Source organism: Oncorhynchus mykiss, chromosome 30, assembly GCF_013265735.2.
Source record: "Oncorhynchus mykiss isolate Arlee chromosome 30, USDA_OmykA_1.1, whole genome shotgun sequence".
Taxonomy (NCBI): domain Eukaryota; kingdom Metazoa; phylum Chordata; class Actinopteri; order Salmoniformes; family Salmonidae; genus Oncorhynchus; species Oncorhynchus mykiss.
The window spans coordinates 36,435,740-36,500,322 of record NC_050570.1 but is presented as its reverse complement, the minus strand read 5'-3'; the positions used below and the strand labels follow the sequence as shown (position 1 = coordinate 36,500,322).

Genomic DNA, 64,583 nt, shown 5'->3' with positions numbered 1-64,583 from the left:
CTCTCATAGATTGCTTGTATAATAGCCTATACAGTCAACTCAAGATATGTTCTGTTCTTTTGAAATAGCCCACATATTCCATATCATGATGAGGCTAAAGGAAACGACGTAGGCCAAATGGATTTGGTGATGTTGTCCTATATTAAATGTACTTATTAGACTGTTAAAATGTAGGGGAAAAGGCAGACGTTGTATATACTGTAAACATTGGATTTCTCTGGTCTGAATTGCATAATCATTTTTGTTTTCAGATGTTTTCCGTTGGTAGACCTACTCATGTGTCTCTCCTCACTTTGAAATCCTGCTCACCAATGTCAAATCAAACTGTATTTGCCACATGCAAATAAAGTGCAGACTTTACTGTGAAATGTTTACTTACAAGCCCTTAACCAACAGTGCAGTTCAAGAAGAAGAAAATATTTACCAGGTAGACTAAAATAAAAAGTAACACAATAACATTAACAAGGCTATATACAGGGGGCACTGGTACTTAGTCAGTGTGCAGGGGTACAGGCTAGTTGAGATCATCTGTACATGTAGGTGGGGCTGAAGTGACTATGCCTTAGTCACTTAACAAACAAACATTGAGTAGCAGCAGCGTACAAGAGGGGGGGTCAATGTAAATTGTAGGATGCCAATTTTTATGAATTGTTCAGCAGCTTGGGGGTAGAAGGAGCCTTTTGATCCTAGACTTGACGCTCTGGTACCGCTTGCCGTGTGGTAGCAGAGAAAACCGTCTTGGGTGACAGGAGTCACTGACAATTTTATGGGCTTTCCTCTGACACCTCCTATTATATAGAACCTGGAATGCAGGAAGCTTGGCCCCAGTGATGTACTGGGCCATTCACACTACCCTCTAGTGCCTTGCGGTCAGATGCCGAGCAGTTGCCATACCAGGTGGTGATGCAACAGGTCTGGATGCTCTCGATGGTGCAGCTGTAGAACCTTTTGAGGATCTGGGGACCCATGCCAAATCTTTTCAGTCTTCTGAGGGGGAAAAGGTTTGGTCGTGCCCTCTTCATGACGGTCTTGGTATGTTTTGACCATGATAGTTTCTTGGTGATGTGGACACCAAGGAACATGAAAATCTCGACCTGCTCCACTACATCCCCGTCAATGTTAATGGGGGGCCTGTTCGGCCCTCCTTTTCCTATAGTCCATGATCAGCTCCTTTGCCTTGTTCACATTGAGGGAGAGGTTGTTGTCCTGGCACCACCCTGCCAGTTATCTGACCTCCTACCTACATCCCGTCTCATCGTTGTCGGTGATCAGGCCTATCACTGTTGTGTCGTCAGCAAACTTATTGATGGTGTTGGAGTCATGTTTGGCCACACAGTCGTGGGTGAACAGGGAATACAGGAGGGGACTAAGTACACACCCTTGAGGGGCCCCAGTGTTAAGGATCAATGTGGCAGATGTGTGGTTGCCTACTCTTACCACCTGGGGGCGGCCCGCCAGGATCCAGTTGCAGAGGGAGGTGTTTAGTCCCAGAGTCCTTAGCTTAGTGATGAGCTTCGTGGGCACTATGGTGTTGAACGCTGAGCTGTAGTCAATGAACAGCATTCTCACATAGGTGTTCCTTTTGTTCATACCAAAGCTGATAATTGTGACTTGATTGAATTTGAATTATTTGAATAATAATAATGATGATGATGATGATGATGGTGAGCCCTAAACCCTTTAATCATAGGCTATTGTTTATTTTTGTCTCTAAAGTCACATTGTTTTCGTTGCTTTAATCATGTGACAAATAGTCTGTTTTAACTGAAACGTCGAAATATCGGCCATTTATAGGATATTTTATTTTCCACATAAAATGCTTATTTTCATAACTGATCAAAATTCGGTATGCTATAGCCTACAGATAATTTTCTGCAATATGTACAAATACATTTTAGGCCATATAACGAACAGCTATGCATGATTTAATGAAAAGCAGCAAACAGACACAACATTGTTTCACATTATTTAATAAAAGACTCATTAACAGAAACAGGCCATGTGATATATACAGTGCCTTGCGAAAGTATTCGGCTCCCTTGAACTTTGCGACCTTTTGCCACATTTCAGGCTTCAAACATAAAGATATAAAACTGTATTTTTTTGTGAAGAATCAACAACAATTGGGACAAAATCATGAAGTGGAAAGACATTTATTGGATATTTCAAACTTTAACAAATCAAAAACTGAAAAATTGGGCGCGCAAAATTATTCAGCCCCTTTACTTTCAGTGCAGCAAACTCTCTCCAGAAGTTCAGTGAGGATCTCTGAATGATCCAATGTTGACCTAAATGACTAATGATGATAAATACAATCCACCTGTGTGTAATCAAGTCTCCGTATAAATGCACCTGCACTGTGATAGTCTCAGAGGTCCGTTAAAAGCGCAGAGAGCATCATGAAGAACAAGGAACACACCAGGCAGGTCCGAGATACTGTTGTGAAGAAGTTTAAAGCCGGATTTGGATACAAAAAGATTTCCCAAGCTTTAAACATCCCAAGGAGCACTGTGCAAGCGATAATATTGAAATGGAAGGAGTATCAGACCACTGCAAATCTACCAAGACCTGGCCGTCCCTCTAAACTTTCAGCTCATACAAGGAGAAGACTGATCAGAGATGCAGCCAAGAGGCCCATGATCACTCTGGATGAACTGCAGAGATCTACAGCTGAGGTGGGAGACTCTGTCCATAGGACAACAATCAGTCGTATATTGCACAAATCTGGCCTTTATGGAAGAGTGGCAAGAAGAAAGCCATTTCTTAAAGATATCCATAAAAAGTGTTGTTTAAAGTTTGCCACAAGCCACCTGGGAGACACACCAAACATGGGGAAGAAGGTGAAACCAAAATTGAACTTTTTGGCAACAATGCAAGACGTTATGTTTGGCGTGAAAGCAACACAGCTGAACACACCATGCCCACTGTCAAACATGGTGGTGGCAGCATCATGGTTTGGGCCTGCTTTTCTTCAGCAGGGACAGGGAAGATGGTTAAAATTGATGGGAAGATGGATGGAGCCAAATACAGGACCATTCTGGAAGAGAACCTGATGGAGTCTGCAAAAGACCTGAGACTGGGATGGAGATTTGTCTTCCAACAAGACAATGATCCAAAACATAAAGCAAAATCTACAATGGAATGGTTCAAAAATAAACATATCCAGGTGTTAGAATGGCCAAGTCAAAGTCCAGACCTGAATCAAATCGAGAATCTGTGGAAAGAACTGAAAACTGCTGTTCAAATGCTCTCCATCCAACCTCACTGAGCTCGAGCTGTTTTGCAAGGAGGAATGGGAAAAAAATTCAGTCTCTTGATGTGCAAAACTGATAGAGACATACCCCAAGCGACTTACAGCTGTAATCGCAGCAAAAGGTGGCGCTACAAAGTATTAACTTAAGGGGGCTGAATAATTTTGCACGCCCAATTTTTCAGTTTTTGATTTGTTAAAGTTTGAAATATCCAATAAATGTCGTTCCACTTCATGATTGTGTCCCACTTGTTGTTGATTCTTCACAAAAAAATACAGTTTTATATTTTTATGTTTGAAGCCTGAAATGTTGCAAAAGGTCGCAAAGTTCAAGGGGGCCGAATACTTTCGCAAGGCACTGTAGCTGTCTTCACAGTTTCCCGTCAAATAGGCTTACAAGGGAACTCTGTATCTCTACGAAGTTGATTGCGTGAGGGGGTCTGTGCTCATCAAAAAGACATGTAAGCTCAAACTGTGTGGGAGTGTGTGGACACCAAGGAACTTGAAGCTCTCGACCTGCTCCACTACAGGCCCATCAAGGTGGATTGGGGCGTGCTTGCCCCTCCGTATCCTGTAGTCCATGATCAGGTCCTTTGTTTTGCTAAAGTTGAGATCAACTTTAGCAAGGGTCCTGATCTTGGTGATGAGCTTGGAGGGGATCATGGTGTTGAATGCTACACTGTAGTCAATGAGCAGTATCTTTCCATAGTTATTCCTTTTGTCCATGTGGGTGAGGGCAGTGTGGAATGCAATAGAGATTGCTTCATCTCTGGATCTGTTGGGGCGGTATTCAAATTGGAGTGGGTCCAGGGTGTCTGGAATGATGGTGTTGATGTGAGGCCTGACCAGCCTTTCAAAGAATTTAATGGCTATAGATGTGAGTGCTATGGGACGATAGTCATTTAAGCAGGTTACCTTGGCGTTCTTGGGCATGGGGACTATGGTGGTCTGCTTGAAGCAAGTTTGTATTACAGATCGGGTCAGGGATAGGTTGAAAATGTCAGTGAAGACACTTGCCAACTGGTCAACTCATGCTCTGAGTACGCGTCCTGGTATTCCGTCTGGCCCTGCGGCCCTGCGAATGTTAACCTGTTTAAAGTTCTTACTCACATCGGCTACAGAGAGCGAGATCACACAGCTGGTGCTCTCATGAATGATTCAGTGTTGCTTGCTTAGATGGCATTTAGCTCCTCTGGTAGGTTTGCATCGCTGGGCAGCTCACGGCTGGGATTCCCTTTGTAATCCGTGATAGCTTGTAAATCTTGCCACATCTGTCAAGCATCAGAGCCAGCGTAGTAGGATTCGATATTCGTCCTGTATTTAGACTTTGCCTGTTTGATGGCTTGTCAGAGGTCTTTGAGTTTTTTTTATAAGCGTCCAGATTAGTGTATGCGCTCCTTGAAAGCGGCAGCCTTTACCTCAGTTTGGATGGTGCCTGTAATCCATGGCTTCTGGTTGGGGTATGTATTTACGGTCACTGTGGGGACGATGTCATCAATGCACTTATGAATAAAACCAGTGACTGATGTGTTAAACTCCTCAATGTTATCAGATGAATCCGAGAACATATTCCAGTCTGTGCTAGCGAAACAGTCATGTACCTTAGCATCTGCTTCATCGGACCACTTCCATAATGAGTGTGTCACTAGTACTTCCTGTTTTAGTTTTTGCTTGTAAGCAGAAAGCAGGAGGATAGAGTTATCGTGTGATTTTCCAAAGGTAGGGCGAGGTAGGGCCTTGTACAGTATGTATCTTTGTGTGTGAAGTAAAGGCGATCTATGAGTTTTTCACCTCTAGTTGCAAAGGTGGCATGCTGGTAAAAAAATGAGTTTTTTTTCTCCTGCATTAAATTTCCCTGCATTAAAATCACCGGCCACGAGAAACGCCACCTCTGGATGTGCATTTTATTGTTTGCTTATGGCAGTATACAACTCGTTGAGTGCGGTCTTAGTGCCAGCATTGGTCTGTTGTGGTAAATGGACAGCTACGAATAATGTAGATGAAAACTCTCTTGGTAAATAGTATGGTCTGCAGCTTATCATGAGGTATTCTAACTCAAGTGAGCAAAAACTTGAGACATCCTTAACATTAGAGATTGCGCACCAGTTGTTGTTAACAAAGAGACACAAACCTCAGGTAACTTCACTGTTAAAAATGTCCTATAATTTTATGGTACACTACCAGCTACTGGTTGCCGTGAAAATATGATAAATATACAATCAATTTCTGTGTTTTTTTTCTGCTAAATTAAGGTGTTTTTGCTGAATGCTAATTCATTGGGATTTGAACTCAAAACCTGTTGGTTATTAACTACTTGAATTTCCTGCTGTGCCAACAGGTCAGTGAGAATCCAATATAAAAATAATATTCAAATACTATTTGAAGAGGTAGTGTTTCAGATGTTTTCGAAAGATGGAACGGGACTCTGCTGTCCTAGCTTCAGGAGGAAGCTGCTAATCTTGCTGCTCCATAGGCATGTACCATGGTCTTGTAGTGGATTCAGTGGATTGTGCGGAGGAGCAAGGTGACATTAGAGACCTTGGGAAGCTTGAGCCCCAGGAGGACGACAGCATACTGGATAAATTGCAGGGGTTTTATGGCACAAGCGAGGAGCCTAGTCTGCAGCAAGTTGCAGTAGTCCAGACGAGAGGACAAGTGCCTGGATTAGGACCTGCGCCACTCGTCAGTGAACTTCAGGTCGGAAGGTCGAAGCTCTAGAAAGATGCCCGACATGGAATTCTGAGTTGGATGACTGATTAAAACGGATTTTTCCCAGTCGGAGCTCGTTTTCCCCCTAAATTCCCAGTTGTCTTGAACGTACTGACATCAGAAGTTCTGAGATCCCAGTTGTTTTGAACGCAGGATTATTTTGAAGAAGACAGGTGACAGGCGTTAAACCAGTATTTTAAGTTATATTTTCTACAGTTTGGACTCACCTTGCTGTGCTCACTTGAACAGGAAGGTGGCACGACGGTCCTCCGTGGGCCAATTTTGTCATCAAGTCTGGCATTCTCTGTGCTTTCAAGACGACTGGGAACTCGTAAAAAAAACGAGGTTGAATCATGAGGACGTCATTAATCTTCAGGTCATACTGTAGCTCTAGAAAGAGGCCCGAGTTCCTGACTTCGGAGAATTCGGAGTTGGATGACCGTTCAAAACGTATTTCCCAGTTGGAGCTAGTTTTTTTCCAGAATTCCCAGTTGTCTTGAACTTACTGAAGTCAGGTTTTCAGCCGTTCCGAGTTAAGAGTTGTTTTGAGTGTGGCACAATGCATGCTTCATTGACATCATGGCCATTGTTTAATGTTTATCATTTTAAACTTGGAAAAGAGACACTTAATCCCAGATTTGGGACCACACAGCCACTCCACTGAATAGCAGGCTAGTGATTGCTTTACAATGCTTGCAGTTAGCTACTGCCAATGATTGTTTCCAAACCACTCATTGTTGAATTTGCGAATTCCAACTTGTTGTGTAATGTTTATGTCCAATGAGCACCGATACATTTGGTCCATAATTTCTCTTCATATGACATGGATTAAAAAGGATTTGCCAGTAGATTGTCGACTTGAGTCATGATGATGACTGCTTGCTAAGATTTTGAAAGTATGATGTTGACATGATCCGTCCAATCAAAGCTACAGTAGATATAATGTGATTTGACATTTTATCTGTGGCCAATGACCTCGAGCCTTCTTGGATGGGCACTTCTAATTTAACTCCATGACAGCACCCAAGGGGCTTGAATTTTCAAAGTCTACCGTTAGACTTGACAGTGACTACTCTCCCCATGATTGACAGAACACTGAGCTAATCATGGCGCAACTGCAGCTTTATTAACTCAACGATTATTATAGCATTTTTTTTTACATTGTTTGCAAACTCATATGTGACATGTATTAATGCCAAAATAACATGCAAAACTGTTTTAGTTTGTTTAGTTTTTTTTTTAGCAAAGAAAGTGGGGCTCAATACAGGTGGGGCTCTGCCCTGAATGATGGTTCGCCACTGATCGTAATAATGTAGCTAACCAGATAGTATAACAGGCAAAAATGCTAACAATTCTTTGTGGCTATCTGGCTAGCTAACAGTAGTAGCTAGCCAGTTAGCTCTATTTACTTACTATGGGATTGCGACCTACGCACACTACAGTGGGTATAGTAGGCAGGTAACCATGTCAAAATGAACACAGCATGCATTTATTAACATATCAAGATACAATACTGTAGTCAGGCAATACATGAGACGTGAATAGTGTAAGACACAGAATTAATCTACTATTGCAGTATCTTGTAAATGTCATACTCGTTTGAACCAGACAGCATCAGATAGATGGCCTACACGTAGAGAGATAGAGGGGTGCTGTTTTGCGAGCTCGGATGCTTTCTCCTTCTGAGATACATTCAGCCTCTTGCGAATTGAAGGACAATTCTGCAACACATTTTTAAGGGAAGCCTGGCTTCCTTTGACATCCATGAATACATGCCACTGCTTTCACTGCTGCAGTGTTTACGTGTCTTGTTGTGATGTACATATTTAAGAGGTGTTGTATAATATTATTGCATTATTGACTTTAAGTCGCATGAAATGTTTAGGACATAAATGTTTGTGCTTTCTTACCAATTTATGGCCACTCTCTCACCTTAGATGAACATGCCAGTGGAAGTTGGTAAGACAGCACAAACAGATCTGGCACAAGGCTAGCCCTCTATTCCTCATCCCAAAGAAACAGCATCTCACCAGAAACATTCAGAAATATTATACAATTTAAACTCCTAAATAACAAAAAAGCTGTTTACACAGGAGCTCAAGTTCAAATGATAAATCCATTGATCCTTTCAAGAGGTAACAATTTCTCAGTCAATCAGATCAGTTCTATTTTCTTGTCACATTTTACAGTACCAATACTTCTGACTTTGTTCTTGTTCAGAAAATGTACACTACATGACCAAAAGTATGTGGACACCTGCTCGTCAAACATCTCATTCCAAAATCAGGGGCATTAATATGAAGCTGGTCCCCCTTTTGCTGCTATAACAGCCTCCACTCTTCTGGGAACGTTTTCCACTAGATGTTGAAACATTGCTACAGGGACATTCAGCCACAAGAGCATTAGTGAGGTTTGGCACTGATGTTGGGCCATTAAGCCTGGTTCCAATTCATTCCAAAGGTGTTCAATGGGGTTGAGGTCAGGGCTCTGTACAGGCCAGTCAAGTTTTTCCAAACCATTTCTGTATGGACCTTGCTTTGTGCACAGGGGCATTGTTATGCTGAAACAGGAAAGGGCCTTCCCCAAACTGTTGCCACAATGTTGGAAGCACATACTTGTCTAGAATTTGTTGTATGCTGTAGAGTTAAGGGGCTTAGCCATCAAACTTTACAGTTGGCACTATGCATTCGGGCAGGACACGTTCTCCTGGCATCCCAGATTTGTCCTTTGGACTGCCAGATGGTGAAGTGTGATTCATCACTCCAGATAATGCGTTTCCACTGCTCCAGAGTCTAATGGAGGTGAGCTTTACACCATTCCAGCCAACGCTTGGCATTGCGCTTGGCGATCTTAGGCTTGTTTGCGGCTACTCAGCCATGAACCCTTTTCATGAATTTCCCGACAAACAGTTGTTGTGCTGATGTTACTTCCAGAGGTAGTTTGGAACTCGGTAGTGAGTGTTGCAACCGAGGATAGACGATTTTCACGCATTATGTTTCAGCACTCACCGGTCCCGTTCTGTGATCTTGTGTGGCCTACCACTTCGCAGCTGAGCCGTTGTTGCTTCTAGTCAGTTCCACTTCACAATAACAGCTCTTACAGTTGACCGGGGCAGCTCTAGCAGGGCAGAAATTTGACGAATTGACTTGTTGGAAAGGTGGCATCCTATGACGGTGCCATGTTGAAAGTCACTGAGCTCTTCAGTAAGGCCATTCTACTGCTAATGTGTGTTTATGGAGATTCCATGGCTGTGTGATCAATTGTATTCACCTGTCAGCTAAGGGTGTGGCTGAAATAGCCGAAAACATTAATTTGAAGGGGTGTCCACATACTTTTGTATATATAATTTCTTACATTGACAAAAATAAAATATGACTCTCCAGTGCTCCCTTGTGGAGAAATGCAATTATTGACAGCAAGAAATAAACAGACACGTTAATCCAAAGAACTGCACATTTTCCCAACTACACGATACAAATTTCTGAAAACATACGCATACTGTACAGTTTTAACGTATAGTCAAATAAATATGTTAATACAATAACCATTCTCTAAAATGTAATGATAGCACACAAAGTATGTAACACATCTTCTTTGCAATTATTGAAATATAAAATGTATATATTTCTATTTCAAGTATGTCATATTTGATTTGATTAACCTACTCATTTAATTATATTATAAACCTATTACCTACAGTACAGTTACATATATGATACAAAAATATTTGATTGATCACAATGAAATCATTAAGATGCGTTGTCTAGGTATATACAGCGCCATGAAAAAGTATTTGCCCCATATTTGTGATCCTGAATCAGAACTTCAACCAAACCTAATATTAGATAAAGGGAACCTGAGTGAACAATAACACGACAATGACATATTTACTTCATAAACAAAGTTATGCAACACTCGAAGTAATTGTGAAAAATTAATTGCCCCCTTACACTCAATAGCTGTTTGCGTCACCTTATCTGCACTTCCTGTAGTTGTTGATCAGTCTCTCAAGTTGCTGTGGAGGAATTTTGGCCCACTGTTCCATGCAGAACTGCTGTAACTCACCGACATTTGTGAGTTTTCAAGCATGAACTGCTCGTTTCAAGTCCTGCCACAACATCTCAATTGGGATTAGGTCTGGATTTTGACTAGGCCATTCCAAAACTTTAAATGTGTTGCTTTTTAGGCATTTTCATGTTGACTCTGTATAGGAGTTGCAGCGATGAGACAAGACTGTAACTACCAATTGGATACCACAAAAAAGGGGTAAAACTTTTAAAAAATGATAATAACAAGTATACCATTTTTTAAAACTCAGGTTACCATTTTTTAAAACTCAGGTTCCCTTTATTTAATATTTGTTTTTGGTTGAAGATCTGATAACATTCAGTATTAAAAAAAATCAAACATTTAGAAAGGGGGCAAATACTTTTTCATGGCACTGTATTGTATAGATTGCTCAAATATGATATTTTATATAAATAAGTTGAAATTGGTATTTATAAAATCTGGTTCCGTATCTCTAAATAAATGCAATGTAATCCAAGAAAACAGGAGTGCACCGTTTCAAAAACACAACCCATACTAGACTATATCATTCATTCATTCATGGCGATTTACACATCTATTGTTAATCACAAAAAACAAGAGGGTCTAAATAAATAATTGTACAGTGTAGTGCTCCAGATGTGCTACTGCACTGTGCAACATGTTGCAATGCAATCCATAAGGTTGAAGTGGCAGTGGTGTAATGTACTTAAGTAAATATACTTGAAAGTACTACTTAAGTAGTTTTTTGGGGGCATCTGTACTTTACTGTACCATTTATATTTTTCACATCTTTTACTTTTACTTCACTGCATTCCTACAGAAAATGATGTACTTTTTACTCCATGCATTTTCCCTTACTCGTTAAATTTTTTTTATGCTTTGCAGGACAGGAAAATGGTCTAATTCACACACGTATCAAGAGAACATCCCTGGTCATCCCTACTGCCTCTGATCTGGCAGACTCACTAAACACATGCTTCGTTTGTAAATGATGTCTGAGTGTTGGAGCATGCCCCTGACTATCAGTATATAATTTTTTTTTTAAATGATGCTGTCTTGTTTGCTTTACATAAGGAATTTGAAATAATTTATACTTTTACTTTTGATACTTAAGTATATTTTAGCAATTACATTTACTTTTGATACTTAAGTATATTTAAAACCAAATACTTTTAGACTTTTACTCAAGTATTATTTTACTGGGTGACTTTCAAATTTACTTTAGTAGTTTTCCATTAAGGTATCGTTTACTTTTACTCAAGTATGAAAATTGGGTACTTTTTCCACCACTGATAAGTGGTTGTTCTTCTCTGTACACTTCAGGTTGATGAGGGGAGAGAGGTCAGTTTAACATGGACGATATAGGGAATAATTTTCCATTTCAGATGCAGGCACTGTTTGATTTCTTACTACTCTGGATTCAAGCCCATGTCTGGCAGAAATACCAGCAAACAACCCAAACACAGCACAGTTCGAAATGCCCTGACACACAAGGCTGTGTATATCATTGTACTATGAAATATACTGTATATTGTAGATACTATAAGGGTTGCTTCAGTTGGGAATCTGGTCAAACTGTGGCAATTGTGATATAGGGACTCAAGGATTTTCCTGTAGAGTTCTTTGTCAGTCTATGGAACCCCCCAGCCAAGCCAATCAGTCAACACAACAGATACCACAATCTATAGAACAACATTCAAAGAGAGACCTCTCTAGAGACAGTTCTATCTGATATTTGGCGATTGCAGGACAAGGAGAAGGAAAGGAGAGACCATTTAATTTTTGTTCACTCAGACAGTGTGAGTGTGTTAGTGCAGGTGGAATCAGAGTTGTGTGTTAGGGTGTGTGTGTCGTCACAGATTGAGACAGAGCTGTTTGTGGGTGTGTGTGTGTCGGTGTGTGTGAGTGTGTATGTGTCACTGATGCAGGGCAGTTCCTTGGGGGAGGACTTCTCCAGCACAGAGATCTGTGTGACGGTGGAGCTCTCTGTGAATAGGGTGCGTCTTCTCCTACTGTAGCTCATATAGCCCTGGGTCTGCCACTTCCACAGACGCTTCTTCAGCTCCGCCTGCACCTAGACACACACACACACACACACACACACACACACACACACACACACACACACACAGTCAGAGAGAGTGATATAGTAGTTGGGGGGAGAGAGAATTGATGGGGGGAGAGAGAGCGAGAGAGAAACTCTCATTTAAAATCACATTGAGAGGTCTGTACATGGCGTACAGTACTTAAGATAATCTGGACATTAGAGACTTGAGAAAGCAGTCTATAAGAATTTTGGATTTTCATCCTCGTCTCCGCAGTAAGAACACTAAGTGTTATTCAATCAAAGTTCTAATTCTGTCATTCTAATTATGTTGGTAACCCCCCTGCTTACTTCTCCATTCAGGAAACAGTAGAGCAGAGCCACAACAAAGCCCTAAGAAGAAGGAATAGAAAGTGAGTTGTACTGTACATCAGGCCATTTTGACTAGCTACGTTATTACAAGATCATATACAGTTGAAGTCGGAAGTTTACATACACCTTAGCCAAATACATTTAAACTCAGTTTTTGACAATTCCTGACATTTAATCCAAGTAAAAAATCCCTGGTTTAGGTCGGTTAGGATCACCACTTTATTTTAAGAATGTGAAATGTCAGAATAATAGTAGAGAGACTGATTTATTTAAACGTTTAATTCTTTCATCACATTCCCAGTGGGTCAGAAGTTTACATACACACAATTAGTATTTGAGTAGCATTGACTTTCAATTGTTTAACTTGGGTCAAACGTTTCAGGTAGCCTTCCACAAGCTTCCCACAATAAGTTGGGTGAATTTCGGCCCATTCCTCCTGACAGAGCTGGTGTAACTAAGTCAAGTTTGTAGGCCTCCTTGCTCGCACACGCTTTTTCAGTTCTGCCCAATAATGTTCTATAGGATTGAGGTCAGGGCTTTGTGATGGCCACTCCAATACCTGGACTTTGTTGTCCTTAAGCCATTTTGCCACAAGTTTGGAAGTATGCTTGGGGTCATTGTCCATTTCGAAGACCAATTTGCGACCAGGCTTTAACTTCCTGATGTTTTGAGATGTTGCTTCAATCCATATTTTGTGAAGTGCACCAGGCCCTCCTGCAGCAAAGCACCCCCACAACATGATGCAGCCACCCCCGTGTTTCACGGTTGGGATGATGTTCTTCGGCTTGCAAGCCTCCCCTTTGTTCCTCCAAACATAATGATGGTCATTATGGCCAAACAGTTATATTTTTGTTTCATCAGACCAGAGGACATTTCTCCAAAAAGTATGATATTTGTCCCCATGTGCCGTTGCAAACCGTAGTCTGGCTTTTTTTATGGTGGTTTTGGAGCAGTGGCTTCTTCCTTGCTGAGCGGCCTTTCAGGTTATGTCGATAAAAGACTTGTTTTACTGTGGATATTGATACCTTTGTACCTGTTTCCTCCAGTATCTTCACAAGGTCCTTTGCTGTTCTGGGATTGATTTGCACTTTTTGCACCAAAGTACATTCATTTCTAGGAGACAGAACACGTCTCCTTCCTGAGCGGTATGACGGCTGCATAGCCCCATGGCCCCATGGTGTTTATACTTGCGTACTATTGTTTGTACAGATGAACGTGATACCGTCGGGCATTTGGAAATTGCTCCCATTGATGAAAAACGAGCTTTAATGACTCCAACCTAAGTTTATGTAAACTTCCGACTTCAACTGTATTACGTCAAAACACACTTATTCAGACAGCGTCATCCCCAACACACGTTGCACGTCACATTCTGTACGTTGCATAAACACACACACACACACGTGAGCAGGCACGCGATACGGGCACTCACGCACACACACATCTACCTGGAAGGATCCCAGACCCAGCTCTATGAAGATGCGTGCCTCCTCTCCTGTGTTCTCTGGTAGGAAGGCAAACACCATGTAATGCATCCCAAACAGAGGGATCAGGAACAGGGTGGACTTAGCCAGCCTTCTGCGCACACACACACACACACACACACACACACACACACACACACACACAGCAATTAACACTCTAGGCCAATGCGTAGGCATTTGTTGAGGGAGCCATTACAACTGTTCTGGTCTGAGATGTACTCATCACGCAAGCGTGGTCACTGAACCATCATCGTTATGTGTGTGTGTGTGTGTGTGTGTGTGTGTGTGAGGAGGGGGGGGGGGGGACTCACATGAAGTGGCCTGTTTTGTGTCCCCTGACACCGGGAGATTTTAGCTTCTGGACCAGTATACGGATCACATTAATGAAGATGATGAAGTTGACCTTAAGCAGTGGAGAAAGTTAGGGCAGAATACTTTGCAACACAGGGTGGTTTAGGGTTGGAGTTGAGGCTAAGGCTAGGTTTATGGAGACCACGGTCAGGGTTAGATTTGAGGTTAGGGTTAGGTAAGGTTAGGTGAGTGTTAGGCTATTCACCAGCAGTGATGCAGTTATAGGCCCTTTGATAATCCACCAAATGAAGGCCACATCGGTGTCGTCCCAGCAACTACATTGGGACAGAACAAGATGATATCAGACAGTACCGTATTATAACCAATCTCCAATTGTATTACATTAGGATTCATGTATGAATTTATAGGCTACATGACCATATCAATTCAGAGTAAATTCAAAGCAAATGCTAGTTTCCATACTTACCCTCTGTTATCATAGAAGTTTCGTGTCAGAACCCACACCAACAATACTGTGGTTGGGAGACCTAACAGACACAGAGAATGGACAAACATCAGCAAGATGTTGTAACAAAGCCATGCCTCTTTGAGTTGTTGAGGAGAGAGGGAGAAGGGAAGAGAGAAAGAGAGAGAGTGAGTGTGAAAAGAGAGATAGGTGTGTGTGCGAAAGACAGAAAGAGGGAGAGAGAGAGAAAGAAAAAGAAAGAAAGAGGACAGATTGAGAAAGGTCACCTACCCCAGCCGATGAGTGTGTACCACCAGAAGTACTTATTGTGTGAGACAAAGGTGAGGGCAAGGAGGGTCTGGAGGTACATGCCCTCGACCAACAACCAGAAGTAGTTAGCCAGGATGCTGAACTGGAAGAACGCCACTGCTGATTTACACGCCGTCTGCAGGAGAACACAAGATACACACACGAAAAAAAAATGCTGTGTTTGGCTGACCCAATTGCTGGGTTACAGGCATTGGGTCACTTAGTTGTTGAATTATTTTCTTTAAAAAGGAAAATGTTGGGTTGTTGCTGATGGGATATTGAGATATGACCCAGTGAGTCAGATCAGAAGACTGGAGGTGTGGCTTAGTAGGGGCGTGGCTGCCACATAGTTATTTTTGGCCAGCCGTGAGAGTAAATGTCATTCCGGTTCATCTGTTCCGGTTCACTGACACTTGTAGTTTTAATGAGGCTTACACAAGTGTATGAGTTCTACAAAAACCCATGCATATCCCAATTTCGGGATAGTTACCACTTTGTTACAATATGTAAATAATAATGTTATTAACTTTATATTAGAATACGCAATGTGCAACAATATTCAAGGAAATGTTACATTTGCAAATTACCTGCACACTGCCACCTCCACCCCTCCCCTTCACCCTCGGGTTCCCCATCCACCATGCCAATGACTCCCTGAGACACAATCACACTTTCACACCTTTCTATAGTTGACTCTCTATTGCCTCGATCTCCTCTCTGTGCTGTGGATTTACTTTCTAAGTATAGAATTCCCCATCGCCTTGTCTGTACATACAGCCCTTTTCTCTCAACTGGACGACTTGCTCTGTTTAGAAGCATGTATCAGCATAAAATATACTGAGGAGAAAGTCTTGACTCGCTCTCTCACAGACTCGTTTCAATAACTTAAAATGTGTTCAAGTGAGATTGTGTTTACCATCTCACACTGTTCCCATACAACAAGATGAGTCATACACTCTGAAGGCAATGACATTCAATGGAGGAAAGTGCTAGGATGAAGACTTATAAAGTTTCAGGAACTTAGTATAGATCGATGGGATACTCTATGAACTTACGTGAAGTTAATGTAGATACGGTATAGAATATCTAAATACTGTATATGGTGGTGTAAGAGGTAGAAGTCACAGGGAGTTAGAGACAGTTTTGGGACATTAAATCCTGTGTAGTAAGTGTCCTTTGTTGATGACATCATGGCACTCACAGTGGACATGAAGCAGTGGTCGAAGTTCTCATCAGCAAAAAGAACCCCATCCTTGATGAAGACGGCACTGGCTCTCAGGATGAACGAGGAGAAGAGGTTGATGTGGATGTAGTTCCTGGTACAGTGGAACTTCCTGTACGGGTAAGTTAACTTCTTATTAAACTGACATCATTTCCTGTCAGGCGAATTTAGAGGGTCCATGTTTTCAAATGTATTCCCATACAATATATAATGTACCATTATAAACTATGATACCCATATGAATGCAGTCCATTCTTACAGTGTTATCTATTTATCATGTATCTGTGTATCTCTTAGGAACTAATATTGGACTGAGTATGTCCTAGTGTTACCTGAACACAGCGAATACAAAAATGGCTGATATGAGGGAGATGAGGGAGGTGGCGTATCCAGCAGTGTACACCTGACTGATGGTCAAAAAGTATGTTGTCTGGAAATCAACAGGAGAAAGGTCAAAAAGAAACATGAAGTACTGGTTTTAGTATTTGGGGGGAGGTTCATTTATTTGCACCAAATAAAACTAGTGAAAGACAACAGTACAGATAGAAAAATGGTGTGCAAGAGAAGTTGGAAACCAAAAAGGGATTACGGTGCATTTGGAAAGTATTCAGACCCCTTGACTTTATCCACATTTTGTTACGTTACAGCCTTATTCTAAAATGGATTAACTTCTTATGGGCAGGACGGTAGCGTCCCACCTGGCCAACATCCGGTGAAATTGCAGAGCGCGAAATTCAAACTACAGAATTATAAATATTTAACTTTCATAAAATCACAAGTGTAATACATCAAAATAAAGCTTAACTTCTTGTTAATCCAGCCGCTGTGTCAGAATTCAAAAAGGCTTTATGGCGAAAGCACACCCTGCGATTATCTGAGGACAGCGCCCCGCATACAAAAATCATGAAAAACATACTTCATCCAGGCAGGTGCGCCACAAATACTGCCCCCTACCCAAAAGAGGTTAAAAAAAGAAATTTCCTCATCAATCTATACACAATACGCCATAAGGACAAATAAAAAACAGGTTACGGAATATCATATTTACATAAGTATTCAGAATCTTAACTCAATACATTATTGAAGCACCTTTTGCAGCGATTACAGTCTTGAGTCTTCATGGGTATGACGCTACAAACTTGGCACATCTGTATTTGGGGAGTTTCTCCCATTCTTCTCTGCAGATCCTCTAAAGCTCTGTCAGGTTGGATGGGGAGCGTCGCTGCACAGCCATTTTCAGGTCTCTCCAGAGATGTTAAATCGGGTTCAAGTCCGGGCTCTGGCTGGGCCACTCAAGGACATTCAGAGACTTGTCTCAAAGCCTCTCCTGTGTTGTCTTGGCTGTATGGTTAGGGTCATTGTCCTGTTGGAAGGTGAACCTTCGCCCCAGTCTGACGTCCTGATCGCTCTGGAGCAGGTTTTCATCAAGTATCTCTCTGTAAATTGCTCCGTTCATCTTTCCCTCAATCCTGACTAGTCTCCTAGTCCATGCCGCTGAAAAACATCCCCACAGCATGATGCTTCCACCACCATGCTTCACCGTAGGGATGGTGCCAGGTTTCCTCCAGATGTGACACTTTGCATTCAGGCGAACATGGTTTCATCAGACCAGAGCATTTTTTTTTCATGGTCTGGGAGTCCTTTAGGTGCTTTTTGGCAAACTCCAAATGGGTCGTCATGTGCCTTTTACTGAGGAGTGGCTTCCGTCTGGCCACTTTACTATACAGGCCTGATTGGTAGAGTGCTGCAGAGAAGGTTGTCCTTCTGGAAGGTTCTCCCATCTCCACAGAGGAACTCTGGAGCTCTGTCAGAGTGACCATTGGGATCTTGGTCCCCTCCCTGACCAAGGCTCTTCTCCCCCAATTGCTCAGTTTGGCCGGGTGACCAGCTCTAGGAAGAGTCTTGGTTGTTCCAAGCTTCTTCCGTTTAAGAATCATGGCATCTACTGTGTTCTTGGGGACCTTCAAGCCTGCATAAATATTTTGGTACCCATCCCCAGATCTGTGCCTCAATACAATCCTGTCTCGAAGCTCTAGGACAATTTCTTCGACCTCATGGCTTGGTTTTTGCTCTAACATGCACTGTCAACTGTGGAACCTTATATAGACAGGTGTGTGCCTTTCCAAATCATGTCCAATCAATAGAATTTACCACAGGTGGACTCCAATCAAGTTGTATAAAGAGTTCAAGGATGATCAATGGAAACAGGATGCACCAGAGCTCCATTTTTGAGTCTCAGAGTAAAAGGTCTGAATACTTATGTATATAAGGTTTTTCTGTTTGAAGTTTTTTACATTTGCAAAAAATGTAAGAACTTCAAATACCATCAATACTTTGGCTGCATATACTCAATCATATATTTATATAATTATCATATACTGATGATTAGATAAAACAACGTAAGCTTAGCAAATTAACTTATCCAGACAGGAAGGTATTGTTGGGTTTCTGTCTGGGGAGTGAAACTTCTTAATTAGAGTTTTCACATGCATGGCACGATCACACACCTTTCTCATGGCCTTGGCAAGTGTGTGTGTGTGTGTGTGTGTGTGTGCCTTCTATTATGTAGGTGACAGAGGGTGTGTGGAGCAGTGGAGGCTCCTCAGAGGAGGAAGGGGAGGACCAACCTACTCAGTGAATTTCATAAAAGTTTAAATAGTGACACATTAAAAAAGTTCATCCTTTTTAGATAAAACAATACTAAATATATTCACGTCACGAAATAGCTGATTAAAACACCTTTTTGCAATGGTCTACAGTAGCCTCAGGAGCAAGAGAGAGAGAGAGCTAAGTTTATCCAACATATGATCTGCTGGTGTAACGGCTAAATAGCTTGCTGTACACTGTACTGTGTGGTTGTACGCTTGGATTGTGTGTTTACTAACACGTTAGTTCTAGTAGCTAGATCTGAGCTGTGTAGCGGTTAGCAGTTATGGTATGAAGGTTTGGCTTGGAGAGTTTTTTTGCCTGGTCACAGACAGCTGTTGTGTTGTGCACAGAAGTCCACAATCAAAAGGAAAACGTTCTAATTTTGTTGTGTTACAGCCTGAATTTAAAATGGATTAAAATTAGATTTTGTGTCACTGATTAACACACAATACCCCATAACGTCAAAGTGGAAATATGTTTTAGAAAACAGTACATTTTTTCAAATGAATAAAAAAATGAAAAGCCTAAATGTCTTGAGACAATACGTATTCAACTATTTTGTTATGGCAAGCCTAACCAAGTTCAGGAGTAAAAATGCCGTTAACAAGTCACATACAGTGCATTCGAAAAATATTCAGACCCCTTGAAATGCAAACATTTCTTAAAACCTGTTTTCACTTTGTCATTATGGGGTATTGTGTGTAGGTTGATAAGGGGAAAAAAACAAATTAATCTATTTTAAAATAAGGCAGTAACGTAACAAAATGTGGAAAAAGTAAAAGGGTCTGTATACTTTCCAAATGCACTGTAATAAGTTGCATGGACTCACTCTGAGTGCAATAATAGTGTTTAACATTTTAAATGACTACCCCATCTCTGTACTCCACACATACAACTATCTGTAAGGTCCCTGCGTCGAGCAGTGAATTTCAAGCAAAGATTCAACCACAAAGATGAGGGAACTTTCCTATGGATCGCAAAGAAGGGCACCTATTGGTAGATGGGTAAATAAAGCAGCCATTGTATATCCCTTTGAACATAATGCAGTTATTCATCTTACACTTTGGATGGTGTATTAATTCCACCAGTCACTACAAAGATAGAGGAGCCTTTCCTAAATAAGTTGCTGGAGAGGAAGGAAACCACTCAGCGATTTCACCGAGGCCAGTGGGGATTTTAAAACAGTTACACAGTTTAATGTTTGTGATAGGAGATGACTGAGGATGGATCAACAACATTGCAGTTACTCCACAATACTAACATTAATGAATGCTGCAAAGTAAACGTTTTGTCCTGAATACAAAGCGTTATGTTTGTACACAACATTGTTCCAACACAACATTTTCAAGAATGATGGTGGTTGCATCATATTATGGGTATGCTTGTCATTGGCAAGGGATTTTTTTTAGGATAAAAATAAAAGGAATAGAGCTAACCACAGGGAAAAACTGATTCAATCATATCAATATATATTTGTGTTTTATTTTCCATTAATTAAAACAATAAATATAATTGTTCCTCCATTTTTAAAATACAGAGTATTTTGTGTAGATAGATCATTGACAAAAATTGTATCAATTTTATCCCACTTTGTAACAACAACATGTGGAAAAAGTCAAGGGGTGTTAATACTTTCAGGTAGCTGTAGCTATACACTGATCTCTGGACCTCTGGACCTGGAAAAACTTTGCAGAGAATGAACGATGAACGAGGAAAACACACAATACTGTTTGCTATAGCTTGCTCAACATGTATATTATTCTTCTGGCTTTATCTAGAACTTTTTGTAATACTTTACCTTGCCTCACTGGCTTGTTAGCGTCCTAGGTGGGTTGTCCCACGAAAAGCCATCCGTTAAAGTTTTAAGTAGAACTTGTGCACCAATATTTAATTTAAAATCTTGTTATATTAAATTAATTGTGGTTTAATATAGACCACAGAGAATTCAATAACATTTTTTTTATCTGAATAAAGGATTGCTTAAAGTGCCAAAATTCATTATTTTGACATGTTCCTCAGTCATCCCTGTGTCACTTCGAGGAAGATTTTAACCCACTTAATCCCAACATTTATCCACGTTTCATGTATGTCTGTCCCTCATTTTAAGGTCAAGACTGTTACATGAACTGAACTCTTGTTACGGTGAAACAATTCCCCTTTTTCAAAGGAAAAGAAACATTGTACATCTAATAGTCAAATCATAGAGTAAAAGCAGGTGAGCTGGTTCTAACTTTTTTGGACACTTTCTGGTGTTTTGTGGTGGAAAACTGAGCAGGTCGAGCATAACACGTCAACCCTGTTACCCGTAGATAGACAAGCTAGAAATGTTTAGCATTCAGTTTCCACACCCTGTTGCACACAAGCTTTCATTCCCCTTGTCACAAGAGGATGTATGGCTCATTCATGAAGAAATCGTCAACCCTGGTATGGTCAACCCTGTTACTTCCTTTGGTCGTAATAGGCACTTACTAATAGTAATATTTTTTTTTCCCTCTTGAGATGTTTAAAAAAAATATATAATTATATTTCTCACTTCTTTTACACTTCTCTAAAGGCACCGAATCGGTGGAACGACCCAGGTAATCAATGACATCTGCAATTGTTGTTAGACGATATCCATTGGATTACGTGTTTGCTTACTTGCACGAGCTGCATCTGAAGTCGGACTTGATCGCATTTACTTATATGTAAACAGACCGGTTTCTGATTCTGAACTGCAAGCATAACTTTTCATGATGCGCCTGGGAAATGGGTCTGTTACAATGAGAGTACAGTACAGCCCAGATAATTCAAACAAGCACATGACTGAATAGTTCATTAGAGGTTTCCTCGTTCAATTTGTTTCTAATGGCAGAATCAACATTCCTTCTGTCCTCAACCAATCACATTCCTTCTCCCACAGAACAAAATTGAAAGTGGAACATTTCAATGAGTGACTGAATAACAGAGTGATTAAAAGAGAATGTACATTATGTGAGTGATGTGATATCTCTAACCTGTGATCCTGTCTCTGACTCCTCTGCGAACTCACAGGCCTCCTCATATGTAGGGTACAGCTCTGTCCAGCCATCCTTCGAACAGTTCCTGAAGATGTAACCTGAGAAACAGATCAACCAATCAACCCAGCCCTGAGGGTGTGAAGGAGGAGCCACCAGAGCTGGTAGCCTGCAGGTATTTTCTCAACTAGATTTGCTCACCTCCTGCGTCCTCTCTCCTCCGTCATCTCTCGCCTCCTTTTGAAAAGGATCAAAGGGAATCGAGGAGAGGGAACGTGGACGGAAATGCACTTGTTTGAAATGAGACGATCCTTCTCCACACGCACTCTGTCAGGCAAATTACATTTACAGGGGTGGAATCCCAAAATAAATGTGTACAGTGATAAAAACAAATTAAGAACATTTTATAGATAAAACCATATGTAGCATATTGCTCTCTGACAATACAACAGCTAATTCAAAGAGGGTGTGGGAGATATCAAAACTCTTCCGCAGTATGATACACTGGTGCTTCCAAGCCAAAAGGAGGCTATCGAGGAGGGGAGGACCGTATTCTGTTTGCCTACTAATGATATGACAGTCGACCACTCAACCACTTATCGGTTTCCGGGTCATGGAGGAGAGAGGAGAGACTTTTACCCAAATTCCTTATCCCAGGCAGAACTCAGGAGGGTCGCCAGTTCATTCTCCCCTCACATACAGTAGAATAATCAGACAGAACTACAGCATTGTAAAATTGCAGAATTCCTTCAGTTCTCCAGATCAGAAGCATCATTCCCATATGGGGCACAGGGGCACTTGCCCCCTCAAAATCGTCCTGTTTTTTATTTTGAACAAAAAAAATTGTTTGTTTGTTTTTTCTCTGTAATACCACTAGCCACTTGAAGTTGGCAATAGCTAGCCCAGATTGGTTCGCAATCTCCTAACCTCATAACTAGCTACCAAGGAGCCATTTCAGGCTATCAATCAAGTTAGAGTAGCTAGCTTGTCAAACTATTTTAGCTGACATTCCTGCTGGCCAGGTTGGTAGACTTTAGAAAAGCAAGTAATAACTAAATGTACTGAATAAGACTCACATTCCTTTCAATATGTTACCCAGATTTGAGCAGAGATGTAGAGAAGCATATGTAGTTTCTTTAAAAATAACCACCAGTCAGGAGGATAGACAGCTCAAGAGGTATGCTTAGATATGCAGAAAAAAAAGTACAGATATTTTTTACAAAGATTTAAGCATAATAATTATGGCTCTAGAACACAGGAAAATCTGTTTCAAGTGTTTGAAATTTGCAAAATTCTCCAACTTACGGACGGGTAGCATGAGCACCCTCTAGAACACCCCCCCAGCCATCCTCACGTACTTTGTGCCCGTTCAGATTTTTGGGTTGCATGATGCCCCTGATACAGTGCGTTGCAATAGTTAAAGAACAAAGACACAAAGCAATGAAAGTTTACAGTAAAAGAGTGTTCAATACTTTATCATACTAGACAGTGAAATACTGTAGTTCAGAATGCAGCAGGCTAATTAATTGCCTAGGGACCTGTCTTCTCTCTGTTCTGTTTATTTCTTTATGATCATACTCATGTATATGATTGCATGTGTTGTGTTGTGTTGGTGCTGTTGGTGTGTGTGTGTGTGTGTGTGTGTGTGTGTGTGTGTGTGTGTGTGTGTGTGTGTGTGTCATGGGCTAAGGGATCAGAGGGCTGTGTGTTATTATTTCTACAGACTGATTAGATAGAGGATTAGATGCACCACAGAGGGCAATGACCGAAGAGGAGAGAAAGAGATAAGGGCCATAGTGGCAGGAAATAATGAACACAATGAAACACACACCAAACACATAGAGACTAGGGTTCAACTCCTGGCCAGGGCTACCCACAGAACTCCCAACAATATACTTGCATGGTTGGTTTCATTGACTCTTCCCTTTAACAGCCCCTAATTGACCCATTTTTGACTACAACTTCTTGGAGATGATCAGCTTGAGCAAAGTGAGGTGTAGAATCATTGATCTATCAAGGGACTCCCGAGTGTCACAGTGGTCTAAGGCACTGCATCTCAGTGTTAGAGGTGTCACTAGAGACCCTGGTTCGATTCCAGGCTGTTTTACAACCAGCTGTAATTGGGAACCCCATAGCGTGGCACACAATTGGCCCAGCACCGTTAGGTTTCGGCCAGGGAAGGAGGTCATTGTAAATAAGAATTTTTCTTAACTGACTTGACTAGTTAAATAAAGGTTAAATAAAAAATATACAAATACGATTCCTTGCCAAATAATAGGTTTTGTGTGATTAAGATTCGCAGAGCTACACCTCCCCTGGCACAGGCGGTCCCCCTGGCAAACACACACACACAACCAAACATTGATTGATTGGAGACAGCTTATGTCAATTACAGAACATTTACAATTGATTTTCTACCTGTAGCTACAGTAGTGGATAATGTTGGAAATACTGGTAAAAGCCCAGTGCCTCCCAGGGCCTCCAGCACTGAGCTAGCCACGGCACGCCTTCACCATGAGGTAGCTGCTTGCTAGCTAACGCCCCACTAGCCTCACGTCTATAGAGTTATACTGTGCTCACCCCATCAGCCCCTCGTGTCGTGTCACTAACAACACCAGCGCTTCAATCCCTGGAAAGGCAGAGGGCTTTACTGCTTCCATTTTTCAGAAATGTACAAAGACTCAGCCCAAGTAAGTAGAGACCTCAACATGACCTCTTTATTGTTGGCTTATCAGGCTGAGTTACTGGAGGGGGTGGGGAAGCATCTGGACTCGGACACCCTAGATCCGGATGCTTGGGAGGAGACTTGTATGATTACAGACCTGAGCCTCCGTTCCTCCCATAGTACCATCCAAGGCTGTGGTCATATCATGAGCCTAGTGGAGGTGGGAGAAATGGTACTTTGGCTAAGCTTATCCAGCTTCAAAGAGAAAGTGCACTATACAAATTATGGGTTCAACAAGGGTTCTTCTAAGATCCTCAAAGTTCTTCAAAGAATCTAAGGGTTCTTGGCACTGAAAATGGACCCCAAAAGGTTCAACCAAGAAGGGAAAGGGGGATACCTATTCAGTTGTACAACTGAATGGGATTCATCAAGGAACCTCCTTAGCTGGTGGGGGTTCTTGCAGGCACCTAACTGCCCAACTGAAACATTTTGATTTGAATTTGAAAGGACAGCAGGTTAAGGCACTTACCTTAAATTGAGTAGATCTTTACATTTTTCAGTTCAGGTTTGTCCCTTATATGATCTAAATTGATATTGTTTAATGGTGATACCATCTGTCTTTTCATATTTGTGCAAATTTTTCTAAAACAATGACTGGACACAATTCAATGGATATCAATTAACGAAGAGGTAAGAATATGTAGGCTATAAGAATATGCTGAAGGCTAGCTGTATTGGGTGCAGATGACTGAATTGCTCACGTTTGTGTCTGTGTCGGCAGGCACACGGACTGGGATGCATACAAAGGTATGTCAATTGGTATTGGTATGTTATGCAGATCACATTTACCAACCTCCTTCCTCCCTTATCTCTTCAATTAATATGCCACAGGCCTCTACATTATGGAGAAGGTATGTGTATGAAAACCATTATCAAAACAGATTTTTTCATTCACATTCACCACAATAACTAAGGTATGAATACTGTTGTGTGTTCTGTTAATCTTATAATTACATTTTTGGGGATTCACAGACTTCACCCTTCCTACCTCTCTGATGAATATTGATGGATTCTGGGTACTAACTCTTAAACTTGGGATAGGGTTAATTATCAGGAATCATATTTAAACATTGAGTGCTTAGGTTTAGAGGGTCTACATCAGAAGTTAATGGTTATCTGTAGGAGGAAAGTATATGGTGGGGGGAATTAAGCTTGGAATGTACTGAGTGTTGGGAAATCGATCACATATGGCAGACATTGATAATCTGAGAGAGCCATGGATTAGTGATGAAGGGGGTCGAGGTCAGGTCACGTTAAGGGACAAAGAAAAGTTTATGGCCCATATCACTTATATACGATACATGAAGATACAATGTTTGTTCAGATGAGTAGGAGGAGACTCAGCCAAGGAGGAAGGGTTAAATATCAGTGCTTGTGTAAAATGTTGTTGTCTGATGCAGCTGTATTGACCCTCTGGGAAGAGTAAACTTGGTTTGAGCTTTCCTAGTGTCCGTTGTATTTTATACTCTGAGAATTAGAACCTCACAATATAACAAGCAACCTGTTCAATCGCCACGCACTGCAAAATCATTCTGGCTATGGATACAGAGAACATCAACACATTAACATCAACACACCAGAGGAAATACCCACTGGACTTGGGGCTCTGCAGATTAGGATTTTTTTATTCTACGTTGCCACTAAAATCATAATAAACTGAGAAATAAAATGTGGTGTAATGGTTATGCATATTATTATCATTAATAATAATAATAATAATATCAGGGGTATTTAAAAAACTGTACCCCAAAAAGTAATTCAAAAGGTTCTTTGAGGATCCATTAAAAGAGATTATTTGAAGAATTTATAGGGATTCCCTTACAGTTTCAATATGAAGAACCCCTAAAGGGTACTCCAGGAACCTTTTCTTTTTAGAGTGTGGACCTCCTGGATGCCCCAGGGACACACAAGGAATTGTTCAGCCCCACTGTGACATGTGTAAAAAGGGAAAAAAAGGTCCCAAACTGTCATTCTGATTCCCATGTACCATGGGATGAGCATGAGGGGGGGCTGGGCAACGGGTTCAACCAAATATGAGCTGCTATACTGTTGCAGGTATCATCCGGATATTGAGAACCGGTAAGTAACTGTAAGTGCTGTAGTCTTACTGGTACAGTAATATGTACCGTTCTTTCATAATGGGAAGGATCACTAAAACCATTAAAATACTTTTACAGAACTGCAAGAAAACTAGTATCTGGTGCAAGAGTGTTTACCCCAGAGCAGGAGACCCACATTGTAAATATGGTCATTGCAAATAACTGCATCAGACTCAGAACTGCAGGACCACATAATGGCATATAACACCATATTCCAAAACGTTAACAGAGTGAGTCTCTCTGCACTGTCTCGTCTACTGAAACGCAACATAATTAGGATGAAGCAGCTGTATAGAGTCCCTTTCGAAAAATGAACTCAGACCGTGTGATACAACTGAGATATGAATATGTGCAGGTAAGCTATACTATCCTGTCATTGGTACTGGATCTGGAAGTGTATGGTGCTACATCATATTGACTGATCCCTGTCTTTTCGTACTGTGCTACATTGTTTTGTCTCTTTCAGAGAGTCATGGAGCTAGAAGTGCATCATGAGCTAATATAAGTGGCAAGGCAGGTTTCAACCTTGCAAAAACAAGGGGCCGCGGCAGAAATATCATCGGACACCGTGCCATCATCAACGTCCTGGGACAACGTGGTGGCAACAGAACAATGTGTGTGGCTATTAGTCAAAACGGCGTCCTTCACCATCATGCAATCTTAGGCCCATACAACACTGCACACATTATCACATTTCTGGACACCCTCCACAACAGACTAATCCCTAATGACCAGTGGCCAGAGCATCAGATACGTTATCATCTGGGACAATGTTAGTTTCCACCAGGCTGCTGTGGTCCGCAATTGGTTCACAGGTCACCCACTTTCAATTGCACTCAATCTCTCCCCCACACTCTCCGTTCTTGAATCCTATTGAATAATTATTCTCTGCATGGCGTTGGAAGGTGTATGATCTCCAGCCCCACCAACGCATACCCTTTCTACAGGCAATGGAGGAGGCTTGTGGAGACATCGGTCAGGGGTCATGCCAGGCCTGGATAAGGCACTCCAGGCGATACTTTCCACGCTGCCTAGCTCAGGACAACATCGCATGTGATGTGGATTGTCTTTTTTTCTAGCACAAATGTTTGTTTTTTCTACTGCTTTTTTTTCTTTGAGAAGTGTTAGAACATTTTGAGAATAAAAAACAACTTTTCCCTCATTTGTTGTAACGATCTGGGTGTAGTGGGTGCGAAGTCAGGCGCAGGACGCAGATATTTCAGGGTAGTGCTATTTAATGCACAAACTGCGAACATAAGCCACCCCACGAAAACACAGGGCGCACACAAAACCAAATGCCCCAAACACGGGGACTAAAACAGTCCAGCAAATAAAAACACGAACAGGAAAACACGTTAACCTCTAACGTGCACACTAGTCACACAAACAATCCAGCACAAAGAGCAGGCTGGCTAATAAAGGCCAACTAATCACCAAATAAACAACAGGTGTAACCAATTAACAGACAAGAGGGGGAGGGGGAGGGGGAGGGGGGGGGGGTGAAAGAATCAGTGGCAGCTAGTAGGCCGGTGACTACGAGCGCCACCCGAATGGGAAGGGGAGCCACCTTCGGTAGGAGTCGTGACATTTGTATTGATAGTGTGTTATGTTCGGAAAACACATCCATACTTTACACATTTGGATACCTGTGTGTATGTGTGTTTGTATGATTAGACTTTATTGCAAACTGCTATACCCTGCACACAGTTAAGTGTTTTTCATTTATACTATCAGTGCTTCGTGTGCTTATTCAAATGGTTTGTGTGTACTGTATTGATGCAAAAACATCATTTTTAAAAGAGTTAAGAGTTTTGCAAGAATCGTTTGCTTTTGCCAGAGATGTGTACTGTTTTGCTGGTTTGGTGTAAGGTTTTGTGGTTAGTGTGTAGAGTTTTGCAAAAAATAGCCTATAGTTTCAAAGATAGTGCCTAAGCAATCAGAAAAAAATGTAATTCAATTTCTGTGCATTTTGTTATTCTCATGTTTTACGTACTAGTTATATTATGTGTTTATGCTGCAACTCTTATTTGGGTGTGAATACTCGTACATTCAGATGTACGTACATTCAGCTGATATTCTTTGCTTCGTTTTCTACACACAGTAAGCACATGGCATGGCTGCCAATATTGCATTATGGGAGTGCGTGCTGGTTAGGCTCCGTAAACATCATCTACAGTAGGTGGATGTTGTGTTATTCATGCCTGGCTGTATGTTCTGTATCATCTGCACATAGTGTTATGGCATTCTTGCTATTATTGCAAGAGCACACAGAGGTTGTGGTTGCCTAGAGGTGAACACTAGCTACTCCTTCCACGGCATCTTCTGGAGCATTGCAGTACGATGGCTCATCATTTTAGGATAATAGTAAGCATGTTTATCTGTGTTATCATGCATGCTTGTACATAGTGCGTATGCAGGCATCTTATACCCTGATGCAGCTCACTGAGCATGACTCATATCTACCAACTTGTGCTGTTCCAAATGTGTGGGTTCTACATGAAGGTACTAAACGATATCATAACCGCCATCGATAAAAGACAGTACTGTGCAGTCGTCTTCATTGACCTTGCCAAGGCTTTCAACTCTGTCAATCACCATATTCTTATCGGCAGAATCAGTAGCCTCGGTTTTTCTGATGACTGCCTTGCCTGGTTCACCAACGACTTTGCAGACAGAGTTCAGTGTGTCAAATCGGAGGGCATGCTGTCCGGTCCTCTGGCAGTCTCTATGGGGGTGCCACAGGGTTCAATTCTCGGGCCGACTCTTTTCTCTGTATATATCAATGATGTTGCTCTTGCTGCGGGCCATTCCCTGATCCACCTCTACGCAGACGACACCATTCTATATACTTCCAGCCCGTCCTTGGACACTGTGCTATCTAACCTCCAAACGAGCTTCAATGCCATACAACACTCCTTCCGTGGCCTCCAACTGCTCTTAAACGCTAGTAAAACCAAATGCATGCTTTTCAACCGTTCGCTGCCTGCACGCCTGACTAGCATCACCACCCTGGATGGTTCCGACCTTGAATATGTGGACATCTATAAGTACCTAGGTGTCTGGCTAGGCTGTAAACTCTCCTTCCAGACTCATATCAAACATCTCCATTCGAAAATCTAATCTAGAGTCGGCTTTCTATTCCGCAACAAAGCCTCCTTCACTCACGCCGCCAAACTTACCCTAGTAAAACTGACTATCCTACCGATCCTGGACTTCGGCGATGTCATCTACAAAATTGCTTCCAACACTCTACTCAGCAAACTGGATGCAGTTTATCACAGTGCCATCCGTTTTGTCACTAAAGCACCTTATACCACCCACCACTGCGACCTGTATGCTCTAGTCGGCTGGCCCTGTAGGTCTAGATTGTGATTATCAGGTCACTCTTCCTGTGCACACTGTGCATGCTGCAGATGCATCAGCCACTGTTGAGCAATTTCAGTAAGACATTAGGCTGTTTAGATGAGGTAGATACGTAGCTATTGTTAGTTGCGGTTTTGGGGGATTGTTAGTAATACTGTATGTTTTATGCTATGTGATGGTATGTCATGGCTGAGTTGTGCCGCTCTGCAGAAGTCTACTGTATGGTCTTCTCTCTGTAAAATGTCCGCTGTTATATAAGCACATACAGTGGGGAGAAGTATTTGATACACTGCCGATTTTGCAGGTTTTCATACTTACAAAGCATCTAGAGGTCTGTAATTTTTTATCATAGGTACACTTCAACTGTGAGAGACGGAATCTAAAACAAAAATCCAGAAAATCACATTGCATGATTTTTAAGTAATTAATTTGCACTTTATTGCATGACATAAGTATTTGATACATCAGAAAAGCAGAACTTAATATTTGGTACAGATACCTTTGTTTGCAATTAGAGATCATACGTTTCCTGTAATTCTTGACCAGGTTTGCACACACTGCAGCAGGGATTTTAGCCCACTCCTCCATACAGACCTTCTCCAGATCCTTCAGGTTTCGGGGCTGTCGCTGGGCAATACGGACCTTCAGCTCCCTCCAAAGAAGGAGTTTAATCCATGACGGCGTAGTGTGTTACTAATGGTTTTCTTTGAGACTGTGGTCCCAGCTCTCTTCAGGTCATTGACTAGGTAGTTCCGTGTAGTTCTGGGCTGATCCCTGTTTTTTTTGTTGATCCCTCTTTTTTGACCTTCCTCATGATCATTGATGCCCCACGAGGTGAGATCTTGCATGGAGGGTGACTGACCGTCATCTTGACCTTCTTCCATTTTCTAGTAATTGCGCCAACAGTTGTTGCCTTCTCACCAAGCTGCTTGCCTATTGTCCTGTAGCCCATCCCAGCCTTGTGCAGGTCTATAATTTAACCCTGATGTCCTTATACAGCTCTCTGGTCTTGGCCATTGTGGAGAGGTTGGAGACTGTTTGATTGAGTGTGTGGACAGGTTTCTTTTTTATAGGTAACGAATTCAAACAGGTGCAGTTAATACAGGTAATGAGTGGAGAAGAGGGTTTCTTAAAGAAAAACTAACAGGTCTGTGAGAGCTGGAATTCTTACTGGTTGGTAGGTGATCAATTACTTATATCATGCAATAAAATGCAAATTAATTACTTAAAAATCATACAATGTGATTTTCTGGATGTTACGATCAACTAGGTGTGGTGGGTGGAATCTGGCGCAGAGAGCAGGGTTCAGTCGTTTTTCAAATTTATTCCCCAGCGCAACAAAACAGTCACGCCAACACACAGGGCGTATATAAGTTGCCAGTCCAAACAACAGGACAAAATAGTCCGGAGAATAAATACACGAATAAATCACACCATCAAACACAGAGTAACAAAAACAAGCCCGCACAAATACCCAGCGGGCCTAGTGCCCTTAAATACCCTACAAACAAACCCTAATACAAAACAGGTGTACCCAATTACCCAATAACCCAAAACAAACGGAAAGGGAATCGATGGCAGCTAATAGGCCGGCGACGACGACCGCCGAGCACCGCCCGAACAGGAAGAGGCACCATCTTCGGCGAGGTTCGTGACACTGGATTTTTGTTTTAGATTCCATCTCTCACAGTTGAAGTGTACCTATGATAAAAATTACAGACCTCTACGTGCATTGTAAGTAGGAAAACCTGCAAAATCGGCAGTGTATCAAATACTTGTTCTCCCCACTGTATGCCTTTTCTATTCCAATTTCAGTCGGGAAATGTGCCATGTCATGCTCCAATAGCAGGGTTTCAGTTCATATTGGGCGTCAGGACCCGTCTGCATGCAGTCTGCTCAAGAATCCATCTGTCTGCCTACTCTTCATGACCTATGGAGAAGCAGCGAACATGCATATCAGAGTTTCTCTCCTCTCAGTAGTTTGAGTTCACGTTAAGGCAACAGTGTTGGGTTGACATTACACTTTTCCAGAGGCGGTCCATATGATGACTTTAGGGGTTCTTTCCGTCTGAATACACTAAATGTTCCTTCCCTTTACTTTTGTGTGATCGCTTAGGTTTGCTTTACGGACTCTCACTTGTGGAACATTGTCATCGTCACCAGAACTAACACCGCTTTGTCCTCTCTTTCATGTTATGCGGCCTGCATGCTGAACACGGGCAGCACCTGGCGAACCTCTGTTCAATATTTATCATTGATGCTGGCAAACGAGATATTGGTTTTCATCACGGCTCCGTCTCCTCTGCCAACGCTGCGGGCATACCCCTGAGATATACGCAGCCATTCATTTTGATTTGGCGCTGCTTCAGCGGCTTCCCTATCTGGCCCTGCATCCACACTGAAGATCATAGGGCGTGGTCTTCTACTTCCTGCGAACTCTATATTAGATTAAAAGCCAAGGAGATTTTGGATGCTAAAAGAAATGAGTTCATCTGCGAGTTCCCATGCATTAAATAGTTCACTATGTCGCCGTTCAGCTCACAGTCAATAGCTTTGCTTCAGTTGTCTTCGTAATAAAGTTCAGTGCATATCAGTACAGGTGGTTGGCTGGGTGCTTATTACTTAGGTTGCTTATAGTATATACTTCGTGCAGACCACATGATTAGGCTTCCCATATAGTTCTGTGATAGTACCTGGTGGTGCTTCTTTAGGGTACACTGCTACTTAGCAGATAGGCAGTTGTGCCAACATTAAGCTCATCTTGACTCAAGCAAGGGTACCCAGCTGTACATAAGACAGATAGGAGTTATACGTCGCTCAGTATGCACAAATGGTTAACATTATTTTAGTTATTTATTTTTAAAATACTTGTTACCCCTTTATCTCCACAATTTCATGATATCCAATGGGTATTTACAGTCTTGTCCGATCGCTGCAACTCCCGTACAGACTCGGGAGAGGCGAAGGTTGAGAGAGCCATGCATCCTCCGAAACACAGCCCTGCCAAGCCGCACATCTTGACACACTGCTCGCTTAACCCGGAAGCCAGCCGCACCATTGTGTTGGAGGAAACACAGTACAACTGGCGACCGAAGTCAGCGTGCATGTGCCCGGCCCGCCACAGGAGTTGCTAGAGCCGTTTGCTGCTACTACTACCTAACTACAGTACCACTCAAATGTTTGGACACATCTACTCATTCAAGGGTTTTTATTTATTTTTACTGTAATTGTTGTCCAAAGTTTTGACTGGTACTGTAATTTCAGGCTTTTTAGTACTTTTGTGTTTCAGTTCTTTTTATTAGAAGATGTATTATTTCAATAATTATCCCTTCTAATATTGTTTTCAAAAAAATCTATTTCTAAATAATATGAATAGAAAGTATAATACTAATTATTTTACAACATTCCTTATCTTGAATAGTAAGGTATATTTGTAGATTATTTCTTTATCAATTCAAGTATTTATTGTTTTCCTGTTGTGTTTTATTACAATCCCTACCATGGATAGTATTGGGTGTTCAGTTATTAGACACATCGATGAGAACATTGTATTATTTAGAATAGCCATGGAGTAGTCTTGGTGTCTCAGAACCGTTGGTTATTTAAGTGATAATGCTAGAGAAGCTGGAGTTTGGTGGATATATTGGCACGGGTGTTGTTAGGCCAGAGACAATGTCAAGAGCCGGCAAACCATGCCAATGTATCCTGCAAACACCGGTGTCGAGGGCATTATCACTTTATACGATGGGTTAACAACATATTCAAATAATGATTGACATATTTTCATTAAATTAATTAATGAATTAATTCATACTATTTCATCCTTCCACAATATATAGTCCCGACACAAATCTAGGGTTGCTACCCAAGCCAGCTGCATTTTCTTTCTATCGGTTCGGTTGCCAGAGACACGACCCAGTCGTTCAGTCTTTTGTTCTGTATTTGTTCTGTACCCAGTTGTTTGTTGTAATTGTTCCATTGCCATACTGGCTGGCCACATTCTTATCCCTTGCTTGCTTGCTAGCCAACTATGGCTAACTTATAGTCACGTCAAATAGTGCAGCCAGAATAACAACAAAGTAGCTGAGTTTCAAGTTCCTTGGTGTCCACATCACCAACGATCTACCAAACACACCAAGACAGTCATGAAGAGGGCACGCCAAAACCTTTTCCCCCTCAGAAGACTGAAAAGATTTGGCTTGGGTCCCCAGATCCTCACAGCTGCACCATCGAGAGCATCCTGACCGGTTGCGTCACCGCCTGGTATGGCAACTGCTCGGCATCTGACCGCAAGGCACTACAGAGGGTAGTGCGAATGGCCCAGTACATTACTGGGGCCAAGCTTCCTGCAATCCAGGACCTATATAATAGGCGGTGTTAGAGGAAAGCCCAAAAAACTGTCAGAGACTCCAGGCACCCAAGTCAAAGACTGTTTTCTCTGCTACCGCACAGCAAGCAATACTGGAGCGCCAAGTCTAGGACCAAAAGATTCCTTAACAGCTTCTACCCCCAAGCCATTAGACTGCTGAAGAATTAATCAAATGGCCACAGGACTATTACATTTGTATTGTACACTGCTGCTACTCGCTGTTTATTATCTATGCATAGTCACTTCACCCCTAAATACATGTACAAATGACCTCTAACCTGTACCTCTACACACTCGGTACTTGTACCCTCTGTATATAGCGTCGTTATTGTGTTACTTTTTATTGTTTTTTTACTTTCGTTTTTTTGGCAAATGTTTTCTTAACTCTTCTTGAACTGCACTGTTGGTTAAGGGCTTGTAAGTAAGCATTTCACAGTAAGGTCTACACTGTTGGTTAAGGGCTTGTAAGTAAGCATTTCATGGTAAGGTCTACACTGTTGGTTAAGGGCTTGTAAGTAAGCATTTCACGGTAAGGTCTACACTTGTATTCGGTGCATGTGACAAATACAGTTTGATTTGATTTGCATTTGTTTAAGCTGTTTTCTAGTGACATTTATTTGGATAGATCCATAACAATGAGCTCATGAGGCACGATTTCACCTGGCATAGAAAATGTGCTCTCTCTTTAGGACACTGTTATTCAGTGGAGCCAATAACAAAGCTAACACAATCACTTCAAACTGAAGCTGGAAAGACTACAAACTAGCTGCACTTCATTTCGTTGGACCTTTTTTCAATTTACATTTCTTTGAATGTATCCATAAAAAGGATGCCAGCTGACTCATGATTTTGACTGGCTGAGAAATGCTGCCTGCTTGTCTCTCGTTCCGACTCCTGACACATTCATTACTATGGGACAGCCGGAGATCGACTTTGAATATTAAAACCATGTTGCAAATATCAGAGAGACAGGCAGCGAGGTTTATACAAATCTCCGCTGTTAAAAACGAAATGGTTGTCACGATCGTCGTAAGAAGCGGACCAAAGCGCAGCGTGGTGTGAATGCATAATGTTAATAGATGACGAAAAAACACAAAGTAAACTGAACAAAACAATAAAATGAACAACGACCGTGAAGCTATATACCAAATGTGCTGACACAAGCATCTAACATAGACAATCACCCACAATCCCCAATGACAAAACAGGCTACATAAATATGGTTCCCAATCAGAGAACCATATCAGGCCAAACACAGAGACAAACTAGACATACAACATAGAATGCCCACTCAGATCACACCCTGACCAAACAAAACATAGAAACATACAAAGCAAACTATGGTCAGGGCATGACAACGTTAGTCTAAAATAAATGTGAGTTAATGTCTCGATGCTTTTTATAGTGGAGAGTTTATAAATTGTCTGGCAGGGCTGATGAAAAAGTGTATTGCGCAATCAGATGGAACAGAGTAAATAGGCATTTTAACGTTTTAGATTTAGCCGGTGGTAACTTGTAGAATAGACACCGGCTGGAATGTGGTTTTAACAAATCAGCATTCAGGATTAGCACCACCCATTGTATAACAATGAACTACGAGAGCTACACGTTGATTGAATTTGGGTAGTTTTGTATTCAGTCATATCCCCAGAAATCTGACCAGAGTTGAATGCCTTGGTCCACACTCAGTTTGCGTTGATGTTGCTATTTACCCACGCATGAGATTTGATTATGGCTTTGAGAATAGGTGTTGTGTTTATTTTGTAGACTAAGCATCTTCCACTATGCTATCTCCTTGCCCCCTCTCTCCTGCTTCTGGCCTCCCACTGTAGAAGTAGTGAATTACTATCCACTAATGAAACCTTCATAACAGCTCAGTAGCCCTGTATCAACACAGCAGCTTACTGAGAAAAGGAGGTTAAAGAGGGTTTAACACAATGGGACTGTGAAGCTGGCTATTGGCTGTTATGGATAATAAATTATAACTTCACCCATCCAGTACCTTGCTCCACAGTGAGACGGTGAGCGGTAGTAGAATGATTGTGGGGTATTGAACAGTATAGTGAAGAGTGGGCGGCTTGACTGATAAGATGCCAGTGAGATTTTAGATTCTGTATTAGCATTAGCATAAAGTGGATAGTGGCCATAGCATGGAGGCCTGTAGCCCTGCAGCCATGGTAAGACAGGTTTGGTGGGTGAGTGGATGGCTCAGCAGTACTATCTAGCCTAGCGGTAGCATAGCATAACTGAGGGCTAAGGCTAAAACTCCAGGGACAGTAGAGACTGAACAACTGTGGCTAACAAGCTTCAATAATGCTCATCCTCACACTCCTCCTCACTCTCAGAGTTGAACCCTTTGATTTTTGATTATTTCTTTATTTTTCCCTCCGTGGCTCTAAGTGCCTCTGGTGTACTTATCGTTGACTGAGTCTGCGGGGGAGGGAATCCAGGGAGTGCTCTGTAGGCTAGCTCCCACTCTTAATTGAGTTATGAGGTCATCGTTCATATTGACAACCCCCGCCCTTTACTCCCACTCACTCTTAAAGTTTAAGTCCAAGCTCAAGTTTCACTGAGATAATGCTTCAAGGGGTTTTTCCCTTTCTCTTGTTCTTTACATTTTTTATATTTATCTCCCTCTCTCACACGCACACACACTCTCCGTCTTTTGCTCTTCCTGTCATTGAGAAGTACAAGCCATATACACAAACCTCCACACCAAAAAATGCATAATATTTCCCTAAACTTACCCATTAATGTTGGTTAACACATATCAAACCAATACAGACTACATATTTCCCTGCCTTCACACATTCATTTTGGTCAACACACACATACTTCCACAGAGTGTGTTTCTGACTCCATGGAGACGTTCTTAGTGTAGTCATTTTAAGAACATACATTCATCACTGTGCGTGTGTTTTATCATGTTTAAACACCTTATCCAATGTCAACCATTTTACGGGCCATGAGAGAGGCCATAACAGTGTTTGTTTTCTTTGGTGTACACTCCTAGAATTAGTGGTCACTCAAGGAACCCTGGAAATCCTCAAGGAACCCCTGCAGTCAATGGATTCATATTGGCATCTTTGGTTAGTTGTGGCATTCTTTGAGAAACCTTTAACATTTCGATGTAGCAAAAGGTTCTTAGAGGAACCCTGGACTGGAGGCTGGCTTAGTAAGGGTGTGGTTTTCAGCTAGATCTTTTTACCCGACCTGTGGGAGTAAATGTCATTCCTGTTCATATGTTCGGTTGCATTTTCATCCCACTATGATTGAATGCTATCAGTTTTGTCGTTTTGGTGGTGTATGAGTTCCTCGAGTCCCTTTATTACTATATATACAGTGCCTTGCGAAGGTATTCGGCCCCCTTGAACTTTGCGACCTTTTGCCACATTTCAGGCTTCAAACATAAATATATAAAACTGTATTTTTTTGTGAAAAATCAACAACAAGTGGGACCCAATCATGAAGTGGAACGACATTTATTGGATATTTCAAACTTTTTTAACAAATCAAAAACTGAAAAATTGGGCGTGCAAAATTATTCAGCCCCTTTACTTTCAGTGCAGCAAACTCTCTCCAGAAGTTCAGTGAGGATCTCTGAATGATCCAATGTTGACCTAAATGACTAATGATGATAAATACAATCCACCTGTGTGTAATCAAGTCTCCGTATAAATGCACCTGCACTGTGATAGTCTCAGAGGTCCGTTAAAAGCGCAGAGAGCATCATGAAGAACAAGGAACACACCAGGCAGGTCCGAGATACTGTTGTGAAGAAGTTTAAAGCCGGATTTGGATACAAAAAGATTTCCCAAGCTTTAAACATCCCAAGGAGCACTGTGCAAGCGATAATATTGAAATGGAAGGAGTATCAGACCACTGCAAATCTACCAAGACCTGGCCGTCCCTCTAAACTTTCAGCTCATACAAGGAGAAGACTGATCAGAGATGCAGCCAAGAGGCCCATGATCACTCTGGATGAACTGCAGAGATCTACAGCTGAGGTGGGAGACTCTGTCCATAGGACAACAATCAGTCGTATATTGCACAAATCTGGCCTTTATGGAAGAGTGGCAAGAAGAAAGCCATTTCTTAAAGATATCCATAAAAAGTGTTGTTTAAAGTTCGCCACAAGCCACCTGGGAGACACACCAAACATGTGGAAGAAGGTGCTCTGGTCAGATGAAACCAACATTGAACTTTTTGGCAACAATGCAAAACGTTATGTTTGGCGTAAAAGCAACACAGCTGAACACACCATCCCCACTGTCAAACATGGTGGTGGCAGCATCATGGTTTGGGCCTGCTTTTCTTCAGCAGGGACAGGGAAGATGGTTCAAATTGATGGGAAGATGGATGGAGCCAAATACAGGACCATTCTGGAAGAAAACCTGATGGCGTCTGCAAAAGACCTGAGACTGGGATGGAGATTTGTCTTCCAACAAGACAATGATCCAAAACATAAAGCAAAATCTACAATGGAATGGTTCAATAATAAACATATCCCGGTGTTAGAATGAGAATGGCCAAGTCAAAGTCCAGACCTGAATCCAATCGAGAATCTGTGGAAAGAACTGAAAACTGCTGTTCACAAATGCTCTCCATCCAACCTCACTGAGCTCGAGCTGTTTTGCAAGGAGGAATGGGAAAAAATGTCAGTCTCTCGATGTGCAAAACTGATAGAGACATACCCCAAGCAACTTACAGCTGTAATCGCAGCAAAAGGTGGCGCTACAAAGTATTAACTGAAGGGGGCTGAATCATTTTGCACGCCCAATTTTTCAGTTTTTGATTTGTTAAAAAAGTTTGAAATATCCAATAAATGTCGTTCCACTTCATGATTGTGTCCCACTTGTTGTTGATTCTTCACAAAAAAATACAGTTTTATATCTTTATGTTTGAAGCCTGAAATGTGGCAAAAGGTCGCAAAGTTCAAGGGGGCCGAATACTTTCGCAAGGCACTGTACATGGTGACATTCAACCATACATGTTTCAACCAGAATATAGCAAAGAGGATTTACATTTTGGGGGGGGATTTAGCTAGAAGCTCAGCTACAGCCGATGCCAGCACCAAGAGTGCAGGTGGAATACGTTGGCTAGCTAAGTAAGTTGTTTTTCCTGCAAGCCACCTAAGCTAACTTTAGTTTGTCTACTGGAACCCATGTTGTGTATTGCTGGCTAACGTACTACTGTGTTTTGCTCTACGGGACTCGTCTGAAGTTGGTATCGCTGATGTGCCAACATCTGTCTACAGCGTCCGAACCTTTTGAGCTACAAACTACTATGGAAAGCGGAGACTCTCACAAACATGATGGCGTTCTCCATTTTTCTCTACAACCCCCACGAGTGTCACGGGACTCGTCTGACGGTAACCCGTACAAACCAATGGAAGTATGGAGGTAGTTTTGTGCCAAAGGAGCATAAAGAAATGCTCAGGCGGTTAACCTATACGAGTTTGGATATGCGCCCGTCGACCTGAAGCATGCAGAAGCCTTTATTCGCCAACTGATTCATATCTTTAGTGTTTGCATGCGCTATTAATGACCCAACTAATAGTAGAAGCTTTTACCTCTGATCTTTTGATATACATCAGTGGATTGATCAGGAAACACACACATACTGACATCCTTCCTTACACCTCTACAGAAGCTACATTGGTTCTGCTTATATAAACTTCTCCCCACTGTGATGTGTGGGTTAAGGCCATGTTTAAAGGTCAATCAATCAATCTATGAAAAGTATTTATAAAGTTATTTTTTACATCAGCAGTTGTCACCCAAACCATATGCCATTACCCAGCCTATAGACCCTAAAGGGTAAGCAGAAGCAGAGGCATATTGTCCAGGAAAAACTGCTCAGGGACAAATCGCTCAAAGGTCAAAGGATAGTGCCAAAGTTAAAGGTGAAAGGTTGGACATCATTACCTTTGTTGGCGAAGAGCTGGGAGATGTCTGAGCAAGACACATTGACAATCTGGCCCACATCAGCCCGGTACCAGCACCTGACCTCATCCCACTCCGTACGACACCCTGAGAAACGCACACAGAGGCATGCATGCACACACACACGCACCCACACAGAAAGAATGGATGTTAGCACCTCACTTCATCCCACTCAATACGACACCCTGAGAGACACACACACATGCATGCATGCACGCACGCATAACACACACACACAGGAGGAAGGAGGAAAGGATATGAACACAGTTTGTCACTTCCTGTCAGCAAGCTGTAGAACGGACAGCAGATTTTTGCCGGGTTTGATGGGTCCACTGTAAACTCTAACAATCAAATCAAATCGAATGTTTTGTCACAATGCTCCAAATACAACAGGTTCACCTTACAGTGAAATGCTTACTTAGAAGCCCTTAACCAACAATGCTTTAAGAAGTGAAGAAAAAAATGTGTTAAGTAAAAAATAGACAAGAAAAAAAAACATTTAAAATAACAATAAGCAGTAAAATAACAATAGCAATAGGGAGGCTATATACAGGGGTACCAGTACAGAGTCAATATGCGGGGGCACCGGTTAGTCGAGGTAATTGAGGTAATATGCACATGCAGGCAGAGTTAAAGTGACCATGGATAGATAATAAACAGAGAGTAGCAGCAGCGTAAAAGAGGGGTCTGGGTAGCACTTTGATTAGCTGTTCAGGAGTCTTATGGCTTGGGGGTAGAAGCTGTTAATAAGAAGCCTTTTTGGACCTAGACTTGGTGCTCCGGTACCACTTGCCGTAGCAGAGAGTGGTTGGAGTTGGACAATTTTTAGGGCCTTCCTCCGACACCACCTGGTATAGAGGTCCTGGATGGCAGGAAGCTTGTCCCCAGCAATTTATTGGGCCATACACACTACGCTCTATAGTGCCTTGCGGTCTGAGGCCGAGCAGTTTCCATACCAGGTGGTGATGCAACCATGTAGATCAGAATGAAGATCACAGTGGGACTGGAGGAACAGGGAAAGTAAGGACAGTGTGTAATCATAACCAACTCCTGGCCATGAGACACAAAGTCCCTTTTAATAACAGAACACTAATATCATGTGTGCATATGGGTCTTTCTATACATAAATGGGGCCAATGTGTGACATTGGGATAAACATTTCAAAATGGTTTGAAAAAAAAAAAAAAAAAACTTTTTAAATGCAGTTCTTCATGTGTACTTAAAGAAATAAAAGTGAATATATGCAAATTAGCCCATAGCTCCACCTGTGCAACAACATAGACCTAGGATTATACATCCTTTAAGCAGGGTTCATACAGACATTGGCAAGTCAAATTCAAGGACTTTCAGGGACTTTTTCAAGCACTTAATTGTAATTTTCAAGGACCTCAACGTAATACAATTGTATAATTGATATAATTGTACATATAGGGCCTAATATACTGTAGAACCCACCTCCCCAAAAGGCATGCATGAAGTGTACCACTTCACCACTTTAAGAATAATGCATTTTTAAAGCCTTGATGTTGAAATTATTTTTACATTCTAAAATATGTGCAAATAATGTGGATATTGCCTGACTAAATACATAGATTGGATGCATGCATGGAGATATTTATGTAATCTACAGTATTTGGCCAACACAGGCACACATAATAAAGACCATGAATAGCTGTATCATTAATCTCACCATCGTTGTTTTTATTATGAGAAAGTGACCAAAAACCAGGTTCCTTTTTTAATGGAAGGATTTGTTTGGAAAGCCAAGTTGAAGCCAACATTAGATGTTATCGTCCTCATAATAACCACACGTGTTTTTACTGCAGCAGAGTAGCACAACCCCCTTCAATTGAAGTGGTGGCAAACAAATGAAAGTGGCCACATCTCTTGCAAAAACGGATAAAAAAAAAAAAAAAACATAATCACAAATAATTATAAGGGAGCTGGAGAACTTATGAATTGGTGCATTTTATTGAATATAGTTATGATTCCCCCTTATATTTTAATGTAATGACGTGAACAAATTGGCAGATTATTATCAATGACTTATCAACAGCTGTTACAAGTTGTCCAGTGTAGGAAATCCTCACTGGTATCCTAGTTTATAGAAAGACCCATATGCATGAGACAGAAGAGAGAGAGAGAGAGAGAGAGATGTGCATCAAATCAAATGTTATTAGTCGGATTCGCGGAATACAACATCTGTAGACTTTCTGAAAAACGTTGAGTTAAAAGGAAGACAAATATTTGCTAAATAAAAAAGGAAATAGTAACACAATAAAAAAACAATAATGAGGCTATTCACAAGGAGTACCAGTACTGAGTCAATGTGCAGGGGTACAAGGTACAGTACAGTAGTTGAGGTAATTAAAGTAATACAGTACGCATATGTGGGTAAGGGTAAAAGTGATTAGGCAATCAGGATATATAATAAACAGAGTAGCAACAGCGTACATGAAGTGTGAACGTGGGAGGCGTCAATATAAGATCCGAATGCGTGCCCATGGAACATTCTCCTCGGAACTTGATGAACTGACACAGGAACTGACACAACTCAAATCTGAACCACCTACAGGGTCACAGTGACTCTATAGGTTAGAGTAATGAGTACAAAATCACTTTAAGTAACTGTACTTTAAGTAACTGTACTATATATTAAGTGCAACAGGTTTTATCAGCACGTTAGGGTTTACAGTGCACCTGATCTGGTTTGAGAGAGTGGTGGAATTAGATTGGTAAATAAGCTGAGTGTACAGATATAGGATCTTCATTTGAGCCAGTTTGCTACAGCAAGAAAATAATATTTCATCACCAGGATATGTGAATAATTTTGTGAATTATTAATTAATGGATACATTTTTCGTTAGAGAAAATCAAGTCTGAAATTTAGAAGTGGAAATAACAAACCTCAGAAACCTTTTTAAACTTCAAATACACTACAAGTAAAAAATGTCCTGCGTTGCAGGGTGATCCAATTAAGATCTTACATCTGTATGTTCTTTTATTTCCCCTTTCCACAGGTTTCAATCTTTCCTTCTCTCACTCCTCTCTGGCATGCACTTTTCCCCTCAGGCTTTACTTTCAGATGTTTAGTGGTTACATTTGTTTTCCATTTCTCCATGTGTGATACACAGATACCTCTCGTTTTGGTTGTAATGCTGTTTACAATATTGTTCAGTCTGGATTACTATACTGTATTTCTACACTTAAGGCATTCCAGAAATGACATTATTTGTTGTGAACATCTGGCCAATAGGGAAGAAAGAAAGAAATTAAGAGGGGGCAAGATACTGTATGTATCTAGAAGATGTTCAATAAAAAATCCTGTTTGCAACTGGACTAGTGATTACACTCTAGATCAGCTAGATGCAGGCAAGAGTGTAATATTTAATGTGTCACTATCTGTCAATGTGTCACTGTCTGTCACCTCAAATCTTTCTCTCGACCTGTGTGCACCTGCATTGTAAACTTTCTTTAAATCATAGGCTAGGTTGTAGCAACCTCATGATGAGTACAGGGAAAATTTGAGCATCATGTAGTAGCTTAAACCTGTCGATGTTACATTAAGCTGGGTGAATATAATATGAATGACAGTATGCTGTAATAGAAATAAGGTTATGTTCATAAAAGAAAGTATCATCCTCCCTCACCTTAAACAGCACTGACCGCCATTGGTGCGTATGTAGTGTATGTGAATGTGTGTGGGTTTTGTGTGTGTGCATGAGTGAGTGTTTATATGGTGTATATATATACAGTGCATTCGGAAAGTATTCAGACCCCTTGACATTTTGTTAGGTTACAGCCTAAAAATGTTACATATTTGTAAAGGGTTATATAGTGGTGGGGTGAAGGGCGTGTTTCATAGTTTACAACCAACGTCTGTTCACTTGGGCAGGGCCACTGAGTGAGCAGAGTTTTTACTCTATGAAAACCATTCTCTCATTTAGAAGCTAAAATTAATTTAATCTTTTCACAAATAGTTCCATATTTAAACATTTAAATTGCACACCAATTCCATGTGAATCTAATAACTAGAATGTGTAGACTTTCCAAGATACAGTTTATGTCATCCTATCATCAGTAATAATGTCTCAGATGACAAGTGATCTGACATCATATTCTTTAAGTACCAACGCATATTTTCAACTGGTTGGATTACCGAAACATGGTTCTAGTCCCCAACATTTTGATGTTTTCAGACTCTCTCTATGTTAACAAAGGGCATTCCAAGAGACACTCTGTAGAGTAGAGATAGAGGAAAGGGGGAAAGACATTTATGGGGGTCATAAACCTCACCAACAGGGCAACGTCATGACACTTGTCAACTGTGGGACCTTATATAGACAGATGTGTGCCTTTATAAATCATGTCCAATCAATTGAATTTATCACAGGTGGACTCAATCAAGTTGTAGAAACATCTCAAGGATGATCATTGGAAGCAGGATGCACCTGGGCTCTATTTCGAGTCTTATAGCAAAGGGTCTCAATATAGTTATGTAAATAAGGTATTTATGTTATTTCTGTTTTATAAATTTGCAAAAATCAAATCTGTTTTCAAAAAACTTTTTTCGCTTGTCATTATGGGGTGTCGTGTGTAGTTTAAGGAAACATTTGTATTTAATCCAAAATGACTTTAGAGCTGGTATGTAAAATATGTTTTAAATGGTTGATTACAGTTGTTTACAGTTTACGTACACCTTAGCCAAATACATTTCAACTCAGTTTATCACAATTCCTGACATTTAGTCCTAGTAAAGAATCCTTGTCTTAGGTCAGTTAGGATCACCACTTTATTTAAGAATGTAAAATGTCAGAATAATAGCAGAGGGAATTATTTATTTCAGCTTTTATTTATTTCATCACATTCCCAATGGGTCAGAAGTTTACATACACTCAATTAATACTTGGTAGCATTGCCTTTGAATTGTTTAACTTGGGTCAAATGTTTCAGGTAGCCTTCCACAAGCTTCCCACAATAAGTTGGGTGAATTTTGGCCCATTCCTCCTGACGGAGCTGGTGAAACTGAGTCAGGTTTGTAGGCCTCCTTGCTCGCACACGCTTTTTCAGTTCTGCCCACAAATGTTCTATAGGATTGATGCACCTGTACTGACCTCGCCTTCTGGATGATAGTGGTGTGAACAGGCAGAGGCTCGGGTGGTTGTTGTCCTTGATGATCTTTTTGGCCTTCCTGTGACATTGGGTGGTGCAGGTGTCCTGGAGGGCAGGTAGTTTGCCACCGGTGATGCCTTGTGCAGACCTCACTACACTCTGGAGAGCCTTACGGTTATGGGCGGAGGAGCAGTTGCCGTACCAGGCGGTGATACAGTCCGCCAGGATGCTCTTGATTGTGCATCTGTAAAAGTTTTTGTGTTTTTGGTGACAAGCCGAATTTCTTCAGCCTCCTGAGGTTGAAGAGGCGCTGCTGCGCCTTCTTCACCACACTGTCTGTGTGGGTGGACCATTTCAGTCTGTCCGTGATGTGTATGCCGAGGAACTTAAAACTTTCTACCCTCTCCACTACTGTCCCGTCAATGTGGATAGGGGGGTGCTCCCTCTGCTGTTTCCTGAAGTCTACTATAATCTCTCTTGTTTTGTTGACGTTGAGTGTGAGGTTATTTTAATTCCACCACACTCCGAGGGCCCTAACCTCCTCCCTGTAGGCCGTCTCCTCGTTGTTGGTCATCAAGCCTACCACTGTAGTGTCGTCTGCAAACTTGATGATTGAGTTGGAGGAGTGCATGGCCACACAGTCGTGGGTGAACAGAGAGTACAGGAGAGAGCTGAGAACGCACCCTTGTGGGTCCCCAGTGTTGAGGATCAGCGGGGTGGAGATGTTGTTACCCGTCAGGAAGTCCAGGACTTAGTTGCACAGGGCGGGGTCGAGACCCAGGGTCGAGACACAAGCTTAATGACGAGTTTGGAGGGTACTATGATGTTAAATGCTGAGCTGTAGTCGATGAACAGCATTCTCACATAAGTCTTGTCCAGATAGGTTAGGGCAGTGTGCAGTGTGATTGGGTCGTCTGTGGACCTGTTGGGGCGGTAAGCAAATTGGAGTGGGTCTAGGGTGTCGGGTAGGGTGGAGGTGATATGGTCCTTGACTTGTGGGCCATATCAGTGGCACTGTAGTGTCTTCAAAGCGAGCAAAGAAGTTGTTTAGTCTGTCTGGGAGCAAGACATCCTGGTCCGCAATGGAGCTGGTTTTCCTTCTATAGTCCGTGATTGACTGTAGACTCTGCCACATACCTCTCGTGTCTGAGCCGTTGAATTGCGACTCTACTTTGTCTCTATACTGACGCTTAGCGTGTTTGATTGCCTTGTGGAGGGAATAGCTACACTGTTTGTATTTGGTCATGTTTCCGGTCACCTTGCCCTTATTAAACGCAGTGGTTCGCGCTTTCAGTTTTGTGCGAATGCTGCCATCAATCCACGGTTTCTGGTTTGGGAATGTTTTAATAGTTGCTGTGGGTACGACATCGCCGATGCACTTGCTAATAAACCCGCTCACCGAATCAGCATATTCGTCAATGTTGTTGTTTGGGAACATATCCCAGTCTACGTGATCGAAGCAATCTTGAATCGTGGAATCAGATTGGTTGGACCAGCGTTGAACAGACCTGAGTGTGGGAGCTTCCTGTTTTAGTCTCTGTCTATATGCAGGGAGCAACAAAATGGAGTCGTGGTCAGCTTTACCGAATGGAGGGCGTGGACGGGCCTTATATGCATCGCGGAAGTTAGAATTACAATAATCTAGGGTTTTACCAGCCCTGGTTGCACAATCGATATGCTGATAGAATTTTTTTCTCCAGATTAGCCTTGTTAAAACCCCCAGCTACAATAAATGCAGCCTCAGGATATGTGGTTTCCAGTTTACATAGAGTCAAATGGGGGGGGGGGGGGGGGGGGGGGGGGGTAATATGCGGCTGTTCAATGTAACATCGATAGGTTTAGGCTACTATGATATTTGAATTTTCCCTATAGCCATCATGAGGTTGCTACGAACTAGCCTATGAATGAAAGTTTACAACGTAGGTGCACATAGCTCGAGAGAAAGATTTGAGGTGAAAGATAAGTGACACATGTACAGATGTTTTGCTTGAATGCTACACATTCAATACCGCCTTGCACACTCTTGCCTGCATCTAGCTGATCTAGTGTGCAATCATTATTTCAACAGTTGCAAACGAGAGTTTCTATTGTACAAATTCAGGTTTGTTTATCCCCGTTTCGTTACGTTTTTTTCCGTTTAAGAAACGTTTTTCAACATAATCAGCAGAATTAATACACCCCTGATCACACACAAACAGTTCACTTTCATAGCCACATACAAACAGCTCATTGTATTCCTTCTCGCATCTACAAGCTCTCCTCCACTCACCTTTTCCCTTCACTTGTAGACTTCAATGCACAACACAGTTGTGACCAGATAGAAAAAACTTTCCAAGCAAAACCTTCATATCATAACCACTAACCTCAAAACACAGCCTACATTTTTGTCACCATATTAGCTAAAGTAACGTCATAGTCAACATAGTTAATAGAACTAATGCGTTAGTAAACCCGCTACAATCATGCAGTACAGTGTACAGTCAGTAAGCAATTTAGCAGTTAATTAGTAAAACCCAAAACATACCTTGACTTGGAAGAGTTCCAGTGTTGGATAGTCATAACCAGCTAGCTAACATAGCATCCCTCGGTTTGCGCCGGCTGTTTGTATAAACTAGACTAGCTACCTGCATTCGCTAGCAAAGTAAGTGAAAGTGGAAAAAATGACAACAAACCGCTCTCTTTCTGTGTTTCTCTCTCTCTCTCTCTCTTGCATCTCCTTCATGTTTGAATAAATTAATTTGTCAAAACTGTTCAACTATAATCTTGCTCTCGCTTTGAGTCAACTACTCACCACATTTTATGCACTGCAGTGCTAGCTAGCTGTAGGTTATGCATTCAGTATTAGACCCCATTCTATGATCCTTTGATTGGGTGGACAACATGTCAGTTCATGATGCAAGTGCTCTGATAGGTTGGAGAACATCCTCCGGAAGTTGTCATAATTACTGTGTACTGTAAGTCTATGGAAGGGGGTGAGAACCATGAGCGTCCTAGGTTTTGTATTGAAGTCAAAAACACCCAGAGGAGGACAAAGTTAGCTGACCTCCGACAGAATGCTGTCAAGGCTACTGTAGACCTTCATTGCAAAACAGGGTGTATAAACTCAACATGTAAAGTGTTGGTCCCATGTTTCATGAGCTGAAATAAAAGATCCCAGAAATGTTCCATACGCACAAAGCTTATTTCTCTAAAACGTTATGGACAAATTTGTTTACATCCCTGTTAGTGAGCATTTATCCTTTGCCAAGACAATCCATCCATCTGACAGGTGTGGCATATCAAGAAGCAAGATCATTACACATTAGCACCTTGTGCTGGGTACAATAAAAGGCCACTCTAAAATGTTCATATTTTGTCACACAACACAATGCAACAGATGTTGAGGGAGCGTGCAATTGGCATTCTGACTGCAGGAATGTCCACCAGAAATGTTGCCAGATGATTTAATGTGATTTTCTCTACCATAAGCTGCCTCTAACGTAATTTTAGAGAACTTGGCAGTACGCTCAACCAGCCTCACAACCGCAGACCACACCAGCCCAGGACCTCCACATCCAGCTTCCTCAATTGTGGGATGGTCAGAGACCAGCCACCCGGACAGGTGATGAAACTCATTCTGATTGGCTGGGTCTGGCTCCCCAGTGGGTGGGTCTATGCCCTCCCAGGCCCACCCATGGCTGCGCCCATGCCCAGTCATGTGAAATCCCTTGATTAGGGCTAATTTATTTTAATTGACTGATTTCCTTATATGAACTGTAACTCAGTAAAATTGTTTCAATTGTTGCATGTTGTGTTTATATTATTGATCAGTATATTTGTATCTAAATAATGGTTGAGCACTCCTTCACACACACTGTAGAAGGCTTACACTAAGGTTTCCCAAATTGAGTCCTCTGAACCCCAAGGGGTGCACATTTTGGTTTTTGACCTAGCACTACAAAGCTGATCTTTTTGTGTGTGTGTGTGTGAGGGCAAAAAAACAACTCAGTCCTTGGGGTTCCGTAGGACGAGTTTGGCTTAGACTGAAATAAATATACAGTGCCTTGCGAAAGTATTCGGCCCCCTTGAACTTTGCGACCTTTTGCAACATTTCAGGCTTCAAACATAAAGATATAAAACTTTATTTTTTTGTGAAAAATCAACAACAAGTGGGACACAATCATGAAGTGGAATGACATTTATTGGATATTTCAAACTTTTTTAACAAATCAAAAACGGAAAAATTGGGCGTGCAAAATTATTAAGCCCCCTTAAGTTAATACTTTGTAGCACCACCTTTTGCTGCGATTACAGCTGTAAGTCGCTTGGGGTATGTCTCTATCAGTTTTGCACATCGAGAGACTGACATTTTTTCCCATTCCTCCTTGCAAAACAGCTCGAGCTCAGTGAGGTTGGATGGAGAGCATTTGTGAACAGCAGTTTTCAGTTCTTTCCACAGATTCTCGATTGGATTCAGGTCTGGACTTTGACTTGGCCATTCTAACACCTGGATATGTTAATTTTTGAACCATTCCATTGTAGATTTTGCTTTACGTTTTGGATCATTGTCTTGTTGGAAGACAAATCTCCGTCCCAGTCTCAGGTCTTTTGCAGACTCCATCAGGTTCTCTTCCAGAATGGTCCTGTATTTGGCTCCATCCATCTTCCCATCAATTTGAACCATCTTCCCTGTCCCTGCTGAAGAAAAGCAGGCCCAAACCATGATGCTGCCACCACCATGTTTGACAGTGGGGATGGTGTGTTCAGCTGTGTTGCTTTTACGCCAAACATAACGTTTTGCATTGTTGCCAAAAAGTTCAATGTTGGTTTCATCTGACCAGAGCACCTTCTTCCACATGTTTGGTGTGTCTCCCAGGTGGCTTGTGGCAAACTTTAAACAACACTTTTTATGGATATCTTTAAGAAATGGCTTTCTTCTTGCCACTCTTCCATAAAGGCCAGATTTGTGCAATATACGACTGATTGTTGTCCTATGGACAGAGTCTCCCACCTCAGCTGTAGATCTCTGCAGTTCATCCAGAGTGATCATGGGCCTCTTGGCTGCATCTCGGATCAGTCTTCTCCTTGTATGAGCTGAAAGTTTAGAGGGACGGCCAGGTCTTGGTGATTTGCAGTGGTCTGATACTCCTTCCATTTCAATATTATCGCTTGCACAGTGCTCCTTGGGATGTTTAAAGCTTGGGAAATCTTTTTGTATCCAAATCCGGCTTTAAACTTCTTCACAACAGTATCTCGGACCTGCCTGGTGTGTTCCTTGTTCTTCATGATGCTCTCTGCACTTTTGACGGACCTCTGAGACTATCACAGTGCAGGTGCATTTATACGGAGACTTGATTACACACAGGTGGATTGTATTTATCATCATTAGTCATTTAGGTCAACATTGGATCATTCAGAGATCCTCACTGAACTTCTGGAGAGAGTTTGCTGCACTGAAAGTAAAGGGGCTGAATAATTTTGCACGCCCAATTTTTCAGTTTTTGATTTGTTAAAAAAGTTTGAAATATCCAATAAATGTCGTTCCACTTCATGATTGTGTCCCACTTGTTGTTGATTCTTCACAAAAAAATACAGTTTTATATCTTTGTTTGAAGCCTGAAATGTGGCAAACGGTCGCAAAGTTCAAGGGGGCCAAATACTTTCGCAAGGCACTGTATATTGATTGCAATTATTCCCGAATGAGTGAGCGTTCATGTGCAAAGGGTTAGCATTTCAATTGTTATAATTATCAACATTGTAGTGTCTTTTTTGTCCACCAAGCCGCGATACCGGTTTATCCCACTAAGGAAACTCTGCTATCATTTCCTTGTAACTATATCTACTGTTCGTTTGTTTATGCATTTCTGTGATCATTTATTTACTAACTACCTAAAAAATTTAAGACAATTGATGTATGGATGACTCATAGTGAAGACTGGGTTCATGCAGATAACCAACCATTTACAATATTAAAATATCTGAATGTTTTTTTGGAAAATTATAATTTTGTAATCTGAATATGTTCCTTTGTGCTCCGACTTCCTAGTTAATTACATTTACATGATTAAGGTTAGTTTAACCACATAATAATAATTACAGAGAATGTATTTGATAAAAATAAGTCTTCAGTTTAATGATACCAAAGACATGACAGCACTTTTTTTTAAATCCTGTAATTTGTCGGTACACTACAGGCTACTGGTTGCAGTGGAAGTAAGGTAAACAACAAGTTACTGAATTAAGGTGTTATTGCTGTAAAGGGACAGTATGCTGCTGAATGCTGGTTAATTGTGACTATATTTCACTTGGGATTTGAAATCACAACTGCTTGGTTGCTAATTACTTGAAATTCATGCTACTCCACCAGGTCTGTGAGCATGACAGAGATTGGTCAAAGATTTAATGGAAAGAATAGATACTTTTGCTTCGAGGCAAATAACACTGAAACATACAAGAGAGCACCAGCTGTTCCGGAAGACTAATCATGCTCTCCGCAGCCGATGTGAGTAAGACCTTTAAACAGGTCAACATTCACAAGGCCGCAGGGCAAGTGTCTTCACTGACATTTTCAACCTCTCCCTGTCCGAGTCTGTAATACCAACATGTTTTAAGCAGACCAACATAGTCCCTGTGCCCAAGAACACTAAGGTAACCTGCCTAAATGACTACCGACATAGCACTCACGTCTGTAGCTATGAAGTGCTTTGAAAGGCTGGTCATGGCTCACATCAACACCATCATCCCAGAAACTCTAGACCCACTCCAATTTGCATACCGCCCCAACAGATCCACACCTTTGTGAGAATGCTATTCATTGACTACAGCTCAGCATTTAACACCATAGTGCCCTCAAAGCTCATCAATAAGCTAAGGACCCTGGGAATAAACACCTCCCTCTGCAACTGGATCCTGGACTTCCTGATGGGCTGCCCCATAAGTGGTAAGGGTAGGTAATAACACATCCGCCACGCTGATCCTCAACACAGGGGCCCCTCAGGAGTGCATGCTCGGTCCCCTCCTGTACTCCGTGTTCACTCATGACTGCACGGCCAGGCACGACTCCAACACCATCAATAAATTTGCAGAGGACACAAGTGGTAGGCCTGATCACCGACAATGACGAGACAGCCTATAGGGAGGAGGTCAGAGACCTGGCCATGTGGCTGGCCATGTGGTGCCAGGACAACCACCTCTACCTCGAAGTAATCAAGACAAAGGAGATGATTGTGGACGACAGGAAAAAGAGGACAGAGTAAGCCACCATTCTCATCAACGGGCTGCAGTGGAGCAGGTTGACAGCTTCAAGTTCCTTGGTGTCCACATCACCAACAAACTAACATGGTCCAAGCACACCAAGACAGTCATGAAGAGGGCATGACAAAACCTATTCCCCCTCAGGAGACTGAAAATATTTTGCATGGGTCCTCAGATCCTCAAAAGATTCTACAGCTGCACCATCGAGTGGTTGCATCGAGTGGTTGCATCACTGCCTGGTATGGAAACTGCTAGCCTCCAAACGCAAGGCATGACAGAGGGTTGTGCCTACGACCCAGTTCATCACTGGGGCCAAGCTTCCTCTGCACATTGACTCTGTATCATTACCCCCCTGTATATAGTCTCGCTATTGTTATTTTACAGTTTCTCTTTAATTACTTGTTACTTTTATCTATTATTCGTATTCATATTTATTTTTGTAACTGCATTGTTGGTTAGTAAGCATTTAACTGTTAAGTCTGCACTTGTTGTATTCGGCGCATGTGACTAATACAATATGATTTGATTTGGACACAACACCGATCAAACAACTGCCACCTCAATCCAGGAACTGCCAGCCCATACGTCGCCCCTTCCCCAACAGAAAGACACATAAACCGTATTTCCAATTTAACATTTTTATTCACTTGCAACTTGCTGTTGCAGAGTATGCTGGGAAATATGATAATGATGGGAGTGGTTTGGTTGAAAGTGATGTGTATGAGTTTCAAGATCCTGTATTAGGGTAAAACTAGGCCCTCAAAATAAGGCCTTATGAAATACGTCTGGTATTGTGTTTAAGAAAATAATCGTACAACGTCTGCAAACCAGCAGTTGGGGCAGCCTAGCATTTTTTTAGAGTGTACATCAACGGTGTAAAAAATATACGCCATGTGAAATATTTGTTATCACATAACATCCAGTTGTCTATAATGCCCATATTTTCTGCTTTCCCCCTCTTAAACAGGGATACATTCAGTGCAGTTCCAAAAATACTAGCTATTGAGAGAATTTGAAAAAAGTATCTCTCATTTGGGTTGCCGATCCATGGTTTAGAAGATAGAACTGAAGGACCAGCTGAACTAATAGAACTGAAGGACAGCTGAAGGACCAGCTGAGGGAAAATAGGGCTGAGGAAATATAGGGCTGTGGGAACTGATACAACACGTTGCTGAGGGAACAGACATGGTCCCCGTAATTCTGTCAGTGGTTGGAGTAGAACTTGAATCTCCTTCTTCCACTGAAATGTGCAGTGTTGCTTTTTGTGGCAACTCTTCAATGATCATCAAGCAGGTAAGTTGTCCATCAATGTCAGTGTCTTCATACTGCAAGAGGAAGTCGTGGTTCAACTCAAAATGTTCCTTCAAAATGTTTAACGTCAACAGCGGCTGCTGGACGGGAGATGAGGTTTATCTTCCTTGTATGGTCAGCATTAACAATGCAAAGTAACATTGCTTGAGGGTCTGAGGCTGCCATTGCTCTGTGGAAGAATAAAACATTTTAAGAGGGTGCACTTGCAATATCAAAATTGTGGTAACACAATGACAATGGAATCATGTTGTAACCAAAACAAATGTTAAACAAATCCAAATATATTTTAGCTTCTTCAAAGTAGCCAACCTTTGCCTTGATAACGGCTTTGCACGCTGCTTTTCCTTCACTCTGCGGTCCAACTCCTCCCAAACCATCTCAATTGGGTTGAGGTCGGGTGATTGTGGAGGCCAGGTCATCTGATGCAGCTTGGTCAAATAGCCCTTACACAGCCTGGAGGTGTGTTTTGGGTCATTGTCCTGTTGAAAAACAAATTATAGTGGGACTATGTGCAAACCAGATGAGGGGTATCGCTGCAGAATGCTGTGGTAGCCATGCTGGTTAAGTATGCCTTGAATTCTAAATAAATCACAGACCGTGTCACTAGCGAAGCACCCTCACACCATCTCCATGCTTCACAGTGGGAACTACACATGTGGAGATCATCCATTCAAATACTCTGCGTCTCACAAAGACACGGCAGTTGGAATCAAACATCTTAAACCAATGGAAAGATTTCCACCAGTCTATTGTCAATTGCTCGTATTTCTTGGCCCAAGCAAGTCTCTTCTTATTGATGTCCTTTAGTACTTGTTTCTTTGCAGCAATTCGACCATGAAGGCCTGATTCACACAGTCTCTGAAGCATTTATTTGGGGTGCAGTTAACTCTAATGAACTTATCCTCTGCAGAAGAGGTAACTCTGGGTCTACCTTTCCTGTGGAGGTCCTCATGAGAGCTAGTTTCATCATGGCGCTTGATGGTTTTTGCGACTGCACTTGAAGAAACTTTCAGTTCTTGAAATTTGTTGACTGTTGTTTCTCTTTGCTAATCTGAGCTGTTCTTGCCATAATATGGACTTGGTATTTTACCAAATAGGGTGATCTTCTGTATACCAAGCCTACCTTGTCACGTCACAACTGGTTGGCTCAAACGCATTAAGGAAAGAAATTCCACAAATTAACTTAACAAAGACACACCTGTTAATTGAAATGCATTCCACGTGACTACCTCATGAAGCTGGTTGAGAGAATGCCAAGAGTGTGCAAAGCTGTCTTCAACGCAAAGGGTGGCTACTTTTAAGAATCTCAAATATAAAATCTATTTTGATTTGTTTAACACCTTTTTGGTTACTACATGATTCCATGTGTTATTTCATAGTTTTGATGTCTTCACTATTATTCTACAAGGTAGAAAATATTCTAAAAAAAGAAAAACCCTTGAATGAGTAGGAGATAGATAGATAAGATAGCCAACATACATATAGTACTATCCAAAAGTTTGTGGTCACATAGAAATGTCCTTGTTTTTGAAAGAAAGCATATTTTTTTGTTCATTAAAATAACATCAAATTTATCAGAAATACAGTGTAGACATTGATAATGTTGTAAATTACTATTGTAGCTGGAAACAACTGATTTTTGGGGGGAATATCTACAGATGTACAGAGGCTCATTATCAGCAACCATCACAACGGCGTTCCAATGGCATGTTGTGCTAGCTAATCCAGGTTTATCATTTTAAAAAGGCTAATTGATCATTGGCAACCCTTTTGCAATTATGTTAGTACAGCTGAAAACTGTTGTGCTGATTATAGAAGCAATAAAACTGGCCTTCTTTAGACAAGTTGAGTATCTGGAGCATCAGCATTTATGGGTTCAACTACAGACTCAAAATGGCCAGAAACAAAGAACTTTCCTCTGAAACTCGTCAGTCTGTTCTTGTTCTGAGAAATGAAGGCTATTCCATGCGAGAAATTGCCAAAAAACTTAAGATCTCGTACAACGCTGTGTACTACTCCCTTCACTGAACAGCGCAAACTGACTCTAACCATAATAGAAAGAGGAGTGGGAGGCCCCGGTGCACATCTGAGCAAGAGGACAAGTACATTAGAGTGTCTAGTTTGAGAAACCGATGCCTCACAAGTCCTCAAATGGCAGCTTCATTAAATAGTATCCGCAAAACACCAGTCTCAACATCAACAGTGAAGAGGTGACTCCGGGAGGCTGGCCTTCTAGGCAGAGTTGCAAAGAAAAAGTCATATCGCAGACTTGCCAAAAAATAATAAAAGATTGAGATGGGCAAAAGAACACAGACACTGGACAGAGGAAGATTGGGAAAGTGTTATGGACATACAAATCTAAATTTGAGGTGTTCATGTCACAAAAAAGAACATTTGTGAGGCGCAGAAAAAACAAATAGATGCTGGAGGAATGCTTGACGCCATCTGTCAAGCATGGTGGAGGCAACGTGATGGTCTGGGGGTGCTTTGGTGGTGGTAAAGTGGGAGATTTGTACAGGGTAAAATGTATCTTGAAGAAGGAAGGCTATCACTCAATTTTGCAATGCCATGCCATGTGGATGGCGCTTAATTGGAGCCAATTTCCTCCTACAACAGGACAATGACCCAAAGCACAACTCCAAACTATGCATTAACTTTTCAGGGAAGAAGCAGTAACCTGGTATTCTGTCTATAATAGAGTGGCCAGCACAGTCACCAGATCAACCCTATTGAACTGTTGTGGGAGCAGCTTGACCGTATAGTACATAAGAAGTGCCCATCAAGCCAATCCAACTTGTGGGAGGTGCTTCAGAAAGCATGGGGTGAAAACTAGAATGCCAAAGCTCTGCAAGGCTGTAATTGCTGCAAATGGAGGATTATTTGACGAAAGCAAAGTTTGAAGGACACAATTATTATTTAAATTATACATAATTATTTATAACCATGTCAAAGTCTTCACTATATTTCCTATTCATTTTGCAACTTATTTCATGTATGTTTTCATGGAAAACAAGGACATTTCTAAGTTATCCCAAACTTTTGTAAGGTAGTAATATATATATATATATATATATATATATATATATATATTGTATTATACAACGGGAGGTTCTAATCCTGATTGGTTAAAACCGCATTCCAGCCAGAGTCTATGCCACAAGTTACCCCCGGCTAAATTTATGATGTTAAAATGCCTATTTACTCTGTTCCATCTCTGCGAAATTCACTGTCTCATCAGCCCAGCCAGGCAATTTAAAAACTGGATCTCCACTATAAAAAAGCATCTACACATTATGTCACATTTCTTTTAGACTAACATTTAGTTTTCAACAAGAGATATTTGTATAAACCTTGCTGTCTGTCTCTCTGACATTTGCAACATTGTTTCAATATTAAAATTCGATCTCAAGCTGTCCCATAGTAATGAACATGTCCAGAGTCCGGACAAGACAGACACAGCGTTTCTCAGTCGAAATCATGAATCAGCTGGCATCATTTTTATAGATATAGACAAAGATTAGTGTAGGGACTATATTTGTTGGAAGGATGAAATAGTATGAATAAAAATAATGAATCAAAATAATGTTTTTATTTGAATATGTTGGTAACCCGTTGTATCGTGCCAATATATCCTCCAAACATTGGCTTCGAGGGCATTATCACTTAATTATTCAGGGTGCATTAAGAAAAGAGACCTTGGTATAAACATGTCTTCCCTGTCAAAATAAAGGTTAAATAAAATAAATACAACATTTCACATGACTGGGAATACAGATACCTGTTGGTCACAGATACCTTTAACAAAATGGACCTCACAATGAGCCTCAGGAATCTCTGTGCATTCAAATTGCCATGGATAAAAATGCAATTGTGTTCGTAGCTTATGCCTGCCCACACCATAACCCCACCGCCACAATGGGGCACTCTATTCACAACATTGACATCAGCTAACCGCTCACCCACACAGTTGGACGTACTGCTAAATTCTCTATAACGACGTTGGAGATGGCGTAGGGTAGAGAAATGTACATTACAGTTTTTCTCAATTGCCAAAACACTAAAACCCATTGGCTGAACAAAGTTCCCAGTTGCCTGGACTAATTTAGATAATTATGCAGTCTGTTGTCAATACCTTCAACAATTTCACATGGTAAAACACAATTTGCAGATTTCACTTAGACTTTTCAGCAAAACTCTAAACACATTCTCATTCTCAAAACACATTCTGCACTCTAATGCACGTCATCCATACTGGTAAACACAAGTGGCGACAATCAAATACAAATAGAGAACATGTGTCATTGATTGAACACAACCACTCAAAATTGATTTAACCTGTTTCAAATGATGCGACACAACCAATATAAGCCAGTTCAGAGAGAAAACAGGTTGTTGAAGGTGGGAAGGAGAAAGTCTGAGAATGGTTACTGTAGTACAGTGCATTGTAGGCTATATACTGTACAATGGACAAATTGTATGGCCCTGAACATTGTGCTTTCCATTTATTAACAGTACTGACTGCTCAATAGAATTTGACTGGTTTCAGGTTCATATCAACAAAGAACAAGAATTACAGTATCACAGAGACAAAGGACAAGTTTGTGAGATGCAGGGTACAGTACTGTAAAAATAGGGGTAGAAGGAGGAGGAAGAACAAAAAACTAAATTGCAAAGAGCAAAGCAGAGTAGTAATTTCTGATAAATTTTGAGCTACTATGATAGAACATGTTTTTGTTCATCAAAAGACAATGACGGAAAAATATGAATCTTTTTTTAGATTAAAAATGTACTTCTCCCTGAGGATTGTATGTTTTGAACAATGTGTTTTCTATTTTTCAGTGTATTGTTTACTGACTGCTTGAGAGTGTATATCATTTTGATCACTTTGTTTGTGATTTGAGAGCCGTGTTTGATTTTGAACACAGGTAAAACTGTTTTGAGGCAAATGTTTCATTTTTGCAAGAGGAGTCAGAGGTTATGTAAATAGTGCTTGAAGATGAGGTTTTGTGTTGAATGTTTTCAAGAAATGGAGCAAGGTTTCAGAAATTGTGTTTTAGCAATTGAGAAAAACGGTAAATTATCTGGCAAGAGCTCTGGTGGACATTCCTGCAGTCCGCATGCTAATTGCATGCTCCCTCAAAACTTGAGACATCTGTGGCATTATGTGACAAAACTGAACACTTTAGAGTGGCCTTTTATTGTTCCCAGCACAGGTGCACCTGTGTAATATTAATGATGTTTAATCAGCTTCTTGATATGACACACCTGTCAGGTGAATGGATAATCTTGTCAAAGAAGAAATGGTCACTAACAGATTTAAACATTTTACCATTAAGAAAGTTTACACTGACGCCAACAATAGATAAAAGCTTGCTACGTAGATAATTCCAATTTGTGCCACCATTTTTTGAAATATTTTTTTCTGAACATAAACGTGCAGTCATCGTTTAGGAGGTCAGATGTAATCAAGGTCAAACTTGAAAGACGTATTTGTAAATCTATCACCACAAGGCCTGTTCACCTAAAACCTCTGGTAAATTTCATCTGAATCAAAAATAGTCTCACAAAATCAAGACTGAATATGCATGTTAAGGGAACCTAAAACATTTGTGACTACAAAGTTTTCACATCGATTATGTTTACAGAACTTAATCCAATAAACGAATAGTACTGTTTGGGTTTACAGTACCTGTCCTGGCAGAACGGTTGCGACCCTCCTGTCTGCGTGTGTGGATACAGGTCTGCTGGGCCTTCATGTGTTGGGACACCAAGGCACAGTCTGGATGGATGGCCTCCACCTGGAGGGGGGAGGGAGGGAGGGAGTATGAGAGAGAGGGAGGGAAGGAAGGAAGGGGAGATTTTTTTTACCTATGAAAAAGCACAGAACTTGTGTAATGTGAAAACATATTCCTGCATCTTTACCGAGACGACAAGTGCCACCATACAACATTGTCCCTTTACGCACACTGTATCATTAACTTATTCAACACATACTGTAGAGAGTTACACACTCATTATCACCCTGTCTTCCAACCATCTCTCCCCTCCTGTCCCATCTGTAGGGCAGTGAAAAACAGTCCCACCAAAACGACTTGTTTACTTCATTATAGAGACCATCTGCTACTGATGCTGTTTGGGTTAGGGCTCTGTTTATATACCCACGCCCACGGGAGAGGGTGACAGTTCTCCAAAGACAGTGACAGTATCTATAACTACAGTAGAAACAGAAGTTTCGGTAGAAACTTTGTGTGCTTGCTCAACTGGAGGAAAGTATTATTAATGACAGTGGAAGAAGTGTACATAGTGAGAGAGGTCTATATCTTTGAGATATATTACAGTAAAGCCAACGTCTTTAAAGGGAAATTCCACCACTTTTCAACCTCATATTCATCAACATATTCATTCAACCTCATATTCATCAAGACAGTGAATAGTGAATGGAGGAAGCTCTTCCTGTGGATATGTTTTTAATTTGCCAGATAGGCTACACTGGTTGTCTCGATTCATGTGCTTAATTTTAAGAGTTGAGCAATACATGTCGCAGTCCAAGAAAGCTGGGATCCTTTTTTCAATAGTGGCCAGTCAAAACTCTGTTTTCACACGTGATTGCGCAATAACTTTATAAGAACACGTGAACAGACTGGAGGTGGAGGCTGCACTGTAAAACCCAATGTGCTGTCATTACTCAAAACTTTTAAGGAAACCCGTTGCACGTAACATATGAGTACAGTTACGTAAAGTGATTTTGTTGTCATTACTCAAACCGATAGAGTCACTGCGACCCTGTAGGGGTCCACATTTGAGTGGTATCATCTTGAACATTGCCCCCACCAAGCCACGCCTCCAATATAATTTCCCAGGTCGCCTTGCATTTTCAAGTGAATTGCAGAGTTATTACCCATGACTGTATTTGTTAGTGACAGAGACAATGTTGCTGAATTCGTTCATTTTTAGTCCTGTCGCTTTCATCAAGTGAATTTCTAAGTAAATGTTATATATGTGGGAGACAGGGAACATCAGGATCTACCAGCAACAAACGGTGGAATGAACGACTGAGGAGGAGGGTGACAAGATGGAAGTCGAAATCTTCACTGCCCCCCGAGCTGCCCAGACCAAGACAAAACTCAGACCCGGTTTTTAGCCTTCAGCCTGGCTGCCGCGTCGCTTTGCTTTTTACACGACAACCAAGGCTCCAGCACCAGCAAAGGCCGATGAACACATTTTCTACTACCACCCACCGTTTCTGTCTCTCTCGATTTCTACCTACACCTACCTCCCACTATCACACTCACGGAACCAATCCGGAACCCTCCACCACCAAAAGAGGATGGCGGGGAAACCAAACATCACACCTTGACCCGGAGCAAGCGGACCCCAGTGGAGGGCCATCCCTGACCCCTGGGTCTCGGGCTCCCTTGTGTGTCTGCTTGCTCTTCAAGTTGTCTTTCCTCCTGGTTCCCGGTTCCTGTTGCTTCCAGGCCCACAGTCCCAGCACCAGACGCAGCACCAACCCCTGGTTTTCCAGCCCTGGTAGCAGCAGATATATGGCTGCTCATGGTTTCCTCCACATAGACAGCACAAGGTACGTACAGAGATCTGCCCCCATGGAGTCACTCACAATGAACACACATACTGTTGGTGAGTGCACCAAAGCCAGGCGGGTCTGAGTCCTGTTTGTTCACTCTATCCTCCAGCACCAGCCCGATAGACATACCCCCCACTACTCCCACCCCCCTTCTCCCTCTCCATCGCTCTTCCCCCTCCCCCTCCCCCCACTACACCTATCACTCTCACAGAACTAGACCAGAAACCATTCATCACCACATCAGAAGAGGTGTGACGAAAGGACCAAAGATTTAGACCTGCGCTCGGAAAGAGTAGACCACATGAGAGTACCATCACTGACTTCCGGGTTCTTTGTTTCTGGCTCAAAATGTCCAGAAACAAAGCACTTTCTTCTGAAACTCAGTCTATTCTTGTTCTGAGGAATTAAGGCTATTCAATGAGAGAAATTGCCAACAAACTGAAGATCTCGTACAACGCTTTATACTACTCCCTTCACAAGACAGCGCAAACTGTCTCTAACCAGAATAGAAAGAAGAGTGGGAGGCCCCAGTGCACAAGCAAGAGGACAAGTACATTAAAGTGTCTAGTTTGAGAAACAGACACCTCACAAGTCCTCAACTGGCAGCTTCATTAAATAGTACCAGCAAAACACCAGTCTCAATATCAACAGTGAAGATGCTGGGATGCTGGCCTTCTAATTGCAAAATGGTTTTCTAATGATCAATTAGCCTTTTAAAATGATACACTTAGATTAGCTAACACAACGTGCCACTGGAACACAGGAATGATAATTGCTGATAATGGGCCTCTGTGTCAAGGCTGTGTAAGGGCGTTCGTCTGTAGGAGGAAGAGAAGCGGACCAAAGCGCAGCGTGGTGGTTATTCATGTTTTAATAAATCACTACACATGAACAAACTAACAAAAACAAGAAATGTGAAAACGCAAAACAGTCCTATCCTGTGACAACAAACACAGTGACAGGAACAATCACCCACAAACACACAGTGAAACCCAGGCTACCTAAGTATGATTCTCAATCAGAGACAACTAATGACACCTGCCTCTGATTGAGAACCATACTAGGCCGAAAACATAGAAATGCCCCAAAACATAGAAAAACAAACATAGACTGCCCACCCAACTCACGCCCTGACCATACTAAATAAATACAAAACAACAGAAATAGAGGTCAGAACGTGACAGTACCCCCCCCCCAAAGGTGCGGACTCCGGCCGCAAAACCTTGACATATAGGGGAGGGTCTGGGTGGGCGTCTGTCCGCGGTGGCGGCTCTGGTGCGGGACGCGGACCCCACTTCACCATTGTCTTAGTCCGCCTTATTGTCCGCCTCCCTGGCTTACTCACCATGGCCACCCCTCTCAATGACCCCACTGGACAGAGGGGCTGCTCGGGACAGAGGGGCAGCTCGGGACCGAGGTGAAGCAGCTGCTCGGGACAGAGGGACAACTGCTCGGGACAGAGGGGCGATAGCAGCTCGGGACAGAGGGGCGATAGCTGCTCGAGACAGAGGGGCGACAGCTGCTCGGGACAGAGGGGCAGCTGCTCGGGACAGAGGGACAGCTGCTCGGGACAGAGGGACAGCTGCTCGGGACAGAGGGACAGCTGCTCGGGACAGAGGGACAGCTGCTCGGGACAGAGGGACAGCTGCTCGGGACAGAGGGGCGGCAGCAGCTTGGGACAGAGGGGCGACAGCTGCTCTGGACAGAGGGGCAGCTGCTCGGGCGGCCCCTGGCTGACTGACGGCACTGGCGGCCCCTGGCTTACTGGCGGCCCCTGGCTGACTGGCGGCACTGGCGGCCCCTGGCTTACTGGCGGCCCCTTGCTTACTGGCGGCACTGGCGGCCCCTGGCTGACTGGCGGCACTGGCGGCCCCTGGCTGACTGGCGGCACTGGCGGCCCCTGGCTTACTGGCGGCCCCTGGCTGACTGGCGGCACTGGCGGCCCCTGGCTTACTGGCGGCCCCTGGCTTACTGGCGGCACTGGCGGCCCCTGGCTGACTGGCGGCACTGGCGGCCCCTGGCTGACTGGCGGCACTGGCGGCCCCTGGCTTACTGGCGGCCCCTGGCTGACTGGCGGCACTGGCGGCCCCTGGCTTACTGGCGGCCCCTGGCTTACTGGCGGCACTGGCGGCCCCTGGCTGACTGGCGGCACTGGCGGCCCCTGGCTGACTGGCGGCACTGGCGGCCCCTGGCTGACTGGCGGCACTGGCGGCCCCTGGCTGACTGGCGGCACTGGCGGCCCCTGGCTGACTGGCGGCACTGGCGGCCCCTGGCTGACTGGCGGCACTGGCGGCCCCTGGCAGACGGGCGGCACTGGCGGCTCCTGGCAGACGGGCGGCACTGGCGGCTCCTGGCAGACGGGCGGCACTGGCGGCTCCTGGCAGACGGGCAGCGCTGGCGGCGCTGGGCAGACGGGCGGCGCTGGCGGCGCTGGGCAGACGGGCGGCGCTGGGCAGACGGGCGGCGCTGGCGGCGCTGGGCAGACGGACAGCTGCTCGGGACAGAGGGACAGCTGCTCGGGACAGAGGGACAGCTGCTCGGGACAGAGGGACAGCTGCTCGGGACAGAGGGACAGCTGCTCGGGACAGAGGGGCGGCAGCAGCTTGGGACAGAGGGGCGACAGCTGCTCTGGACAGAGGGGCAGCTGCTCGGGCGGCCCCTGGCTGACTGACGGCACTGGCGGCCCCTGGCTTACTGGCGGCCCCTGGCTGACTGGCGGCACTGGCGGCCCCTGGCTTACTGGCGGCCCCTGGCTTACTGGCGGCACTGGCGGCCCCTGGCTGACTGGCGGCACTGGCGGCCCCTGGCTGACTGGCGGCACTGGCGGCCCCTGGCTTACTGGCGGCCCCTGGCTGACTGGCGGCACTGGCGGCCCCTGGCTTACTGGCGGCCCCTGGCTTACTGGCGGCACTGGCGGCCCCTGGCTGACTGGCGGCACTGGCGGCCCCTGGCTGACTGGCGGCACTGGCGGCCCCTGGCTTACTGGCGGCCCCTGGCTG

The 64,583-nt window shown here is 42.4% G+C and overlaps 1 protein-coding gene across 1 annotated transcript; it reads right to left on the bottom strand.

Annotated features, from left to right (window-relative positions):
- Nucleotides 1-11,198: 11,198 nt before the first annotated feature.
- On the bottom strand, nucleotides 11,199-61,711 carry LOC110520956 (pituitary adenylate cyclase-activating polypeptide type I receptor-like). Its single transcript, XM_036968941.1, has 14 exons — nucleotides 61,633-61,711; nucleotides 61,396-61,526; nucleotides 59,689-59,797; nucleotides 40,326-40,430; nucleotides 21,843-21,943; nucleotides 16,530-16,627; nucleotides 16,177-16,309; nucleotides 14,958-15,111; nucleotides 14,688-14,748; nucleotides 14,466-14,535; nucleotides 14,221-14,312; nucleotides 13,874-14,003; nucleotides 12,405-12,446; nucleotides 11,199-12,083 (listed from the first exon to the last, which is right to left on the bottom strand). Exons 1-14 carry the CDS (start codon nucleotides 61,709-61,711, stop codon nucleotides 11,796-11,798), a joined length of 1,593 nt encoding a protein of 530 aa, XP_036824836.1. The 3' UTR covers nucleotides 11,199-11,795.
- Nucleotides 61,712-64,583: the final 2,872 nt, after the last annotated feature.

Excerpts from the sequence above, each read along its gene's own strand:
- LOC110520956 (XM_036968941.1), bottom strand. The coding sequence starts at position 61,711 with ATGTCTATCGGGCTGGTGCTGGAGGATAGAGTGAACAAACAGGACTCA. Across the intron at positions 61,527-61,632 it reads CTTTGGTGCACTCACCAACA|GGCTGGAAAACCAGGGGTTG; the intron begins GTATGTGTGTTC and ends TGCTGCTACCAG. Across the intron at positions 59,798-61,395 it reads AGGGAGCCCGAGACCCAGGG|GTGGAGGCCATCCATCCAGA; the intron begins GTCAGGGATGGC and ends TCCCCCCTCCAG.